The sequence below is a fragment of the Ixodes scapularis genome, unplaced genomic scaffold (assembly GCF_016920785.2).
Source record: "Ixodes scapularis isolate PalLabHiFi unplaced genomic scaffold, ASM1692078v2 PGA_scaffold6__148_contigs__length_123643588, whole genome shotgun sequence".
NCBI lineage: Eukaryota > Metazoa > Arthropoda > Arachnida > Ixodida > Ixodidae > Ixodes > Ixodes scapularis.
This window is the reverse complement of record NW_024609881.1, coordinates 65,187,755-65,259,843: the sequence shown is the minus strand read 5'-3', so window position 1 is coordinate 65,259,843 and position 72,089 is coordinate 65,187,755. Positions and strand designations below refer to the sequence as shown.

Below are 72,089 nucleotides of genomic sequence, written 5' to 3'. Positions count from 1 at the left end.
GAGGGAATGCGAAGAGATTGTTGTTTTATTCACTAGGTAGTAGGGTCCTTGTTTTATCGATGCTTACCATCTACTATATTCAACCTTTTATGCTTCTTCAGATTTATACTAATTATTTTAAGAACAATATTATTTCAGACAATCATTTTTGTTTCCACAGATTCTCAACAAATTTGAGCAGCGCAGTGATAAGATGCTTTATGAAAGCCTCACTGTATTTTTCGAGCCAAAGTCCTAGCAGATCCTTGAACTGACATGGAGAAGGTGGGCTCACGAAGGACGCCTCGCTATTCCTCAGACATGCGCAGCTGGAGCAGAGTATAGCTAAAGCAACCGATCAAGAAAACCTACCCATCACAAAAATGCAGCGAAACTCGTGTCGATGTCCTCACAGAATACGCGGTGGGTTAATCACTTTGACCTACAGAGCTCTTCAAGCGAATGACGCAGCTCATAACACTGTTTAAATCGAAAACGCGATCTGCGCAGGACAATATTTGCCTTTTCCTGTGCGTGCCTGGCGGGGTTCCTTACGAGTCCTGACAAATTACGAAGTTAAACTGGCCCAGTTTTCTAGCTTAGTACATGACCAAATCGCGTGCGACGTTTCGAGAATCGGCGTTGCACTAATTGGGTCCAAATTGAGCTAAATTCATATTCGAATTATATGCATCCCCTAAACATGTGCCCGCTTCGTACTAGGCACATGAAGGTCATATGTATGTTAAAATAATTTAAACACTACCTGTTCGCTTCATCTTGTGATATGTGAGCATTTGGTGAAAGGCCTCAACAGTCTATGCAAAGTTAATGGCTGCGAACATCGAAATCATTACGTGACATTAAAAGAAAAATTATGCACTCACACAGCATACGGAAGCAGGCAATCTCTGATTATTATATCTAAATATGAAAAATAATAGAACGTATAATCATGACCCATGTTTGCATACTTTTTTTAAGTGCGGTACTTTATTATATTGCAGGTTCCAGGAGAAAGATAAACTCATCTGACGGTCCTATTCTCTACAGAGGACGCCTTCTATTCTGCAGCTGTCCAAGTCCAGGTGGAGGACCTGTCGGTGGATGTTGGCGACGTCATCCATGGCTTCAGTCTCATAATCTATTGAACTTTGAATATTCAATATGCAACGGGGATCAAGTCCGCCTTGGCTCTCTTTGAACGTACGATCGGGCTGAAAGAAACACCACTGGAAAAAGTTGCCCTGAAGCTTCTTGGCAGGCTACAAGCTTTTCGTAATTATTTTTTAAGCTTTTGACCTGTATCAAGTTTTTGATTTTACAATAAAAACGTGGTTGACAATATTGTTGGCTAACATGACTGGCAGGACTTTTTTTCAAATGTCTGGATTCTGTGTTTCTAGAAGTTTTCAGTTAAATTTTGATGCCGGCACGTTGCCCGTGGGTATTATTCTCTTATCCCTGAAACCTCCTCGAAGTGCCTCCTTAAGGAACTTGACACGCAAAGAATTCAGAACTCTCTCGTATGACAGCTGGCCTTAGGAATCATCGCCCCTCCAGCACACCTGAACAAGCCAGTTAGCTGAGTTTCGGGGTCTGAAAAAGTGCCTTCACTATTTGGAGCTCCGGGAGACCCATGGTGTACAAAAGCGACTCAAAAGTGGGGTAGTCGCGGAAAACCTCGAAGGTTGTGTATAGTGTCTGACAACACTCGCAATTAGGGGGATCACGCGAGCCTCTAGGTATAAAAACGGGCACCACAAAGCACCCAATTTAGGGGCGATCAAGTGATTCCCTGAGAGTTGTAAGCGGTACTAAATAATGCCCGGATTTACGGGTGTCACACGAGTACCTGGGCGTCACAAAAGGCGCCAAAAAGCACCCTATTTAGAAGGGATTCGTTGACTCCCTGAGAGTTGAAAATGGTTTCATATAATTCCTCTAATTAGCAGTGTAATATAAGTACCCGAATGTAACAGAGGGCGCCTAACAGCACCCGAATTAAGGGGTGTCGGTTGAGGCCCGTGGACTTTGAGGGGGGTGCTAAGTGATCCCGTATATCTGGGGAGTACTTGAATTCCCCAACTTGAGAGGATACCACAAACACCCCAGGGGAGTCACATATGGGACACGGTCTAACTCCCCTGAGGGGAGTACCCGTATACACCCTTTTTTCTTAGAGTGTAGGCAGCATGGAATTCGAAACAGTAGCCTAACGCTGTGCCTTTGTCGTGCCAATCAATGTTGCGCCAGAAACAGATCGGAAACAGTTCACTACAAACAGTTGACTCCCTGAGAGTTGCGATTTTCACGTCTGTACGACACTGATACCACGTTGCTTAAGCAGCATGTCGCCTGCTGCTGTTGCGCAGCATTTAAATTATGCCGCCTAGCAAACGTTGTACCTTCAACCTTTTTCCGACTTTTAGCGCACGGTTTCCTAGGCAGCATGGAATTCGAAACAGTAGCCTAACGCCGTGCCTTTGTTGTGCCGACCAATGTTGCGTCAGAAACAGATTGGAAACAGTTCACTACACAACGTTTTGATTTTCACGTCCGTACTACACTGATACCACGTTGCTTAAGCAGCATGTCGCCTGCTGCAGTTGCGCAGCACTTAAATTATGCCGCCTAGCAAACGTTGTACCTTTAACCTTTCTCCGACTTTTAGCACACGGTTTCCTAGGCAGCATGGAATTCGAAACAGTAGCCTATCGCTGTGCCTATGTCGTGCCTACCAATGTTGCGCCAGAAACAGATTGGAAACAGTTCACTACAAAACGTTGCGATTTTCACGTCTGTACTACATAAGTACCACGTTGCTTAAGCAACATGTCGCGCACTGCAGCTGCGCAACATTTAAATTATGTCGTCTAGCAAACGTTGTAATTTCAACCTTTTTCCGACTTTTAGCACACTGTTTCCTAGGCAGCATGGAATTCGAAACAGAAGCCTAACGCTGTGCCTTTGTCGTGCTGATCAATGTTGCGCCAGAAACAGGTCGGAAACAGTTCACTACACAACGTTTTGATTTTCACGTCCGTACTACACTGATACCACGTTGCTTAAGCAGCATGTCGCCTGCTGCAGTTGCGCAGCACTTAAATTATGCCGCCTAGCACACGTTGTACCTTTAACCCTTTTTCCGACTTTTAGCACACGGTTTCCTAGGAAGCATGGAATTCGAAACAGTAGCCTAACGCTGCGCCTTTATCGTGCCAATCAGTGTTGCGTCAGAAACAGATTGGAAACAGTTCACTAAAAAACGTTGCGATGTTTGCGTCTGTACTACAGTAATACCACGTTGCATAAGAAACATGTCGTGCGCTGCAGTTGCGCAACATTTAAATTATGCCGCCTAGCAAACCTTGTACCTTCAACTTTTTTTTTAACTTTAGCACACGGTTTCCTAGGCAGCATGAAATTCGAAACAGTAGCCTAACGTCGTGCCTTGTTGTGCCGATCAATGTCGCGCCAGAAACATATTGGAAACAGTTCACTACACAACGTTGCGATTTTCGCGTCTGTACTACACTGATACCATGTTGCTAAAGCAACATGTCGCGCGCCGCGGTTGCTCAACATTTAAATTATGCCTCCTAGCAAACGTTGTACCTTCAGCCTTTTCCGACTTTTAATAAACAGTTCCCCAGGCAGCATGTCGTTTGAAACAGTAGCGTAACGCTGCGTGTTTGTCGTGCCAATCACTGTTGTGTGAGAAACATATTGGGGACTGTTGCGCAAAATCTCCCAACACTCCCTCAACATTCGGAACATTCTTGCAACATATCTACAACATATCAATGTTACTTGGGTGTGCTCCCTCCAGAAGGTGGGGAGAGCTGCTGCCCCTGCGGGGGGGTAGGGGCCCGAAGGGCCACTGCCAGGGCTTCAGGCGAGACCTGGGTGGCCTTCGATTCCGTTCGCGGTGGAGGGCCCCTGCGCACCGCGTCTGAGTATGTGCCTTTAGAAAGAAAAGAGAATCTTTGTTTTGCCTCGGGATACGATATGTTTTCTTTGGCTCTTAGAGTAAGGATTTCTTTGTCTTGTCGCCACAAGGGGCAAGAGCGAGATTAGGCAGGGTGAGGACCCTTGCAGTTGGCGCAGGAAATGGCATCTTCGCAGATGTCGGCTACATGGTCGTGGCTGCCACACTTTGCGCAAGTCTCTCTCCCTCGACAGCTGCGCGATCCGTGGCCAAAGCGCTGGCAACGGAAGCACCGCTGGGGGTTGGGGACATAGGGGCGGATGCGGCAATTAAGGTATCCTGGCTTGATGGTTTCTGGCAGTGTGTGTCGTTCAAATGTAAGAATGACGTGTTTGGAAGGGATTTCCTCACCATTTTTTTCGGAATATAATGCGCTTAACAGCAACAACACCAACACCTTGGAGTCCCTCGAGGAGTTCTTCCTCACTAGTGTGCAAGAAGTCATCCTCGGAGAGGACCCCACGGATGGTGTTGAGCGTGCGGTGAAGGCTAACTGACACTTTGACATCAAGAAAACTAGTCAACTTCAGGATCGCTTCACTTTGTTTTTTGGTGGTTACCTCCACTAAGAGGTCTCCGGAGTGCTGCTTTTTAGCCTTGTAGGAGAACCCGACAAGGTTTTCTAGTACCTTGGCAACAACAAAAGGCGACAGCTTTGCAACAGGTTTATGTTCATCGAGCGAATGAACAATGAAAAACTTTGTAAATGTTTTGATTTCAGGGTCTTTGTCAGTGGTCTTGGGTTCAAGACAACGCCTTTTAAAGCCTTGCCCTGAACGGGGTTTGAGGGGTGGGGCACCATAGGAGGGCAAAGAGTGTTCAGATTCCGCAGGGCACTGCCCACCACCGAGCCCAACAAGGGGTTAGGTAACGCACCATAACAAGAAGGGCTTGGCTGGAGACGTTACGCTAACAGTGCTGCCGGGAAAATATACCGAAGTGTGGGTTAAGACAGAGGTCCATTGCCACCCAAGGTTAGCCCTTTCCGCCAAAAAGGGGTGAAAAAGGAGTGAGATAAGCGAAAGAGAAGTACAGGAAACAGGAAAGGAAAAAAGTGAGAGATCGGAGGGGATAGTAGAAGAAATGGCGACTAGACTGAATCATCCTGGCCGGGCCTTACCAGGACTCCCGTCTATGAGAAGCGGGGGCCGAAGTGGTGTATTGCCTCACCCGGGGGGCCCCGAAGGGTCCAAACCTGCCCCGGGCTCGGCTCAACCACCAGGATTCCCTTTTCCCCAGACACGGAAAAGCCATGCACAGCCAGACGTGGGCGAACGAACCCGCATGGCTCAGGGTCCGTGGGGACGCCACTCTCCAAACACCTGCTTTCACAGGTGCCCCCTGCGGGGACTGCTCCTAGCAGCCTTGAACAGTAAAGTTCGCACATCTGGGCCCGTTTGCTCGAATGCGCGAACCGCGGCTAATGTTAGCCGCAGTACCTAGGAGAGGGATTTTGAAATCACGTGACTGGCTCGGTAGGGATGCGGGGAAACATGGCGGTGCCCCGGTGACTGAGCGCCGCTCGCTTTGGAACTAATACGTCGTTGTAGCTGCAATATCGGGCGCGTTAGTCAGCAACGAATGGTGCAGGAGGCTTTCGCTTTGCCTTACCTCACTTAAATCGCAAAGCAAGCGCGAGCAATGACCTCACCGCATTGTTTAGATAGTCCTTTGATTCTGGACATTCCTAAGCCTAAATGAACGCGGTAACTGTCGGCATGGCAACGTCTTTGGAAAGTGGATTGCCTTGACTCAATCGGCGAAGTATTGATAGCACAGAAAAGCTGACAGCGTCCCATAAACCTTTTTCTAAACTTCCCAAGCACCGAGGTGCACGCTACGAGTGTAGTCACACACGTTGCACGTGCTGGCGTCTGCAGTAGTAATTGTTCAAAAGCAAATAGTCTAAAACAAATTTTGTCTTGCACATGCGTTCGTCAAAGCGTTATTATGATTATATACTTCGAATCCTTCATAAGAAGGAGGCCACCGCGCGCAGACCGTAGAATTACACTTCCAGCGTTCTCCTCCATGCTTGGGTAATTTAGGAAAAGGTAATTGGGACGCTGTCTGCTTTTGTGTGCTATCAATACCCGGCGAATTGAGTCAAGGCAATCCGCTTTCTAAAGACGTTGACATGCCGAAAATTATCGCGTTCATTAGGCTTAGGAATTGCCAGAATCGAAAGATTATCTAAACAATGCGGCGAGGTCATTGCTCATGCTTTGCGGTTTAAGTGAGGTAAGGCAAAGCGAAAGCCTCCTGCAGCATTCGTTGCTGACTACGTGCCCGATATTGCAGATACAACGACATATTAGTTCCAAAGCGAGCGGCGCTCAGTTACCGGGGCAGCGCCATGTTTCCCCGCATCCCTAACGAGACCGTCACGTGATTTCAAAATCCCTCTCCTAGGTAGTGCGGCTAACTTTAGCCGCGGTTAGCACTTCGAGCAAACGGGGCAAGAAGGATTGCTAATTTTTAACAATATCTCTTGTCTCTTTCAATTGCACAAAACATGCACAGGAAGGTGAACAATACTTTCTTCTTACAGAGACAGATCTTCAGTTCTGGGAGCAATGAGTCAATGCCTGATTCCACAGATGCCTAACAGGTGAGCACCTCTTAACGAAACAACCTTGCTCTCATTGTTCTAATTTAACACTAGTGTGGGAAATCTTGTTTTACTACGGTTCTTGAGGTGAAAACGGATATAGTATTTCAGGTTTATGAAGTACTTCATAGGTACCATGTTTAAACAAACACTAAAAAAGTCCTTGAAATCAAAACAAAAAAGTTTAGGGAGGGCACCTTAAAAGCGGTGTCTAAAGTTTCTTATAATCGTCAGTAGGAGCGTCGTAATCGTTAATTAAAAGTTCCATGTAGCCCTGCATATTGCGGCACACCGAAAAAAGCAGAGCGCGAAAACAAAGAAAAAAACTAGCAAAAGTGATGCCATCGGCAGGGTCCCTTACTCACATTAAGGTGACTTGGGGATGCCAACAATGACATCACGACGCTTTGGAAAGATTACAGGTGGAAGAGAGACTCACTGCATGCCCTGTTGCAATCGCTGCACATCTTTTCAAAATATATATAGCTTACATTGACTCTCGCCCAAGTTCAGTGCGATTACTGAATTCATAGGACAAAATGCTATGGAAGTCCACTCCTAACTTAGATTCCTTAAAGGGTAACTGCAAAGAAAAAAAAATATTTTTTTAAGCAGCCTAATTGGGTCAAGCATGTCAAAAAAACAATTTTTCCGCGAGAAAAAGAAATTACAGCATTATTTACTGCGTGAGACCGATTTTAGTTTGCGGCTATATCGTCCGTTTTGAATCGCGCGCCACGCAGCTTTTTACTCACAATATACGTCGGGAAACTTCCACATTTTGAAACAGAACGAGGCAGATTTACTTTTAAAAACGCTCGCTGCGTCCTCCCGGACCAGTTTGACTGAATCAGCTGACGACGACGGGGCTGAACTCGTTGAACGTCAACCCCACAACAACCAATTTGCGCTCCGTGTTAGCACCGCATTACACACACCACGAATGTTTCAGCTCTTTGTCGCATCGCCATGTTGCACCAAACAGAACGAGATCGCCGAAACCAACGCAGCGCTGTCGTGAACCTTGGCTTGTGGTTGCGCACTCGTGGATTCTGTGACTCCCTTCGCTTTCAAAGCACACACGACGATTACGAATGATACTTTCCATCCCCCGGGAACATCACAGGGGCACTTTTCCGGTCACGTCTTCGCTACATATACTCGCAAACCGCGTCAAACCAAAACAATACCACCACCGTGCGTTGTTGCCAGATCTTACCGGAAGTTGAGACGCTGCGCTGTTCAACTCGGCAGCCAAGCCAACAAAAAAGAGCAAATCCAAGAGTAAATGGTGGGGCGTAGTTCTCGTTCGCGGGGGTCGAAAGAGCGGGAGTTTCAAATGGGGAGATTTTCTGACTCCGTCTAAATTACGTACTGTGGCGTAAATATTCATTAAAAAAAAAATAGTTTTTTCGCGGAACATTTGTTTTGAGACATGCTTGTTCCAATTAGGCTGTCTAAAAAAATACTTTTTTTTCTTTCCAGTTACCCTTTAAAAAGTGCTTAAGCTTTTCTTTGATGATAGTTTGACTTAATTGCACAAGCCTGTGCCAGTGCACGAAACTAAAGCAATAACATTGCTGTACTATTTTGCTTTTAATGCACTGCCAGTGGAGAAGGGTTCAGATTCCATTAAGCCCAAGAAGCTCAACCATTGATTTGAATGTGACATACAGTAGACTCTCATTATTTCGAACTCCAGGAAGCCACGAATTTTGCATGAATTATCAAAAGCTCGAATTATCAGATGTTCATCTAAATATGTTGCAAAATAAATTATGATTTGCTATATGGATGGCTACACACACAAAACAGATATTTGATGATTTCCACTACACAGCGCCTACCAATCATAAGCAGGTATGGCACTCATGAAACATGGTGAAATCTATAACCCAAGTTTATTCACCCCTCAAGAATGTTGTTTATCGGGGACTGTTTGGACAGAACATTACACCTCAAAACAAAATTAAGTCTGCTCAACCAGCAAAAAAGGCGTCTGTTATGGACTATTAAGCGGGGACCCATGAGTAATAAAAACGGGCACTGCGCTGCAGTTTCTATAGCAACTTGCATGAACGCTGCGACGTAAAGCCATGCCACCTCATCACAGCATCCGCGCAAATTGCTGTGAAAACTGCCGCGCAGCACCCCTTTTTGTCGCTCATGTGTCCTCTGGTTCAGAGACGTACATAGAGAGAGTTTAACCATTCATTGGTATCTATACGAGGCAAATGAGGGAGCACCATTTCCGCTAGATATTGCGGGGAAATTATTCCGCTAAATCTAGCGGAATAATTTCCCCGCTAAATCTAGCGGAATAATTTCCCTGCTAAATCTAGCGGAAAAATTTCCCCGCTAAGTCCAGCGGAAAAATTTCCCCGCTAAATCTAGCGGAAACATTTCCCCGCTAAATCTAGCGAAAAAATTTTCCCGCTAAATCTAGCGGAAAAATTTCCTCCCTAAATCTAGCGGAAAAATTTCTCTTCAGGTCAGGTGAACCCCGTGGTCACGTGACACCCCCAGGTCACGTGACCCGCACCTGACCTTGGCGAGGGGGTCATGTGACCCCTCCAAGGTCACGTGACCGCCCCTCCCCCCCGATAACACGTGAACCTCAGTACCCTTCCCTCCTCCTCCTCAAGAGCTGCGCTCTAATTCGGCGTTACCGGGAGTTGTAAACGGCTTTCATTTTTTTTTATAGTTTACAATGAGCTCGAAGGAAACAGCTACAGAGCGCTAAGGCAAAATAATCTACAAACAACCGACCAAACTATTTTGTGTTTTGGCCGCTGTCTCAATTCTGGACCCTTTCTCAAGGGTGTTTATGTTGTGAGAATTTGCTGCCGATATGACACTTTATTATGCTCCGGCCAGCTTGAGCTGCACTTTCGAAAACCTCCAGGTCGCTATGGTCTCTTGCAACTCAAGAACAGCAGGAGCAAGCCCCTAACAGAGAGCCCGCCACTCTTTCAACATGAGCAGAGCGGAGGCTGGAGAGCAGGAAAGTGAGAAAACCAATCACGGCGCAATGGTGATTTCCTTCTCTCCATTTACCTACTATTCTTCTCTTGCAATAGGCTTTAGCAGCTGACAGCTGTGTCTGGAGGCGCATCCCGTGAGAAACAATGTAGCTGGCTGCTGTTTCGCTGCACGCTATTTCACTTATTTTAAAGTTTCTATGCCAATTATTTCCTCCTCATTTTAGGCATAGAAGCAGAGCTGCTCCAAAGTGCATGAATTAATTATTTCATTGCATTGCAATCCACATAATATATAGCTCATACTTTCAGGTGCGTCAAAGATGCTGAAGTTATATTTTCAAATGTCTTTGTACAGAAACTTAAGTAAGTGAAAAATGTTGGACAGCAGAGCATGATTTACAGTTCAGTGCCTCAGATAAAAAGAGATGTAAAAACAAATATTTCGTAAAAAAACGATAAAACGCTTGGCAGCTCTATTAAGAGGGGTTGCCCATTAATATAATGTGCCCCCATATTGTGAAAAAAGACGTCAATGCAACGGTACCCATTTTACCAAAGCACAGGGTCGCTCGTTAAAATTATCTGCTTGCGTAATTTTAATGGGAATCCTTATATTTTGGAAAAATGGGTACCATCACATTAACGACTCTTTTCACATATTTTCAAAATATGGGAGCACATTATCTTAATGGGAATCCCCTCTTAATAGAGCTGCCAAGCATTTTCTCGTTTTTTCTACAAAAGTTTTTTTACAGTATAGGTATAAGAAACCCAGGCGCACTTCGACCAAGCCCGTAGAAAAGCAGTGAAGAAAGATAACCCTTCTTTTATTAAACTGCCTAAATCACCCTCTGCATATCTTGACCACCCGACACTAGGAAACGAAAAGTGGACAACACACAGAGACCTTTTTTGTGTGTGTTATTTGTCCTTTGTTCCTAGTATCAAGGTGTCCAAGAAGTTGAGTGTTCACCAGCTCGCCTCCATTTTGTGCGTTGTTTCTACCCTTTTTTATTTTGCATGTAAAAACATATTTTACGAGAGTGCGCCTTATTTGTCTTGTAAGTTTTATCCCTGAAACTTCGTTCTTCAACGCGGTTGGAAATTCATCCTGATTCTTAATGTGCCCACCCTACTGAAAAAAAAACATTTGAAATTCAAACGGGTGGCACACTGGCAAATCAAACGGGTGCAAACTTGTCGACCCGTTTGGATCAAACGTGATTATGGGGTACGGGCAGCCGTTTGAAACGGTACCCGCTCGAAACGGTACCCATTTGATACGGGTGCCCGTTCGACCTTGCACGTGACCACACGTTTAAACGTGCCATTCGAATCGGGAAATTATGCGCTAGCCCTAAATGGGAATCATCTGGTACGTTAGTTATCTTAAACTTATTTAAGACGTTCCAAAACTCATAAACCTATTTATAACATGGAGGAAACACGTAGAACAAATGCGCGCACGTAGGTGCTTGCAAATGGACAGGAAAACAGACACAAAAGATTGTTTTCAATGCTCCTCAAAGTTTATTACGTCTTCTGTAGACAAGTACAAACAAGCAAGCGATCAGTGAAATGTAAGAGGCACTCTAAGCTTTTATACAACTGAGAAGATAGCAAACCAAACAAGAACCGAGGTAATTCTAGACTATGAAGGTAGACTTTCGGAAAATTATTCGCCCGGCCGCCGCGAGAATAGCGGCTGCATAATTATATAGATAATCTGGAAGAGTACGAGTAGAAGAACGGTCAATCGTTACCAAGAAGTAGGTTGCAGTGCACTTACCATAAAAATAGCGGACTTGAAAGATGTAATCCGTGATAGTTGTCGACACGGTCAAAGCAGGACAACCACACAAACACAAATGAGAGGGAACGGCTTCTTGGAAGTTTCAACACGATGTGGCGCACAAGCTGTCATTTGCCGAACCCAACCAAACCGCAACAATTCCTGACTTCTTTGAAGAATCGCTTGTTGCCGATATAGGCGTAGGACTTTTCGAACACTGAGAGCTTTGGTGCACATCAAATACGTTGTCGAGAGACATCCTAATAAGACCGCAGGATTAGGCGACAGATCGAAGCAGGTGGACGCGCGAAGTTCGAGCTGGAAATGACAACAAGCAGAGAAAGAAAAAAGCGGCTGTCAGGCGCACCCTTCCGGATCTCGATGCTTATCAGCGTGTAGCTCGCGCGCGGCTGAGGGCCACGTGACGGCCGACAAGAGAGGAGGGGGGGGGCGAGGACCACAGGGACAGCCCCTCTCCCTCTCGCCAGGCATTCCAGTGAGATGTGCTTTTGTAACCTCGAAAAAAAAACACGCGCGCGCGCGCGCGCATTTTGGCACGCTCGAACCTTGGAAATGGCGGCGGGGCGGCCAGAAGCTCGGCTTGCGCCCGAGCGAAGAAAGTACTCAGCGCGAGCTCGTAGTTTGACTGCTGCAACGGCGGGCGTGCTCTCGCAATGCTCGATGTTCTTGCAGCCGCGCGTACGCGTGCTACCTTCGCTGCGTCTTGAATTAAAGTGAAACGGAGTCTAGACGTACATTCTTTCACGCGGTAGCGTCTTCTGCGATAGATTCGAGCTGAATAAATAAATTGAGGCAACAAAGATGGACAAAGTTTTAAAGTTCTGTCAAACATATCGGCTCACCAGCGTCGCGCGTTTACGTAAAACAGCAACAAAAAACGTGTTAGTTTTAGTTGCAGTGTAAGCGAACATCAGGGCAATTGAAATATAAATATAATTACTTGCATTACGCAGACGATCTGAAATCGATGAACCGGCGCTCCCAGTCTTCCGGAAACATTGGCTGCCACGGCTGAAACGCTAGGCGGGCCCACGCCGCCGATCTGTACGTTCAATATCAAACGGGTTCCGGAGAGCCGTTTTTTCCGTTTTCGTGACCTGTTTGTCCAAATAGGTGACCGTTATGGCTCATACGGGTGACCGCTTTGAGCCATACGGGCGACCTCTTTGACAAACTGATGACCGGTATGGTTAAACTGTTACCGGTATGGACCCGTTTATTTTCTCATATAGGCGCCAAATGTTTTTTTTTTTTTTCAGTAGGGCACGTAGAAAATATGTGCTTGAAACGACCGATTCAATATTTCTGTTTTCCTACGGTCCCCGCAAGCTCCGAAGTATATATAGAAACCATTACTGTTTTAAACCCTACAGCTCTCTCAAAAGCGGACAGGTATTTATGTTAAAAAGCATGAAGGTCTGCTTCAACTTATAATGTCTAAATACTATTTCAACTGGTCCGATTCTTGACTTTGTTGCGAGTTAGGCCTCTTCGTCGTGTACAACTAAATTGTTACGTTCAGTATCTCAGTTGTACCGCTCGGTATTCCCGACGTCAGGCAGTGTGCAGCAGGGCGTGCAACAATTGTTTAATGTTTTTTTTATCCTTTACCTTATATGAAATTGCGTGATACATGCTATCGCGGACAATATGCGTTAAACAGTGTATCTCCCTTCTTTGGCACAATCAGTGTTGTACGGAACGGCGTTCCTGGAACGCGTTCCTTTTAGGAGGAACGAAGGAACGCCGCCGTTGCATTTTGCATGGCTGGAAGTGGAACGCAAACGCGTGACATTTTACTGGAACGGAAAGATTAAAGGCGTCCCTTTTTTTTCGTTCAGTGGGGAAATATTTATTTTATTTCCAACAGGGAAATTTTACAGGTACAAAAACTATATTTTTACGAAGTGCAGGATCTAGTTACTTTTTCGGCTACTAATCTCATAGATTATTTTGTGTGGTCCTCGCTTGCTAACAGTTTCGGGTGTAGGAGAGATGGTGGACATTTATGCTTTTTTGAGTGCCCGAAACTACGGTACAAAAAGCAAGGCTTTTAGTCAGAGGAAAAAAAAAAAAGAAAGAGGGTTGTTTCAAACTCAGCTGGCTTTCTTTGGTTCCTCGAATCCTCATACACCCAGAAATCTAAGTCCGACTACAGCCACTTGTGAACTTCCATAACGAGACCTAGAGTTACAACAAGATCAGAGATTGCTAAACATCGAACGCACCATTGTATCCCGAACATTGGTCACTTAAACGATACACAAAATAACCTTTATTTCTTCTCTTATCCCCCACCCTCAAAATGAACAACAAAGCCAACCTTACAAAGAAGTGTTTGTAGTTTTTAAAACTGACCTTCCAAAAGCCCTACAGTCTCCTCCCAGTCCACTTGCTCGTCTTGCGGACAGCGACATCGAGAAGCAACTGTTGCTAAGTTCGAACAAGTTATTTTGTTGAATTCCAACGTGTGAGGTTGTTGTAAAACGCTCGTACAATTTTGGGCAAAAGTACATTCGGCTCCTCTGAATCGTCAAATACAAACATAAATATGATTAAAACCCGATATTTTTTACTTGACTATATCAACAAATGAAACCCTGCTTCCGCTTGTTTTCTTCTCCTGTTGCCCTTCCATGACGACATACAAACTCGTATGTTGACTACTAATGGGATAGATAAAAAAAACTTTACTTGATTTAACTAAACATAGTAATTAGCAAAATACAAATGTAACGGATATGTAACGATATGTTTTATTTTTAAACTGTAACGGGAACGAGTTCCTTTTTCATAAATGTAACTTGTAACGGGAACGCATTCCAAAAATCAGAAGGTACGAGGAACGAGCTTTGGTTCATTTTTTTGAGGAACATGTAGAACACTGGGCACAAGTGCCACTTTTTGAGAGAGCTCTGCTCCAAACTAGGAATGAAATGCTAAGTTAAGATTCCATACTTGGGATTATTTGACACACTGATAGGTTAGAGCTTGTGAGGACCTTCTAGACACACAAACAGGTTGTATATGTTGTTTCAGCTCATGTATTCCGCGGGGGGGTGTACATAAAGCCCCTCTATCTTAGGAAAAGTGGCGCCATTCATTGTTGTTGAAATGCTCGAGGCCCGTGCCGCGCGCCACTTCTGGAAAATTCATGGCGTCTGAAATCTAGCTCAGTTACAGTGTACTAGAATACTTGGGTAGTGTTGGGACCGGAGGGGCTCGCCTGAAGCGCGTGGTATTGATCGCGACAGGTGTCGACACCGGCACGTTATCCAGAAGGTGTGCGAGTGCGCGGCTGCACGCGCGAAAATATGAATCTTTGCTGCCGCTTTAATGGAGTGCACATTGGATTTCTGATACAGCTACGACCTGCCAGCGGGCATACCGCGGCATCGGCTTGCAACATGATGCTTCAATGTATTTGACGGTACAAGCTACATTACCCTTCCTTTACATAAAAACAATTCCGACTTTAAAGAAGCGGATTGCAAGTTGTTTCATCGTAGAAGTAACTGCGACTTTCGGTTTGTCGGATGGTGAGCATTTTAAATGAAATTCCCATTTCCTCGGTTGAAAAGGCTGAACATTGGATATTTGAAAAGGATATCTAAAACTCGGAAGCAGATTCTTTTTGCTATCTTATTTTATGATAGAACGAAACGGCACACACTAAAGTCCATGATTTTTTTATGTTTTAATATCCCAAGTTAACTTCTCTGTCTTCTTTTCTTCCCGTCTTCTTTTTCTTGACCTTATTCAGCTCGCTTCACTTGTTACTCATTCTTGTGTTCATTAACGCGACGAACCACCCAAGCCACGGTCACAGAGGGGTGATAATCTTTTATTTCTTCATGGCTGCCAGTACCATCCGAGGACCACCCGACGTTCGCTTGTAAGAAATGGCTTATGAGCCGTGACAATTTTTATCACGCGTTTTAACATTGAACTTAAGTCCAAAAACTGAGACAACGTGGGCTGAACAAGTAATCCTTTGTAAGATTCAAAGAAGACAAGCCACTGTTTCACATAATTTTGAGCAGAATTAATGAGCACACGTAGATCAGGCAAGGAAAAAGTTGTAATAGTTTACAGCACGACATTCAAATAGTGGTTACAATGTGCAGCGCATCCATGGATCTGGCGCCGACATGGCCGCCAGAAACTTACGTTTCGTCCTTCTTCAGGTGGTGTGGATGGTGGCTTCTTTTCACGACGTTGCGACGAACGTTGGTGTTGTCACAGATGGCATCGACTTCGATGAGTAAGTTTGCCCGACTTTCCTGCCTCCCTGGGACGACATCGGCCATGAATATCAAGTTTGCTCGGCTTCGGCTTTCCTGCCCCCCTGGGATAGCTGCCTGCCGCTGGATAAGACAGCGCTACCGTCACTTCTCGGCAATTGCATGGACTGGCAAGCGTGGGCACTTGGACACGGCATAAACCTACATAAGCAGCTGCCTCACATCGCCAATGTGGGATCTGGCACCGACATGGCCGCCAGAAACTTACGTTTCGTCCGGCTTCAGGTGGTGTGGATGGTGGCTTCTTTTCACGACGCTGCGACGGACGTTGGTGTTGTCACAGATGGCATCGACTTCGATGAACCAGTTTGCCCGACTTTCCTGCCTCCCTGGGACAACATCGGCCATGAACATCAAGTTTGCTCGGCTTTCCCGCCCCCCTGGGATAGCTGCCTGCCGCTGGATAAGACAGCGCTACCGCCACTTCTCGGCAATTGCATGGACTGGCAAGCGTGGGCACTTGGACACGGCATAAACCTACATAAGCAGCTGCCTCACATCGCCAATGTGGGATCTGGCACCGACATGGCCGCCAGAAACTTACGTTTCGTCCGGCTTCAGGTGGTGTGGATGGTGGCTTCTTTTCACGACGCTGCGACGGACGTTGTTGTTGTCACAGATGGCACCGACTTCGATGAACAAGTTTGCCTGACTTTCCTGCCTCCCTGAGACGACATCGGCCATGAACATCAAGTTTGCTCGGCTTTCGCGCTCCCCTGGGATAGCTGCCTGCCGCTGGATAAGACAGCGCTACCGTCGCTTCTCGGCAATTGCATGGACTGGCAACCGTGGGCACTTCAACACGGCATAAACTTACATAAGCAGCTGCCTCACCTCGCCAATGTGGGATCTGGCGCCGACATGGCTGCCAGAAACTTACGTTTTGTCCTTCTTCAGGTTGGTTACTCTGATCTCTCCTTCAATGGCAGAGCGTTCAAAAAGTTAGCGTCAGAACCCACCTCGCCTGTATGCATGATTATGCGTCGGATGACTCTCTTTTTTTTACGCTGTACGCACCTTTTTCGAAACTTGCTGCTTCTTGCCGGTGATATAGAACGAAATCCTGGACCCTTCTCGGAGCAGCAAGAACAGCACATGTTTGAGGTTATTATGACAATACCAGTGATTCAGCGGAAAAAGTCGGAGATTCTTAACGAAATTTAACTTATCCGGTCTGAACAGCAGATTCTTGAACAGAAAGTGACAGAGCTAACGAACAACATTAAGCAAGTTGAAGACAACGTTGCGTCTGTCCTTCCATTAAAAGCCGAAGTAGCTCGGATTGTAAACCATTCAGGTAAACTTTCTACTGCGTGTACAAATTTGCGGGATTACCAGGGTGACCTAGACAATAGGTCGCGAAGAAATAACCTAATCTTTTTTGGTATCGTATATAATCAAAATGAAACATGGGCGGAATCCGAGAGTGGAATACTATCTTTTTTCTCTGAAAACCTGCAAGTACCGATCGCATCCGAAGCTATCGAGAGAGCGCATAGATTAGGACGCTACACGGAAGCAAAGGATCGACCTCTGATAGTAAACTTTCTGTCATTCAAAAACAACCAACGTGTACTTACAGTCACCGCTAGACTAAAGGGGTCCCAGTTTGCAATCAGTGAAGACTATTCGAACAAGGTGCGTCTTCAAAGGCAAAAGCTCATCCAGTTCGCCCGTTAACATGGAGGAAATTACAAATAAAGTTTTAATAAGCTTAGAATGAATGGGCAACTTTTCATGTATAATAGCGAAACAGATTCCGTCACTAGACTAGACAGCTAGCAACCACTGAATACAGCAACCCAAAGCAGGGTGTCAGGTTGCAGGGACTTAGTATGTATTGTAGTTAACTGTTGAAGTCTAAAAAATAAAACTCTGGAATTCGCTTCACTTTTGGAAACAACAAAGCTTCACACAGTTTTTGGAACTGAGTCTAGGTATCCTGCATTGCCCAGGAGGCGCTGCGGAAAATGACTTGTTAGGACTTGTTTTGGGTAGTACAAACTTGAGCGACTCAAACTGCCAGACATATAGAAGCGTGCCTGCTCTAGCGGGGTGCACGATAACGAGAAAAATAGAAAACAACGAAAAATCGTCGAAGCACAGGCCAAAGCTAGGACGATAAGAGCGTGAACCAAGAAACGCCGTATCACGCGTCCCAAAAAAACACGAGGGGGTAGAAAAAACAAAAATGTCGGGACGCCAGATATTCTAACGTCACCACTAAGAGATACGAGACGCGTGCCCTAGCGGGGGTGGCATGAATCCGGAACTTTCGATTGTCTTGCGGCGTTGAATGTAGCCGATTTCGGACGTCCAAAGGTGTTTTTCCGTTCTTCTGCACTACACAGAAAGAAAAAAATCACGGCGAAGGCGCCACAATAGTGGGAGTCCCAACTAGGTGAGCTTGTACTACTCAAAACGAGGGCGCCACAGTTCGTTCAAAGCTTCAGCGCAGGAGGCCCCTTGGCTGGGTAATACCATAGCAGATAGTGAAATTTTCCCCTCTAATTACACTACATATCGAGAAGACCGCAGCACACATGGTGGTGGTGTTTTTGTGCTTGTTCACACCAGTCTGAATAGTGTCCCTATTAATGTTGACAGTGAATCATGTGAAACTATTTGGTGTAAAGTCATGCTTGGTAATGGCTCCTCTGTGGCTATAGGCTCTTTTTACAGGCCACCTGGCTCAAACTCTTGCCAACCCTTGCTTTAATTGAGCGGTATATTTTAAGTCTGGAGGCATCATACTCAGTCCCCTTGCCGGTGACTTTAACCTCCCAAATATAAACTGGGTCTCTTTCCAGCCAATCATTCAGACTACATCTGTCATTAATTCTGCTTTCCGTAAAATGGTCATTGCCCACTCCTTATCTCAGTTAGTTCAAACTCCGACAAGACTGGGTCCGAACAGCACTAATATGTTAGATTTGTTTTTTTCCAATGACCCCAATCTTGTTTCCTCCGTCAATGTGATACCGGGAATAAGCGATCATGATGTTGTCGTTACAAGGATGTCCTGTAATGCTATGCAACGGTGCAGTGCACTACCACGCAAGGTGTTTTTTTATAAAAGAGGCGACTACGTAACGCTACCCCGTGAACTGGATTCATTTTTCCCTGAATTCCAATCGCATAGCTCAAACTTGGATATGAATTCTGCCTGGAATTCACTTAAAACAAAAATTTTGTCTTCGACACAGACATAGATTTCATCACGCATCATATCAGAAAAAAGAAGGAACGATAGGCCGTGGATGAATAGGGATATTCGAACTTTGATAAACCAAAAGAATCGTTTGTTCAGTAGGTATTGTCGTTCACATGAACCTAGATTATATTACAAAATGAAGGAGTTAGGCAAAATCATAACAAAAGAAATGCGTAGGGCGCAAAATAAATATCTAGACACTCTACCCGCCAAACTGAGAAGAAATCCTAAAGAGGTCTGGAAATACGTCAAAAACAAGGAAACTCCTAACATCACTATCCCCAACTTCATAGATGGTGTCAATTCCGAAACGAACCTAAAGAGCAAAGCTGAAACCTTTAATCTTTATTTTCAATCAGTTTTCACTCAGCCGGCCCACCCGGTAGATAGAATACCGACATCAAATGTCGTTACACAAATGGATAACATGGACTTCTCGGAAGGTGGCATTGTGTCCTTATTGCAAAGGATCAAAGTAAGCAGTGCCCCAGGCCCAGATTGTATTTCCAACTTTATTTTGAAAAACTGTACTGTTTCTATTTCCCCTTATCTAACCCTGTTGTTTAAAAAGTCTTTTGAACAGAGCGAACTTCCTCTTGACTGGAAAAGCGCCAACGGGGTTCCAGTACATAAAAGTGGAGATAAAACAAGCACATGCAACTATAGGCCTATTTCTTTAACAAGTGTTTCTTGTAAAATGCTAGAGCACATCATTTACTCAAATTTAATCAATCATCTACAAAATAATGCATTATTTTCTCCTATGCAGCATGGTTTTAGAGCGGGATTTTCTTGCAATACGCAGTTAGTAGAATTCACACATGACCTCTCTTTTTCAAATAACAATGGTTTCCAAGTCGATTGTGTCTTTTTGGACTTTCGGAAGGCCTTTGACTCGGTATCTCATACTTTGTTATTACAAAAGCTGGCAGCTGTAAACATTTCGGATTCATTTTTAACCTGGCTTGAGGGTTATCTTGTTGGAAGGAAGCAATGCGTAGTTATAGACGGTGTGAGCTCGTCAAATGTTTGTGTTTTATCAGGTGTTCCTTAAGGATCGGTGTTGGGCCCCCTTCTTTTTTTAGTGTTCATAAATGATCTTGCTGGTCATCTTTCTAGCCACGTCCGACTGTATGCTGATGATTGTTGTATATACCGTGATATGACGTGTGAGGATGACTCCCAGATACTGCAAGACGATCTTGATTCTGTGATGTCATGGTGTCAAACATGGAATATGGCCTTGAATTTAAACGAACGTAACGTAATCAGATTTTCTAACAAAAGACAAACTCTGGCCACAGAATATTTCCTTGGTGTCACATGTTTAACGGTTGTACCTGAATATAAGTATCTGGGAGTTTTATTTTCTAGTAACTTGTCATGGAATGCTTATGTCGATTATTTGTCCTCTAAGGCCAGCCGCACATTAAACTTTCTGAGACGCAATTTTAGTCAGGCACCTACTAACCTTAGAAAAACATTGTACATATCGAATGTATGTCCCATTTTGGAATATGCATGTGCCACATGGGGATTTGCATACCCGTCACACTATTGAACAATTCGAACGTATTCATAAACGGGCAGCTCGGTTTGTCACCGGCAATTATGATTTCTGTATAAGATCATCTGAAATACGCCGCAACCTGGGATGGCCTCTGTTGGAAGACAGACAAAGGTACCTTAGGCTCACTTTATTTTTCAACATATTAACGGTAGGACCGGCATCGAGAAAGAACGTTATATTAAGGAGCGCAGTTATGTGTCGCCGCGTACAGATCATCACTTAAAAGTACGAGAATATAGATGCAGAATTAACGTTTTTAAGCACTCGTTTTTTCCACGAACAATACACGAATGGAACAATTTACCAACTGAGGTCATCTCTGCGGCTCCTTTCTCCTTTCCTACCGCGCTAAAAAACTTCCTGTTGGAATAATTTTTCACTTTGCTCTTTTAATATTGCCAGTCACTACACTTTGTTTTCATATGTTGTACAAAGTGTTGTATGTTGTATTTTTCTCCTAAGATGTCATATCCACTATTTCTGCATCACAATAGTTCTTGTGTATCTCTATATGTATCGTTCGCCATTGTTTTGTATTGCCTTACTCCCCTACAATAATGCCCAGATTTGGGTGATGTAGGTATACGAATGAATAAATAAATGCAGCGCATTATCCTCTCGAGGGTAAACCATCTGAAACCTATACGCTCATAACAATATATTTAACCGACAGCTGCTTTCTGACAACCAGGTAAGTCTCGCCTGAGCTGGGCATTCGAAGAGAAAGACCCATGGTTCCACAGGGGGCGTATCTGGTTCACGCAGACATACAAGGAGTTTTTGTTTTATAATTTACAGAACTTTACATACTTTACAAAAAAAAAAAAAGGATATGGCAGATATGTGGATGCCGTCTTTCGTTATTTCTGTAGGGCTCGCTGGACAATAAACGGGTAAATAACCGTTGCAATGTTTAATCTTTAACCAAAATCGATAAGTTAACTCGTTTATTAACGGCTTAATTGGCCATGGTGCAATTGCAGTTTTAAAAGGAGTCATTATTAAAGGCAAACATAATTTCGACAATTCGCGAAAAGGCAACGAGGTTCGCGAAATGCACCGTAAAAGTTTGCCTTTCTTCGCTTGATTCAGAAACTGAGTTATGAAAATAATACGTGGAATAGTGACTTAGTCATCTTGATGTGTTGCGCCGGCGAGTTCATCGAAGACACGCTGTCGAGTTAGTGACGAGGGGACAGAAACAACTGTGTCATTCTTCTACGCATCAATATCGGCACAACGTCATTCGCGCTTTCAGCGGGCGGTTAAAGGCAAAATTTCAGCGGTGAATGCCTCAGGACAGAACGAGCGGGTTGGTAGAGATAATTAAGCTTGAGGAAGAAAACGAGAAGGGACGGACAAACAAAACAAAAATGAGCACCTTGTTGCTTTCGCTCAAAGCTCGTTGTTTCTTCGCGAACTTTCTAAATTGGGTTGGCCTTTAGTAATGGCTCCCTTCAAAGCAGCAATTGCAACATGGCCCATTAAACCGTTCATTAACCATTTGCCTACCGCTAAAATTAAAAAAAAAAAAAAAATATTTGAAAATACCGATTTTTTTTTTTTTGTGTGTGTGTGCCCTATACTTTGTTTCACCTTCTGTTGTACCGCAGGAAAGGCTACAAGCGCGAGCTCCTTGCTCTGGGGCAAACCTCGGCGGCACAAGCTTTCGTGCACCAAAGGCTGCTGCCAACGCTATGAGCTCGCGCTTCTAGCCTTCGCTGCGGTACAACATAAGGTGAAACGGAGTGTATAAGATCGGGGTACCGACATGTGCACCGCTGAAAGTAAAAAAGAAAAAAAGGAGGGTTGCCTGATTTTTTCCGGATAACTTGACTACAGCGCCGCCACGAACTGTCAATACACGCGCCGTCACGAGCTCCCGTTGCCGAGCCGCTCCGGTCCCAACACTAGCCAAGTATTCTAGTACACTGTAGCTCAGTGCTACAGTGTACTAGAATACTTGGCTAGTGTTGTTACCGAAGCGGCTCGGCAACGGGAGCTCGTGACGGCGCGTGTATTGCTACAGTGTACTAGAATACTTGGCTAGTGTTGTTACCGAAGCGGCTCGGCAACGGGAGCTCGTGACGGCGCGTGTATTGCTACAGTGTACTAGAATACTTGGCTAGTGTTGGGACCGGAGCGGCTCGGCAACGGGAGCTCGTGACGGCGCGTGTATTGCTACAGTGTACTAGAATACTTGGCTAGTGTTGTTACCGAAGCGGCTCGGCAACGGGAGCTCGTGACGGCGCGTGTATTGCTACAGTGTACTAGAATACTTGGCTAGTGTTGGGACCGGAGCGGCTCGGCAACGGGAGCTCGTGACGGCGCGTGTATTGCTACAGTGTACTAGAATACTTGGCTAGTGTTGTTACCGAAGCGGCTCGGCAACGGGAGCTCGTGACGGCGCGTGTATTGCTACAGTGTACTAGAATACTTGGCTAGTGTTGGGACCGGAGCGGCTCGGCAACGGGAGCTCGTGACGGCGCGTGTATTGCTACAGTGTACTAGAATACTTGGCTAGTGTTGGGACCAGGGCGGCTCGGCAACGGGAGCTCGTGACGGTGCGTGTATTGCTACAGTGTACTAGAATACTTGGCTAGTGTTGGGACCGGAGCGGCTCGGCAACGGGAGCTCGTGACGGCGCGTGTATTGCTACAGTGTACTAGAATACTTGGCTAGTGTTGGGACCAGGGCGGCTCGGCAACGGGAGCTCGTGACGGTGCGTGTATTGCTACAGTGTACTAGAATACTTGGCTAGTGTTGGGACCGGAGCGGCTCGGCAACGGGAGCTCGTGACGGCGCGTGTATTGCTACAGTGTACTAGAATACTTGGCTAGTGTTGGGACCAGGGCGGCTCGGCAACGGGAGCTCGTGACGGCGCGTGTATTGCTACAGTGTACTAGAATACTTGGCTAGTGTTGGGACCGGAGCGGCTCGGCAACGGGAGCTCGTGACGGCGCGTGTATTGGCAGTTCGTGGCGGCGCTGTAGTCGAGTTATCCGGAAAAAATCGCGCAGCCCACCTTTTTCTTTTTTTTTTCTTTGAGCGGTGCACGTGTCGGTACCACGATTTTATACACTCCGTTTCACCTTATGTTGTACCGCAGCGAAGGCTAGAAGCGCGAGCTCATAGCGATGCCAGCTGCCCTTAATGCACGTGAGCTTGTGCCGCCGAGATCTGTCCCAGAGCAAGGAGCTCGGGCTTGTAGCCTTCGCTGCGGTACAACACAAGGTGAAACAGAGTATTAGCGCCGAGATGTTTTGGTGGCGCCCTCTTTTGATTTCCCTCCGTGACGTCACGACGGGGATTTGCCTCGCCGTGACGTCACCCGTTGTTATTCTGGCTACTTACCTTCCGGTGCGACGTCAAGTTCGATGGTGTGTTTAAAAAGCACAGTAGAAGCTAGGAGCTATCCCATTCCGAAACTAACACCGTCAAAGTTGACAATCTGACAGCGCTCATATGCCCATGGTTTGGCCAATCGTGGAAAGCTGACCACAGCGACGCTTTTGGCCGCGCACATCGCCAATAGGGCACATAAAAAAAATTGGTATTTCCCAATCTTTTTTTTTTTTTAATTTTCGCGGTAGGCAAAGGGGTAATGAACGGTTTAATGAGCCATGTTGCAATTGCAGCTTTAAAGGCAGCCATTATTAAAGGCCAACAAAATTTAGAAAGTTCGCAAAAAAAAAAAAAAAAACAGCTTTGAGCGAAGGCAACACAGCGCTTGTTTTTGTTGTGTTTGTCGGTCCCTTCTCGCTTTCTTCCTCAAGCTTAATTATCTATACCAACCGGCTCGTTCTGTACTGAGATATTCATCGCTAAAAGTTTGCCTTCCTTCGCTTAATTAAAAAACCGCGCGCTGACAGCGCGAATGAGGTTGTGCTGATATTGATGCGTAGAAGAATGACACCGTTGTTTCTATCCCCTCGTCACTAACTCGACAGCGTGTCTTTGGTAAACTCGCCGGCGACACATCAAGAAGACTAAGCCACTATTCTACGTATTGTTTTCATAACGCGGTTTCTGATTGAAGCGAAGAAAGGCAAACTTTTACGATATATTTCGCGAACCTCGTTGCCTTTTCGCGAATTGTCGAAATTATGTTTGCCTTTAATAATGACTCCTTTTAAAACTGCAATTGCACCATGGCCAATTAAGCCGTTATTGAACAAGTTAACTAACCGATTTTGGTTAATTCTTAAACATTGCAACGGTATTTCACTCGTTTATTCTCTACCGAGCCCTACAGACATAACGAAGGACGGCATTCACATATCTGCCACATCTTTTTTTTTTTAAATATGTAAAGTTCTGTGAAGAATAAAACATAAACACCCTGCATGTCTGTGTGAACCAGATACGCCCCCTGTGAAACCATGGGTCTTCGAATACCCAGCTCAGGCGAGACTTACCTGGTTGTAAGAAAGCAGATGTAGGTTAAATCTATTGTTATGAGCGTGTAGGTTTCATATATTTACCCTCAAGAGGATAATGCGCTGCATATTGTAACCATGTATGCGCTGCACATTGTAACCATTATTTCAATGCCGTGCTGTAAACAATTACAACTGTTTCATTGCCTGAGCCACGTGTGCTCATGTTTTCTGCTCAAAATGATGTGAAATAGTTGCTTGTTTTCTTTGAATCTTATAAAGCATTACTTGTTCAGCCCACGTTGTCTCAGTTTTTTGACTTAAGTTCAATGTTAAAACGCGCGATAAAAATTGTCACGCCTTATAAGCCATTTCTTACAAGTGAGCGTCGGGTGGTCCTCGGATGGTCGTGGCAGCCATGAAGAAATAAAAGATTCTCACCCCTTTGGCGACCGTCGCTTGGGTTGTTCGTCGCGTAAATGAACACAAGAATGAGTGACAAGTGGAGCGAGCTGATTAAAGGAGCCCTCCGGAGATTTTTGAGATCGTCTGTTTATGTTGTTATATTGCGTATAGTAGGTGCAAGTTAATATGTACACAAAGTTTTAGATTGCAAACCCGTTTATTAAGCAGGTGGCCGCAGAAATATATCGGAACTATTTTCTCTTGGAAGACAATCCCGATTCCCTGCCCATCGCTAAAACTTGACCAATGAAAATGCTGCATCTCGCGGTGAATGCGAACGTTATTATTGCAACACTGTTTACACTTGTTGTAAATTAGAGTTTGACAAAAACGTAAACCGATTGTGGTTCGGGAAACATAGTTCACAATTATCGTTCCAAAACCAGCGAAGTATATTTTCTCCTCGCAGGCTTGTTGCTATGGGGTGATGTGTCGGCGCGTCGGCTCGTCTGCTTACCGGGGCGTGTGCACTGTGCAGGCGTGCGTTTGCGGGACACGCGCATCGGGGTCGACTCATACGAAATGGCTCCCATGTCCGCTGTCCGTTTCAGGATTTGAAGCTGCAGGGACGTCAGGTCCGAAAGGTCCATTGCGCGACGGTGCGCTGCGACGAACTACGACTGCCGAGCACAAAATCCGGGCTCCTTGACGACAGTCCGCGCTTGTTCGAGAGATTCCTTCGCGGGTCGGCGGTCGGCCGTGTTGCTGATGCACAAAGACGCCGGAATCCTTCGCTTGCTATTGGCTGACGCGTAAAGAGATGCCCCTCCCGTTTTCCGGGGTCATCTCAGAAAGGGGGGCGTGCCGGGGATTTTGATAGCAATTTTAATAGAAAAATCCGCCGCGCATGACCGTAATTTTATAATTTTTAGGATCCTTAGGGCCCATAGTTTGAGTTACCGCCATAAATAGACCATCGCAGAACGCTCCGGAGGGTCCCTTTAAGGTCAAGAAAAAGAAGACGGCCAGAAAAGAAGAGAGAGAAGTTAACCTGGGGTATTAAGAACATACTAAAACATTCTCGGACTTTAGTATGTGCCGTTTCGTTTCATTATAAAATAAAATAGGAAAAAAAAATAAAAAAAAGAAGAAAAACTGCTTACAAGCTTTAGATACCCCTTTCAAATATCTTTGCCCAAGCACTTCTTACAGCTGGTAGAAGTGTTTTGGCGAACCCCGAACCTTCAAGCAACGGTGCTTGCGATGTTGAGAAGACCGCGTCGTTCCCCCTTGTATATATCATCTCATAATCATCATCACTAGACGTGGCACCGCGGGCCTCCATGGTACGGGCTGTCGCCTTTCCGCGGTGCCACGGCTCTCCTGAGCCAATAAAGATTACGATTACGATTACGATCTAATGTTCGGCCTTTGCGACGAAGGAAATGGGCGTTTTATTTAATATGCTCACCATCCGACAAACCGAAAGTGGCAGCTAACTCTACGCTGAAACAACTTGCAATCCGCATCTTTAAAGTTGCAATTGTTTTTATGTGAAGGAAGGGTAATGTAGCTTGTACCATACATTGAAACATCGTGTTGCTAACGATCGTGCCGCAGCGTAATTGATGCCGCGGTACGACCGCTGTCAGGTCGTAGCTGTATCAGAAATTCTATGTGCACCCCACCAAAGCGGCACCAAAAATTCATATTTTCGCGCCTGCAGCCGCGCATGCGCACAGCTTCTGGATAGCGCGCCGGTGTCGACACCTGTCGCGATCAACACCACGCGCTTCAGGCGAGCCCCTCCGGTCTCAACACTATCCAAGTATTCTATACTTCGTTTCAGCTTCGGTCCAGACGCAGCCAAAGCTACAAGCGCGAGCTCCGGGCTTTCAGCATCCCTGCCAAGCACGCGCGCTCGTGCAGTGCAAGCACTGTTCTGGGCAACATGCTCGCGCTTGTAGCATCGGCTGCGTCTGGACCGAAGCTGACACGAAGTATAGTACACTGTATCAGTGTTGCGCTGTGCCGCCATGATCTTCCCAAGAGCTGCGCGTTGCACGTGCCTCGTGCATCGACAAACCATGCGCTACTTTTGAAACATGAAGGGGCTTTAGGTGTACAGTCTCCCACATTATGAAAGAATGGTTCGCTGATGCAGTTTATGTGGCGGCGCTAGACACAGTTTGATCAGTGGTGATTTGTTTTAGAGTATAGAATAAAGGTTGATTTATTTCTACACCGAAAGCAGTATAGGGGCCTGACAAAAGCGAATCCCCACATCAGCTTCAAACTGGATCGTCGAAGGGTTCTTTTTTATTGTCGATGACTCGGCACATTGATACTTTAGACCCATGTTGTTGTAAAAAAAACTATCTCCAAACTCCGGTCTAAAAACATGCTTTTCGTGCAAGGCTCGTCAAATTATGAGGCGCTGGAGAAATGCAGCCTTCTGCGTTAAGTCCTTATTTCGAACTCTTTTTGTTCGCCTTCCGCCCATTGAAAAGCAAGCGGGAAGGGCCTTAGAACGCACCTGGTATTGCTACGCCGCAGCGTTCTTCCGCATCAAAAAGTTCGTCTGCTTTCCTCGCCGTCACCATGGCAACGAACGCCGAATGAATAGAAGCACGCACGGTACCGCCGCGTGAAGCCAGCAACAGCTGACGCCATTTTACGAACGCCGTCTGCTAGCCACATCCGAACGCGGTGTGTCAGATCAACCGCCTCCGCCGGTGCGCCGCTAGCAAAGACGACGAAGCTGAGGCACGCCGACGGCGAATGGGCGAGCAACCGCACCGCGGGACGACTGCAACGGCGGCATTTATTGGGATCAAAGGCGCGAAATAAGCAAGAACAATTTTTATTTGAATCATAACACCCGATATCCAAGTTGGGGACCACATACCTTTGCTGGGTCTCTTCTGTGAACTTTTTACAGAGACAGGGGGTGCCGCATTCAAAACACAGCTCCGTTTGCAAAATATGGGGGCCCTGAAAAGGACCGTTGAGACCGCTACCAGAACCTATAACTGACGTAACGAGCACTTGACGAGCGGTTGGCGCATAAATCGTCTTTATGCATTTTTTTTATTTTTTTATACGTGGTGCAAAGTAATCCCGCCCCATATTTTTATGGCGTCAGGCACGAAGCAGCATAGAAAGAGTACCCTTCAAACGATAATAATAATAATAATTAAAACTGCCGGATCTCCGCTGGAGACTCCGAGGCACAGTGGAGTAGTCGTCACGATAAAAAATCTAAAGAAACAAAATAAATAGCCTAACGGTCGTCGGCTGCGTCATAAGGCCTCGCCAAGTGCGGAGTATAACGGTCTTGGCATACGGTATGTATTGTGCATTCGCTATTTTCTTTTCTTTTCTACCACGTCAAATTCTGACGCCAAGACTCTCTACCTCCTCCGTTCCAACGCGTTGTTTGTTATTATTTTAACAAATCAGCTTCAAATAAGGGTCGTGGCACCCAGTAGAGTAAGCAAAAGAATAAAAAAGGAACATTCCGAGCAGCCAGAGCAGCACGGCTGCTCTGGCCGCTCTGGACAGAGCAGCTCCTCTCATCAAAGAAGACGCCGTCCGAAACTCCAACGACTCCCTTCTTATTTTTTATTTTTATTTTTATTCACTTTGTTATTTCATTTTGTTGTTGGGTTCGACTGCTCCCTTCTCTGTGACGATGCCGTCCGTGGACATACGTTTGGCGTTTCTTTTTTTCTTTTTTTTTTTATGTCACGCGATGGTGTGGTCCGACAGATCAACCAATGAGTTTGTTAGAATTGTGTCACGAGGTATAAAATGGCGGATGAAATAAATATAATAAATGCAAAGAAGCGCGCAGTTCCCCTTCGGCGCTTTATTCTTCAAGAGGCGAGCATCGCAGTGCCATGGCGTTCAACTTGTGCCGTCTTCTTGGCGCCATGAAAGACCCTCTTGAAGCAATTAATTTGCTTCAGCGCGTTGGCCTGCTCCTGGCTCCTGGGTTTTCGTGCGTGTCCAAAGTGCGAAGCGGCGATGACAAGCTGCAAGTCCGCGCTAGATCTGCGGATGGCTACAAGGGGGGGGGGGGGGGGGGGGGGGGGTTGCGGTGTGTGGATGACTCGTGAGGTGCCCAAGAGGAAGCCGGTCAAAGTTCAGTGCCGGGGCGAGGTCTCGGTACAGAGCGGTTCCTTTTTCGAAGGATCGCACGCACCTCACGTTTCTCCAACTCATGAAAATCATCCTCCGGATGCCAGAACCTACCGTGCGCCGTCATTCAGCGGGAGGCTGATATCGCAAGTAAGACAATAACTGATTGGGCGAGCCTTTGTCGGGAGGTTGTGGTAAATGCCGTCTGTAAGCATTCAGACATGATTGGTGGCAAAGGCGTGACTGTAGAACTAGACGAGAGTATGATCGGTCGGCACAAGTACCATCGCAGGTATTTAAGGCCTGGCCAGTGGGTTTTCGGTGGTGTGGCGCGTTGCAGCGGGTGCTGCTTTTTTGTTCCCGTGGAGACCCGTGACGCTAAAACCCTGCAAGGGCTAATAGCCAAGTGGGTCCGCCCTGGAACAAGAATAATCACAGATTGTTGGGCTGGCTATCGCAAGCTTGCAGATGACGCTCGCTTCACGCACCTCACCGTTAACCACAAGCTGCACTTTGTCGACCCGAACACTGGTGCGCACACCAATACGGTGGAGGGCACCTGGGCCCACGTCAAAAACTCTCTTCCACGTGGATGGCGCGAGAGCCACCATTTCACTGGTCACCTTGCAAAGTTCATGTTTTGGAGGAGAGAGAAGGCGCGGAAACACTGATAGATTCCAGTCGTTCGTCGCCGCGGCCGCCAAAATCTAGAGCCCCGACGCAGACAGGGCGAGGATTCTGACGGCCCCGGTGACTTTGAGGGATCCGCTGCGCCGAGCCCGTCACCCGCCTGCATGCGTAAAGACGACTTATGCGCCAACCGCTCGTCAAGTGCTCGTTACGTCAGTTATAGGTTCTGGTAGCGGTCTCAACGGTCCTCTTCAGGGCCCCCATATTTTGCAAACGGAGCTGTGTTTTGAATGCGGCACCCCCTGTCTCTGTAAAAAGTTCACAGGAAAGACCCAGCAAAGGTATGTGGTCCCCAACTTGGATATCGGGTGTTATGATTCAAATAAAAATTGTTCTTGCTTATTTCGCGCCTTTGATCCCAATAAATGCCGCCGTTGCAGTTGTCCCGCGGTGCTGTTGCTCGCTCATTCGCCGTCGGAGTGCCTCAGCTTCGTTGTCTTTGCTAGCGGCGCACCGGCGAAGGCGGCCTTTGATCCGAATAAATGCCGCCGCTGCAGCCGTCCCGCGGTGTTGTTGCTTGATCGATCGCCGTCGGCGTGTCTCAGCTTCGTCGTCTTTGCTAGCGGCGCACCGGCGGAGGCGGTTGATCTGACACACCGCGTTCGGCTTTGGCTAGCAGACGGCATTCGTAAAAATGGCGTCAGCTGTTGCTAGCTTCACGCGGCGGTACCGTGCGTGCTTCTATTCATTCGGCGTTCTTTGCCATGGTGACGGCGAGGAAAGCAGACGAACTTTTTGATGCGGAAGAACGCTGCGGCGCAGCGATACCAGGCGCGTTCTAAGGCCCTTCCCGCATGCTTTTCAATGGGCGGAAGGCGATCAAAAAGAGTTCGAAATAAGGACTTAACGCAGAAGGCTGCATTTCTCCAGCGCCTCATAATTTGACGAGCCTTGCACGAAAAGCAGGTTTTTTTGGCCATCCCGCGTCCTGTTTTTTTTATCCGGAACATGGGTCTAAAGTATCAAACTGCCTTGTGCGTGCAACTAAGGTTGCCCGTGCAACTAGGTTATAAATTGCAAATATCTGAACCAACTTTAAGCATGGAACACAAAACGCGAGGAATCCCGGCACGGAGCATCCCTAGTCAGTCTTGAAGAATTGTTTCGTGTCATACTTCCGTTACTGCGAGTGCGGTGGAGATTGTGACATAATATCTTGAACTTTAGAACTATTTACCCGCTGTTTCGAGCGGAGACTACAGCGCAGCCGGCGGCATGCGTGACGGAGAAGTGCGATTCCAATACTGATTGAGGCTGTGCTCTGTCACGGATGCTCCTCCGCTGTAGCGGCGTACAATGGGTGCGAGATTGAATCGCGGAAATTCATATGCGGGGCCTTGAAAAAGATGTTCGATCGGAAAACTGTGCGTCGGCTCAGCCCTTTACATCCCTTGTTCGAGAACGACGTGCGATTACGGTTAGATTAATGTTATTCATCAGCTACAAATCGTTTGGTTACGGGCTTTCATTTTCTCAATCGATTCCTGTATAACGCCGCGCACAGGGTCGGGCAAGTAGCGCCCGGTCACGGTATTCTAGAAGTTTCGCGTTTATTCTTACTCAAGCCGTAACTTTTATCATTTCACCTTAGTTTCCTGTTCTCAAAAGGGCCTGTGCATTCTCACCCCGAATTCTCGATGCTCGAACTTTGTCGGCCAAATTTTCGCAATGCCGACGCACACTAGATAAGGAGCGGGCCGCCAGCTTGTCGAGTAAGTGTCGCTCTCGCTTCCTGTTACGCCGCCAAATCTTCGCCGGGTTTTCTGCTGCCTCGCCGCTCCTTATTTATAATGTTTGGCACCAATTTGCCAATTAAACTTTTCTTTTTGAGTTCATAATTTATCGCCTCTTCGCCTTACCCCGTGACTATATTTACATATTATTACTGGAAAAAGTAGTTATCACTTCCTCGGCATTCTCTAATCCGCCCTGGTTCAAACAGTGCCGGGTACAACACGGCAAACTGCTGCCTAAAGGGCCATTCAAACTATTTTGAATTTTTGTTTTAGGAAATGGTGTTTTCGGGCTCCATGTGGACCTGGGAATATTCTCAATCTTGTTATGAAGATTTATGAAGTCTATTATTTCGTATAAAATAAATCACCGAAACCGAAACTGATGTTCGGTTTTCCCAACATACAGCCTCCCTGAAGACGGAGGTGACGTCAACTTTGAACCTTCGGTCCTGGCTAAAATTTAGGAGTCATGAACTTAGATGACGCGGTGAGCTGTAGCGACACTTATTAGTTTGAGAGCGTTGTACCGCGTTACGACTGCGAGCCAGGAGATTTGTGCCTTCGTATTCAGCTTGCCAAGCTACTCCTTGAATAGGTGGCCACGTTTCACACAAAGCTTGAATGAATACCGGTCGCTGGTCGACGCAACGCAGTCAACCCATTTAAACGCATCGAAAGCCAACTGTGTGAATGGACCAGGGTTGGGCAGTATCGCGATACAAATGTATCGCGATAGTATTTCGAAAATACATTTCGCATCTGTATTTCTGTATCGCGATACATTTTTTTTCTCCAGTATTTGTATTCCTGCATCAAAATAGATTTGGAATGTTTCTTTGTATTGTAATTAAATCATGATGAAGTATATTTCTTTACATTTCTTGAGAAATATCCTTCGACCCGAGAAACAACACCTAAGTCCACACGCCTTTTTTTACGTTCTGAGGGCCCCACGCTCAAGGCGATGCTGGGGCATTGTTACTATACTGACCAAGGTTCCTTCCGATTCTCCGAACTATTTTTTTTTCATCTGACAGGTGTTGCGTTGCCAGGGACTCGAACGAGGTAGCGTTCGAAGAGTGGAGTCGAAGTGTCTTCTGCCGCAGGTCCCTAGATAGGAATTTCATGAGTCATTGTTTGCCATCATCTGAGGGGATACCTGTGGTTTCCATTCCCCGATGGCTGTGATAACGACCGCGGGTCGTAACGTTGGGCCGCCTTCCCCGTGGGCCCCTACCTGTTCGTGAGGCTCTCCTCTTCACTCTCTCCCGGGTCCCGGGGGGACCTTTTTCCGTTCCTCCCCTCGGACGTGAATCACTGCTGACAGGCGAGGAGGTTCGGCCTATTGTTTTCCCGCTTTCGAAAAAGGGACTCGTCCGGTGACCGCGAAAGATATAGGACGTGTATCGGCGACTTCTCCGATGCTTCCCCGGCCTTGGCTCTCCGGAACTCCGCATCTGGAACTCCGCATCTCCGGAACTCCGCATCTAAGAAAAAAAGTTGGCGTCAAGGGACTAACGGCAATATTTGGTCCTCTGAAATCCCAGTTGCTCCCCGAAAGGACCATCTGGTTTAAGCTAGGTACCTTGCGCAAAAGCTGGGGACTAACTGCGGTCGATTGGAACTAACCGATAGGCGTGCGCGAGCAAAAGCAGCCATCAGTAGCCCTCAGACAGGGTGCATCAATGTGATATAGTCCCCGAAAACAAACGGAATGCTCGCCATGAGGACGGATGATATTTCGCTTGTCTTGAGGATCGGCGAGACTCAGCCCAGTACGGCTGAAAGTGTTGACAAACCTCGGACGAAACTGGCGAATTTGCCTAATGTGCCACGAACGTTCAGACATCACATGGTAGACCTTTGCGCGTTGCGCGAATGCGAGTTAATGAATGCGTTGACTCTACTTCTCCCAAATATCTCGTCAAAAATGGTCTGTTGACATTTCACAAGTCCCATTTATGTCATTTGTCTTCGCGCAAAAAATGAGCATTTATCCAAACGCAACACCTCCAAATACTAACACTTTTGTTTTCTTAAATAAAACTTCAGAGTTTGTAGAATACGCGCTTTCAACAGCGGAGTCTCACAGTCAGAATAAATGGTCACTTCAATTGTTCAAACTTTACTTACTCAGAACACGTCGAGCCTGGTTTCTGCGTCTCCTAGTAACCAACCTTTCTTGGTAGTCCAATGTCGAACTCAAAATCCGCAACGACACACTTGATGCACGGCACGTTCCACTTAAAAGGAACATTCAGGGGCAGTATCTAAACGCCTTCATACGATCGTCGTCGCTGTTTCAGACAACATTCCAGATGAACCAAAAAGAACGAACCGTCCCTGGATCGTCATCCATGTCAACACACTGCTCATATAAAAAAAATGCGAACTAAACAAAAAAGCTGCCGAGAAAACTGAAAAAAGAGAGAAAGCGAGAAAAAAAAAAACGGGTTTGCTTGTACGGCACTTGCCTGGCGTGTTGAAAATGGCGACCTTTGACCTTCTCCCGTCCTTGAAGCATTGCTGTGTCCGTGTGGAGTGTGTGCAGTGGGAGGGGGAAAAGAGATTTCTTTGTGCGCGCCCTTCCCCCTCCCACCAACAACCTACTCCGCGTTTTTTCTTGCGCTCCTCGTACACGGGGGAGTGGTGCAGATGGGGCAGAGAGGGTTCGTCGGGAAAATGGGAAGGGGACTTTGTTTGAAAAGAACCTGTTTTTACAATAGCCTTCGTCAGAACTTCGAAGTTGGTCGTCGCCGATCATTGCGGGATCCGGTTTGGATTCGCGGTGCTGCAACACGGCACTTGATCTGTTCTGACGTCACAAGACAAGGGAACCCGATTAAGGTATGTCAAAGTACTTCTGTTTATGGTATATTCATTAACTGCGACTTCAGAAAGTGTTTTATTTTGAGCGCGTTCTTTAGCTTCCGAAGCGCGCGCCAAGCTCTATTCTTTTTGGCACCATGCTTGCTTATTTTGTTGTGAGCACAGAGACCTGATATTCAATGGTATCAAGCAAAACGCCAGTTTTACCGATGGCTTATTTTTTGCGTTTTGCAGACCCTGGCAGGATCCCTTTACAATAAATGCGTGTTCACACATGCCGCAGAGAGCTGCAGGCATAGCACTGACCTAGCGCTAAGCGCGTGCTGACGGGAGCTTTCACCAGCTTTGTATCGCACCGTCAAAACTCTTGCTCATGGCAGACGAAAAGCAGCTCACGACACGTGAGCAGCGCTACTTCAGCGCTTCGCTGCCTGTGAGAACCGGCCTTAATGGAGACATTTATTCGATAGTACAGACTTTCGGGTTGATGGCGTGAGCTCGTTCCGTCGGTTTCAAGCATAGCTTGAGCACGCGCACGCTGGGTCTGTAATTCGCAGCGAACAGTCTACTAAAAGTATCATAATGCGCTGGTCTGCTGTCAGCAGATCGCATGTTAGATGTAAACCATTGTAACACTTTTGTAGCCTATTCATTATTTTATTATGTGTGTGTTATATCTCATACTTTTGCTGAGCGATCGTGTATTTCACGCAGCCCCTGTTGCTAATATTCCAAATTTTTCGCAAACAGGCAAGGAGCTAAACGGTGCGTGGACCACGACTGGTTTGGAAAGACGTCACAGTGTTCAAGCCATCGTCGACGCAAGTGCACTCTTCTGAATTTGGCCTTATCGTGGATTCTACCGCTCAGGAACTTTGACTTCAATCATACTTGAATGCGATGTGTTTCTACGAGGCAATAAAGCTGTGTTTAACTTGAACTGCACAATTTCGTTTCGGAGATTTGTGGCTCGGGACCGAATGTAAAGGATAAATCTTTAGTCCCAGGGGTCTAAATCCAAGGACTGACGTTTAGACCGAGAAGTCCAAGTGCAAGGACATAACAGTTGGTCCTCGGGGTTCCTTTGAAACTGTGTAACAGTTAGTGTCAGGGGTCAGAGTGCAAGAGCCTAACAGTTTGTCCTCGGGCTTCAATTGAAGCGGTGTAACAGTTGGTCCCAAAGGACCAAGTGCAAGGGGTAACAGCTGTCCCTTGAGGTACAATTGAAACGGTGTAACAGTTAGTCCCAACGGTGCTAATGCGCGAGACTAAAGGAGGGGTGCAACTGTTACTCCCCTTCCCGTTACTCCCCGAGGGGACTAATGGTGGTGGCAACGAACTTGTTCCCTTGTGGTACTAAGTCGCGCTCCCCTTTTTCTTAAAGTGTACAACTTTAACGAAGTTTTACCACGATGTCGCTTTTGCGCGTCGCACAAATTAATTTAACAAAAAGAGCAACAATCACACCGGGGACCCGTCAGATTGGCGCCCTAGACTGCAAAAAAAACACAGCCTATGGGTAGACCATGACATCCATTGAGGCTTGTCCGGTGATTGGCCAAAATGAGCGCAGTCCGCTCCTACTCTTTTTCAATTGTAATTTCTTTAAAAATTTCGTGCTTTTTTATTTAGTAGCAACGAAAATTTTATGTTTTTTCACAAAACGAATCTCTACTATAAAATAAATTATTATTTCCGTTCTCGGGCGCGCAGAGGGAAAAGGCTGAAGAGCCGAGAGGCGTTTAACTCGAAAAGCGTTTAGTGTGGTATCAACATAAGATCGTGTTGTTGTTTTTGTATTCTGTTGAGAAAAACTAAACTGGGGAATCATTGTGTTTTGTCCGGATTGTCGCGCAATTCTTGGTTCCAGGCGTGAAGGGAGCTGCAGAAACTGTTCTAGGCTTACGCCTGCAGTTTGCGAAAGCCCTCCGCGTTCACGTCAAAAAGCTTCTGTCAGACATCGTCTAGCACGCCGCGATCTTTCCCTTTACCTTTTACCTGGCTTACCTGGCTGATTTACCTGGCTGCGTACATCCAGTCCTTTCTGGAGTACGCCACCAGAGAGGGCCTGGACTAAGGCCCCCTGCTCATATTCTTTGGGCCTAATGAAGTGTCATCTCTCTCTCTTTCTTGCACATCCATCCAGCTTTTCATCCCAGACCCTTTTGCGCCAGTGGTGCACTGAAACATCGGTACACGTCCCTGCGCGAGCCCAAGACTGCGTTTCTTTCACGCCGAGCCTCCTCAAGCAGGACAACACTTGTGTCATGTCTTGGGTTAGCAAAGCTGATTGAACTCTGCATTCAGTCTCTCACAGTGTTCTGTCTCACTTGGTGCGCTACAGCGACACGCAACGATTAGTGATCTTCGTAATGGGATAGCGCCGCTCACAACGCGATTGGCAATAAACGATGTCGACAAAAATAAGTTTCCTACACACAGCGGCGTCTGAATGGGTTTGAATTCGCTTTATTAACGAAGTTCTAAATTTCTGAGAAACGTAGTTTTATTGTGCAAAAAGAAAAAAAAAAACAGTTTCATTTTCTAGAACTATCTTTGTATTTTAAATACCCATGACTCCTTCCAATGAGACAGCATTTCCTTTGATTTACTTCTTGCTTACTTTATATTTTTGTCACGTGATGAAGACGTTGGGTTGCAATGGCGACAAAATATCCTGACACGTGCGAGAAGATACGCGATAACCAGAAAGCTATCCTGCGCAACTGAAACAAAGGCTTGATATGCGCATGTTGTTGTGTATTCTGTGGCAATTAATAAAAAAAATGGATTTGCCTCGAATGATCAGATACAAGTTGCTACAGTGCTCTCGCTCTTCATTGATTTGCAGCACGGCAGATATGAGGACATATACTAATGACTGCCGCGAAGAATCTTAAATTCTAATAAAATTAAAGCAAAACGACCCGTACTTGTAATTACATCAGCTTGAACTTTAGAAATATCTAGAACACAAAGACAGAAAGGACAGGATATGACACACAGCTGTGTGTCATATCCTGTCCTTTCTGTCTGTGTGTTCTAGATATTTCTAAAGTTCAAGCTGATGTAATTACAAGTATGTACCAACAAGCTCAACTCTTAACCGTTACACAAAACGACCCGTTAGGTGAAGTCTCTGTAATTCGTTTTTCGTGTTATTTTTGCAGCTAAAGCTAAATAAAGCTCATAGAAAGTTTTAATAGGCATTTTATTGTAAAACGATAATGTAAATACATATATTTATTGTGATTTCTTTCTCATATAACGCTCAATGCGAAAGGCAAAAGAAACGCTTTTATTTATGCTTCTTCAGAGGCATGAATATTTAGACCGGAAATTTCCACCTTGTTACTGTTTAAGAGACCTCGCGGTCAATATTTGTGCAGTTTCCGAACCAGCACCGCTGAAAAAGAAAGAACAATTTTCATCTTAGATTTCTCAAATTTGTCGTGGCGAGATACCGAGGAACGTTAGCCAGCCGTCAATTTATGCTTGGTACGCTATTCTAAGCACCACGCAGGAGTTTTAAAGTAGGATCTCTCTATTACGCGTACTGGTCTGTTTTCGGTTTTTAAAGCAAGATATACGTTAAAAATAAGCATTCAACGAATATCTGACAAGGTTAGCAAGAAGCTATGTCTGAATACATTTAGTTGTAGTACCTTTGTGTATACACGTGCTAACAACTTAAGACAAAACAAACATATACGTATACGACCTATATACTGACAGAGAAATAGCGCCTCCTGCGCCAATATCACTTTTACGTAGGTTTGAGTTGTTTGCAATTTGTGACGAACTCTCCTCATTTGTTTTCCGTCCGGTTATAATGTGAGTGCGAGCAACATGAGGCATGCCGAATGGGTTTGGTTTCTTTGAACGAGCAATCAGATAGCACAAGTCCAATTCATTTGAGCTTCACGTCAAAGAGTGGTTCGTAATTAACATCAGACTAAGAATGCTTGAAATGGATAAGCGGCGCTTGGTCAATCTGCTGTCGTTTTCATCTTCTACGCAGTTCGAAAGACTGCTCTTGCTGGCAATCCTCTCTGTTCAATGTGAAACCGGCGATAGACAGAACTGGGCAGTGTCGCGGTGCACATCTATCCCAATAGTATCTTAGAGGAACGTTTGAGTATTTGTATGTTTCTTTCAAGCTACATGTGAAATATTTTTTTTTTAGCTCAGTTCTAAAAAAAAAAAAAACTAAATTACCGATGTACCGTTTGTATTGCAAAACTGTGAGAGGCTTAGTTATTTCGTTACATTCGATGCCGAATTTTAACTGTCCGATTTTTACCATACATTCAAAACCATATTTTTGTTGAACCCGCCCCATAACCCTTTACAAAAAAAGGCCTAAATTATATTTTAAAAATGGTTCGGAGAAAGGTAGATTTTATAAAATTGCACAATAAGTTCCTCTCACGAACTTCTTCACTCTTTCCACAATGCCAGAGGGAATTCCAGAGAAGAGGAGAGTCGGGAAAAGGAAACCTCTAATCATTGAGAGTTGAGGAGCTTATCTTCTTTGATGGTGCAACAAAGAGAAGTTCAGCTTTTTTTGTACAATCTATCCACCCTAGGTGACTCAGCTGCACTTGGTAGGTCGCTGGGGCGACACTATATTTTAGCACCATTAAAAAAGGCAGACTGTATTAGTGTAGCAATCACGGCGTTTTTGAAAACAAATCTAAAAAGCCTAAAAGAACAGGCAGTGTATCACTAATGATTGATTGTAGCTGGATATTACTTGCACCTCTAAAGAGTCGAGCTAACAAAAACTATTGCCGTACGAACAGTTGGCCAAGTAGGCGGCGCGCGCGTGGCCTAAGGGTTAACGTGCCTGCCTCCCTCGCGAAACGCTAGGGTTCGATTCCTGGGAGAGACGCATCTTTTGTTATTCCTGCAATTTACTTTTCTGGTAAATTCGAGAACCCTGTTGGGATTGTTCGAGGTCCGAAAGTTCTACGCGTCGAACATTCTACACCGACTATTCCAGAAGCTCACTCGTGTACACAAGGGGCTTCGCATAGCGAGCCAGGGTCAGTTTCTCCCCAGAGTTCGACTCTGCTGTTAAGCCGACGTCGACGCGCGCGACGCTCTGTTATTATCTTTGGTACCCGTTTATTTTTGGCACAAGTCCGCTTTGTTAAACGTTTCTTTCTTTCTGTTTATTTATTGTTCTTTTGGTTACCACCCGTGACATTTTGATGGAGGTGCGTTGTACGCATGTCTCTTCAGCACACCCCTACGAGGGCCCGCAGTGCAAGTCGGATCCCGAGCCTCCGAGGACCCAACGAAGAGAGGACCGAGACCCGATCAAGTCGCCGCAAACTCGGCCTACCCCCGGAACTTGGACCACTGCCGGACAGGACAAAGAAGCTACCGAAGCCGACGATGAACACCACGTCGCAGCCGGACGGAACGCCACCGACGTCCATTGTCTACGTGGAGGCCCCACCAAGGTCGCCGCCGACTTTCAGTGGCAATTTTCATGAATATGTGGACGACTGGTTGCGCCACTACGAACGCGTCGCACGGTTCGACGGACGGGGTCCGGAGCAGAGCCCGTAAAAAATCTACTTCGCTCTGGAAGGCACTGCACGTACCTGGTTCGAGAACCACGAAGCGTCAATTTCGTCGTGGCAAGACTTCCAGGCGTAGCTTCAACGTGCTTTCGCCAGCCAGCAGCGACGTCAGCGGGCCGAGGATCTTCTTCAAGCAAGAAGCGAAGGGCCAGACGAGAGCGTCTCAAGTTTCGTCGAGGACGTTCTCCACCTCATGAACCGCGCCGACCCAAAGGCTGCTGACGAGAAGAAACTGCGGTTCTTGATGCGAGTGGTAAAAGAGACCATCTTCCGAGGCCTTGTGCGGAACCCGCCTATCACCGTCGAAGACTTTATCACGGAGGCAACAAACATCGAACGTGCCCTTTAAGCACGGGCCTCCCATTACCAGTGACTTCCCGGCGTCGCTGCAATCTCGACTTCCAGCTGCAACAGCCCGGACCTCCGCGAGATTATCCGGGACGTCGTGCGGGAGGAAATCAGGAATCTGCTACCTGGTGCCACAAGGCCGGTTACGCCCTCACCCAAGCAGCACAGATTTTGGCCAACCAATGGACAATGTCTGGCGATGGTCTTTTAGCCAGTGGCCAGAGAGTGGCCATTCATTGGTCAATGATTGGCCGATGGCTGATGGCCAGTGGCCATTGGCCACTGGCCAGATAAAGGCCAGTCACCTGCCAGTCTCTGGCCACTGTCTGGCCACTTGGCCAAGGACCATTGCCAGCCATTGGCCGATGACTGGCCAACTCTGTGCTGTTTGGGCAGTTGCCGAGATTGTCAGGGAAGAACTTCAGGAGGCGCTGCAGTCCGAAGTTCTCACCAGCGCCGCTCCTGAACCACCGAAGCTGAGCTACGGCACAGCTACCGGACGACAACAGCCCCTCACCTACATACGGCGACACCTCGACGGGACCTACCAGAGCCGCAGACCTTCCTACGTCGAGAAGGGCAACCCCACCTCGCCCGCACTGAACAACCGGCGCCTAGGAAGACAGATGTCTGGCGCACGGCCGATCGACGACCACTCTGTTATCACTGCGGCGAGGCCGATCACGTCTACCAGAGTTGCCCGTACCGACAAATTGGCCTTCGAGGCTTCGCGCCGAGCGACCCGCGACCTCGCCTTGGGGAGCGACCAAGAGACATCGAGAAGTACCTCCGACGACCCCTGTCCCTGGTGCCGACTCCACCCCGAGGTTCCCGTTCGCCTTCGCCTCGACGTGCGCTTTCGCCCTTCCGCCGTTCTCATCGGGACAGCCTGTCTCCCCTATATCGTCGGGAAAACAAAGTGCGGCAACGCCTGGAGGTGGCGTTGCTGAAGACGACCAAAGTAAAGAGCCTCCAAGAACGCCGGAGCGCTCCCACTCTCCCGACGCTATGCGTCGCAACGAAGCTCCTGCAACGGTGTCCGACAACCTAAACGTTGTTATCTACGGCTAAGACGCATCGGCACTTGTGGACACCGGAGCAGACTACTCAGTCATGAGTGGGAGGCTCTCTCGCCGCCTGCGAAAAGTTACGACGCCCTGGGGAGGACCACAAATTCGAACCGCCCGAGGACACCTTATCACGCCTGTCGGAAGTTGCACTGCTCGCGTCGAAATTCACGCCGATACGTGCCCTGTGGAATTGGTCGTTCTACAAGACTTTTTCAGACATGTCATTCTCGGCATGGAATTTCTGTACGAATACGGCGCCGTCATCGACGTGGGTGAGAACAGATTGACGCTGCGGAAGCCTGTTCCGCCTTCAGAGAAACCCCGACCAGCGTCACCCGCCGTCCGAGTCGCCGTCGACCACGTGAACCTGCCTCCGCGATCAAGTGTTGTCGTACCCGTCGCGGCAGATACAGCCACTGGCGACGAACTTGTCCTGGGAGACAACCTTCAATTGCTCCTGGGAAGAGGAATAGGCGTCGCAAGAGGTGTAGCTGAACATCAGGATGGGCGGACTGTGGTCCTCGTGACGAACTTCCGAAATAGACTCAACACGTCACAAAAGTTGCAGCCGTGGGTCACGTCAAGGATCTTCAAAACACCGCCGAGATCGCCGTGATTACTGACGAAACCTTGCCACCTCAGCAAGACAGTACGTCGCCAGCGCAGCTCGACATTGACCCTAAGCTTCTGAGCCTGAAGCGACGGCAGCTTCTTAATCTCCTCGCCGAATACCGCGACTGCTTTGCGACGTCGTCGAAGGTACGCCAAACCGCCGTTGCGAAGCACCGCATCGTTACTGAGGACGACGCGCGCCATGTGCATCGATGGCCGTACCGAGTCTCCGTTAAAGAAAGGGAGGTAATCCAGGAGCAGGTTCAAAAGATGCTGAGAGACGACATAATAGTCCGTGGGCCTCTCCAGTCGTGCTGGTTAAGAAGGACGGAACACTTAAGTTCTGCGTGGACTACCGGCAGCTGAACGCGGCGACGAAGAAAGAATTCTACCCACTCCTCCGCATCGACGACACTCTTGACCGGCTGCGCCAGTCTCGATATTTCTCATCGACGAACCTGAAGAGCGGCTACTGGCAGATCGAAGTCGACGAACCGGACCAAGAAAAGACAGCCTTCGTCACGCCGGATGGACTGTACGAGTTCAAAGTGATGCCCTTCGCATTGTGCACGGCGCCAGCATCTTTCCAGCGTGTCATGGACACCGTACTGGCAGGACTGAAGTGGCAGAGCTGTGTCGTCTATCTTGATGACGTCGTCGTGTTTTCCAGCGACTTTGACGAGACTTGCGACGACTCCGAGCAGTTCTCCAAGCCATACGGACCGCCGGACTCACCCTGAAACCGTCAAAGTGTCGGTTCGCCTATGACGAACTGAAGTTCCTAGGCCACGTGGTTAGTAACGAAAGCGTCCACCCAGACCCCGAGAAGACTCGCGCCGTCGCGGCATTCCCAGCGCCGAAAGACAAGAAGCCTGTGCGAAGATTCCTCGGACTTTGTCCCTACTCTCGGCGCTTCGTTCGAGATTTCGCAAGGATTTCCGCACCGCTCACAAACCTCACGAAGGACGCCAAGAAGTTCAAATAGGCCGAGGAGCAGCAGCAGGCAATCGACGAGCTGAAGCGAAGACTCCACACTCCTGCTGTCCTAGGATACTTTGATCAGGATACAGAAACCGAGATTCACACGGACGCTAGTAATGCAGGACTTGGAGCGGTACTGGTTCAAGTGCAAGAAGGCACGGAGCGAGTCTTCGCCTAGCAAGTCGGACGCTGTCCAAATCTGAGAGAAATTACTCCACGACTGAAGAGGAGTGCCTTGCGGACGTCTGGGCAATCGCGAAGTTCCGCATGTACTTGTACGGGAGCCCGTTCCGAATGTTCTACGCGTCGAACCTTCTACGCTGATTATTCCAGAAGCTCACTCGTCTACATGGGGGCTTCGGATAGCGAGCCAGAGTCAGTTTCGAACCAGCGTTCAAATCTGCTGTTGCGCCGACTTCGACGCCCGCGACGCTCTGTTATTCTATTTTGTACCCGTTTGTTTTTGGCACTAGTTCGCCACATTAAATGTTAATTTTTTTCTGTCTATTTATTGTTCTTTTGGTCACCACCCGGGACAATATATATAACATTAATTTCTACCTAGTGTTCGCGAGTAGAGTATATACTGGTAAGCCGTTCTTGAAGCACACAAAGAGTTGCTGTCAGCTGAAAGATCACAGGGTGAGGACCATTATGGTGTTGATTCTGAGAGCGGGATCGGCGCTTCGGCGCTCTTATCCACTGATGCCTTGATCTTATTAGCTACCAAGCAATGGTAAGATGTTCAGTATCCGGCAGTTATTGCGTTTCTTAAATTGTTGGTACTCTAGCTCCCCTAACTGACAGGTTCCCTTCTCTACACTCATCAGAAACACCCATGCTCCCCCAAGCTGCTTGAAAACTTAAAAACAAGGTATTTTTGGATATCCTACCTCTCCATTATCCCCGCATGGGAAGCCAAACGGAGCGAAGTATATGTTCGTCTTTACGTACAAATTCAATTTCCAATTACGGCACCTTATGACGCAGTCCTCCATACTCTGAAAATATTTGTTGCAAGAAAGGTAGTTAACTTCAAATATTTGCTGTGGGACAGATGTATGATTACTTTTTTCAATATTAATTTATATATCAAATTCTGTAGAACATATGTGCACATAACCACAGATGCTACAGCAAGTGTCTAAAGGTCTCCGAAAGCGATGCCTGGGTGAAAACATTAAACTTTAGTCGTACTTGTATTATTTTTTATAGAAGATAATGTGTTGTGGAGTAGGTTCTATTTCCGGTACATGTTTAGCGATTCCACATCCGTTTATGTCTGGGTTTCATATCTAACGGTCTAGTCCTTATATATGCAATACCTAAGAGGCGTTTGAATTCATGTGAATGAACAAATTTAAAAAAAAGTCATTGTTCTTTCTTACAAAAAAAAAATCGAGATTGTACTTCTCCAACCATAAAGAACGTCGCTCTATGGGAGCCTCAGCTGTGACGTATGTTCATGACACAGCACAGACATAATCGGCATTACTTGAAAGGTAGCTTTTCTTATTGGGAACGTGTTTGTTAGCGCACAACTTAAGGGTTGCCCAAACAAAACAAAAAATGCCGTGCACGGAAAAAAAAAGTGTCGAGGCTTCTAAAAGGCGAGAAGTTTGCTGCGCGGGCCTACGTTTTCTGTGAGGGCATCAACCATACAAACAGCACGCCTTTCCTCCTCGCCTTCCCACTATCGCCGTCTCCTCTCCTTTGTTTTCGGAAGATTCGCGATTGCCAACAACAGTGGGGTCTTGACGACAGCCAGCAGAGCGTGTGACTCCGGATCCACGTGATGAGCACCCTTATATCCTCTCTTCAAGAACCCAAGTCGTGAATAGCATTTCTCCCAGCAAAAAAAAAAAAAAGAAGAAAAAAAGAAGAAAAAAAAAAGTTTGCGAGCGGACCGGAACAGAAGGAAACCAATCATTTGTAGCGACAGCAAATGCTGTGGTTGCACAAAACGTGTACTGTTGGAACAGACCTTCCGCATGCTGCGCGCGTTGACGAGAGGTAGGGGAGCGGATTTTAGGGAGATGAAGGGTATACAAAGAGGAAGGGGAGTGATGCTCACGGCCGAATAGTATCCCTCCGGGTGAATGGTTTGACAAAACCTCTCCGGTGTGAGGAAACGGTCCGCAACCTGCTTGGTGACGTTTAAAAAGTCATAGTCGGATTGTGTTTTCCAGCATTTCTCTCCACGTAGCCTGGAAATAAACAAGAATCGGTCATTATATGTCTTAAAATAACAATATATCGAAATCTGGGTGTTTGCAATGGAATAAATACGGATGTGTTCATGATAATGCAATTAATCCAAAGGTGCAAGCGAGCTGCACTAGAGTGATGAAAATATTCCCTGGAGAAGAGGAACATCGGGGAAAGAGGAAAAACATCCGCCTGGTCCTGGTATCGAATCAGGGACCTCTCTGTTTCCAGTGGCGCTTTCTACCTACTGAGCTAATCAAGAGTTAGGCGTCAGTAGTGCTAACGGGTTCTATTAGCTGCCGGGGATCGAACTCCAACAACCCTAAAGAAAAAGCCATTCGTAAAAAAATTTCTTATTGCCAGTACACATATGAATCATGCAAGATATGTAAGAACATATAAGAACCATACAATAAACATAGAAAGAACTATATAAGACATATAAGAACATATGAGAAGCTTTTCACAAGATTCTTAAATTTTTTATATAGTTCTTATACATCTTGTATGACTCATATGTGTTTATTGGACGCAGATATTTCTCACACAAATGAGATTTTTCAATACGGAAGGGTGAATGGCTGCCTATTAAGGTTATTATTATAATGAAAATATTTCAAAGGTGCAAGCGAGGTTGAAAAGCATGATGAAAGTAATCACTGCAGAAAAAGAACAAGGGGACAAAGAACAAACACGAATCTCAACACACATAGGAGAAATTAACTGTGTTTGGAGATATGTGTTTGTCATTTGTCCCCTTGTTCTTCTTCTCCAGGGAATATTTTTATAACGGATGTTTTCCTGATTCACGAGGTTAGATTAATAATACAACACTTACATCTTTAAGGAACACACAAGAAGAAAGACAGACAAATATCCTTCCACTAGCATAAGGCAGCCGACATACTACATCCTCTTTAATTGGAGTGATTATCCAAAATGCGTGCCTACGAAAATTCTAAGGGCCCTGTAACACTGAGGCAACACGACGGCAACAGCAACACAACGTGCTGTCCAACAATCGTGCAACTTGTTGCTCCCTTCCCATATTGTCCGACAACCCTGTGGCATCGCCGCAAGAGTAGCACAACATGGATGACAACGAAGAAGTTACCTCGGTATGACAGCTTTCGGCAAAAAAACAAAAAAACAAAACCAACTTGTTTTGGACAACGCGTGCTGCTCTTATGACTGGCTGGGCGAATTGCTTGCCGACAACGAGACAGCACCTATAGCTTTAAGGGCAGAGCTAGTTTCCTATCAACATCGTTTTTTTATGAGCTTACTGAAATAAAGGCTTGGAAAACGTTATCCAACAATAATTAAGGCTCTCGTGCAGCTAAAATAATTTTATGAATGTTTTTATTGCATAATTATGGCGAGTGCTTGTCAAAATGGTCACAGAGGCGGTTGTGAACGTTCAAACTGCTGTTGATCTTGGAACTACCGAGAGACCAGCTCACATTACTGCTAGTGAAATAAAATGACATGTCTGTACTAGGCTGCTGATATGGTATTGTTAAAATAACGCAAGAATGAAAAGGTCAAAAAGTAAAAGCATTAAAACGACCACTATGATAATGATTCTTGATTTCATCTCATTTTATTAATTATATCCTTAAGGCGCCCATGGGGCTTTACATAAAGGGAGGCAAGTACAACATTAATCATAACACAAACAGAAAAGAAATAAAACAAGAAAACAGGTGTTACGGTTGCTATGCGTTTAAGTAAGCGGTAAGAGAAGCTCTGAAACCAGAGGATTCTGGGACGATTACAATATTATCAGGAAGGGAGTTCCATTCGAATGTAGCTAACTGTAATGGGGATAATTTGAAAAGGTTTGACCGTGGAGTGACCAAATGAAGTTTTTCTGAATTGTCAGTGCGCGCGGAAATACGTGGTGCAGTCCGGCAATACAGTTATCTCTTCGATGGGCAGTGGTAGTAGAAAGTATGCAATGATGCAAGTCTTGAGATTTTCCTTCTGTGTGCAAGAGTTGGTACTCCGAGTTTTTCCTTTAGTGAGGTGATGCTTGTGCGCGAGTAATTTCTAAGAATGAAGTGTGCGGCTCTATTTTGCACTGATTCTGCTTTTCGTGTCAAATAAAAATGATGTGGCTTTTTATATTAAAGGGCAATCAAGTTCAGATTGAATAAGGGCGGTATATGCTGCAAGCTTTGTTTCACAGTTTGCCATGTGAAGATTTTGACTTAGAAAACCAAGGCTTTCATTTCCTTTTACACTTATGTGACTGATGTGGGCTTCCCAAGACGATTTTGATGTGAAATGAGCCCCTAGATATTTATATGTATCCACATGTTCAAGAACCCCATCGAAAAGAGTGAGTGTTAAATTCTGCTGGACTTCGCTTAGTACTAAAATTTTGACATTTTGTTTTTAGAAATATTTATCTTCACTTTCCACATTAGACACCATGTTTAATTGTAATGAAGTCGTTCTGATGTTCAATAGAATCCCGAATGCTAGATGGGTTTCTATAAATGACACATACATCGGCATAAAAACCGATGGTGGACTGGATAGTAGGGGACAAGTCGTTTACATACAAAAGGAAAGTAGTGGACCCAGCACGGTTTTCTGTGGTACTGCTGATTTTACGTTCCAATGACATGAGGACTCGCGTTCATAGCAGACACTTTGCGAGCGGTCGACGAGGTAGTTCAATTACACTGTATGACAGATGGTTCTGTTGGCAAAGCGCGTAATTTAAGAAGAAGTCGTTAATGTGGTAACTTGTCAAATGTTTTTCTTTTATGTCCATAAAATTGCATGGGTTTCTGTTTTAAACTGAAGTTTCTGATTAAGGTCTGTGACAAATTCAAAGAGCTAGGTTTCGCAAGAATGATACAGCCAGAAACCGTGCTGGTTTACAAAGAGCAAGTTATTGTCCGGCAAATGATCCATAATATTCCAGAAAATTACATGCTTCATCAGCTTACTAGGTACACCTGTCAGAAGGATCAATCTATATTTCGTCAACTCATTTCTTTGACCGGTCTTAAAAAGTGGGGTGACTTTGCTTCTTTCCAATTTGCAGGAATTTTACCAGCATGTAAGGAGTGTTGGAAGAGTAAACACAGAAGAGAGGAAGCTTCTTATTTGCAGAGCCTAAGCACTTTTGTTTAAATAATGTCAGGGACTGGAGCTCAACTTTGTTCAAGATTTTCTACCAGTTCGTGAATACCAGTCGCACACATAGCAATTGGAGCCCTATGAGTTAGTATAATATGTTAAGGTAAAATAACTAGCAAGGGAAAGGTCTCGTCAGAAAACATATCACTAATCAGAAAACATTTCACTAAAGAAATTGCCAACTCGTTCACGGACGTCAACAGCATCCAGCTCGTTTCTCGAAGAATCAGTAAACTAAAAGGGATTGGAAGTGTGCTTGGGTGTTAACTGCATTCCAAATAATTTTGAGTTAGTTTGTATAAGGCCGCGTAGGTCCTCAATAAAGAACTAATTTTTCGCTCTCATTATTTTATTTACACACATTTGCGAGATTTTGTCGTACTTTACAAATGCAATAAAAGAACGCGATATTTTAGCCTGCTTGCTTGGCACTAGGAAACAGCCGCTACCAGACACCCGAACTGATTAAAAAATTCCCAGGACGTTTTGGGGAATGAAGCGATCACATAGCAGGCGGAAGCAAGTGTACAGCGTGGAAAAATATTCATTTTACCTATTGTAATGAAGGCCGATAATGTCGGTGTCGTCGTTTTTAAGCACTGTCAGTTCAGCGCAACACCACGCTTCAAAAACGCTTCAAGGAACTGTAGGTGCTAACTCAATTTTAGAGTAGATATCGGAATTGCATGAAAGAAAAAAACTGAACAGAAACACCTTATACGATGTCGTAGATTCCAAACATATATCGGCAATATCATCTTCCTCGTATAGGGCTATACCGTTGTCAGCGAAAGGAGAACATCTTCATAAAAGAAAGGTGGAAAATAGTTCCCGTGTCAAGTTTTCTAACCACAGTAACTAGTTGATGTGGTCCCGTGGAAATTTCCAGCCCTTTAAATGATGTAGCACATTTAAGAGTCGCATTTCCAGTGACGCCTCGCCACACACGAACGAAGGTAAACAATCAAAGATGGTGGAGTGTTCCAAGCCTTGGGCCCGCCGTCAGCGTGGTACACACTAAACATTATAACACCCATAATCGTGTAAAAAGGGTGTAAGTTAGGAAAAACACCCTTCTTACACTTCATTTACACGATATTTGAATATCGGTGGGTGTAAAAAGGGTGTGCTGATGTTTTTCATACCTTCCACACCCTTTTTACGACCTCGCTTATTGCGATGGCGTCTGAAATCGTGTAAAAAGGGTGTATGGGCGAATTATACGCCCTGTATTAACACGGTGTGAAAGGGACGTTATGGTGATGCCAGTCTAATACACCCATGATTTCATATCCGTTAATGCCTATTGCTTTGCTGAAACTCTTGCTGATGTACGGCGGTATAAACATCCAGTATATTTAATCGCTACACGAAGTCGCGTATGGTTAGGAAGTGATGGAGTATAGTTTTTGCAACTCCGATCGAACTCCCCGTCCGAGAGGAGCCGAAAATTACGTGTCGCGTGTGCGTCAGTTTCATCAGTTCAACTTCGATTTAAAAACAAGACATCTCCACTCGCAAAAGATGAACGAAGACGTGCCAATATACAACCCAAACAGCACACAGCATTGCGACGATATAGGATCAAATATGAAAAATTGCGCCGTTACCATTTTGGTCCAGCCAATATCTGTGAAAAAAAGGATGGGTCGCGGCGACGCCATCCTGACATACCGTAGGCGATGCCGTTCTTGGTTGAGCGTCAAGATTCCCGCATGAATGGCCTATGCCGGCGAGGTATGTCTATTTCTTAACCGCCTAAAATCCGACGTTAAAAAAGAAAAGAAAAACAAGATGAAGCAAAACGGAATCTGCTTACTTTTAACCAGAGAAAGACCTCCTGCGCTGAACCACTGAACAAACTATGGGCCGTGGCGCCCTCATTTCGTGTATTACAAACTCACCTGACTGGCCCTCGCACTACTTATAGCACCTTCACTGAGATTTTATTTTTGTGTGTAGTTCTGACGAAACAATTCCGCAAGACAATCGAAAGTGCCGAATTTATGACACCCCGGCTAGAGTACGCGATCCTTGGTTGACACCAAAATATCTAGCCTCCCGACGCTTTTTTTTTTTTTTTTTTTTTTTCGTACGGGTGAAATTGCATCTCTTGTTTCATGCGTTCGAATTCGTTTTGTGTTATTTATTTCGTGATTTCGCGGTCGGCATCAGAGCACGCACGCCATTGCGTGAAGCAAGTCCTGACGTGTCCCATTTTGCGACCCTCCTTGGGCAGCCCAGGTGGCTTATACAAAGCCGCAGAGGGAGATTAGCTGCTTTGTCCACCCCTCTTTGACCTCGTCTTCTGATAAGCCTCCACACCTTCTTTTGTGTCTTCGTGTGGCTGTGAGCGAGTGCAAAGGCCACTTCTAGCAAATCAGAGGGGTGGTGTGTAACACGTGACCGTTCTCCGTAGGACAGGGACGCTTGGACTATAATATGGCACGTGACTCGCTCCGACGCGCTGATGGGCTCACTGGGGCCGAAGTCTTTGCCGTATTCCAAATTACGGTGAGTGTAGGGGCCACGTAGGTCCAGTTTCTAAAAAGCTTCCGTCAGGCGTCAGTGTTCTTCTGTTTTTCGTGCGTTGCAGTCGCAGCCGTGGTTTTTCGTCTTGAACGGCCGGAATACGTTCATACTAATTTTTTGGTAATATTTGTGAATTTCGTCGGAGTCCATGGAATTATTGTGCTGTGTTTGTTGGACGCGTTTCGACAAAGAACTGCTCGTCGGCGCTGGTGAGACTTCCGCTGATTGTGGTCGACCGCCTTCATCCTCGACATTGTGTTTGCGTAGTTTTGTGCTGCCCGAATCGGATTGTGCATCTATCACGACAGAGAGCTGCTCATCGGCGACGGCGAGAGTTCCGTTGAATGTGAGACCGCCTTCATCCTGGACGTTGTGTTTGCGAATTTTTCTGTGGTGCCCGAACCGGATTATGCAACTATCACGGATTACATGAGATCGGTGTTTTATTTGTAAGTACTCTGCAAGCATGCTTCTGGTAGTAGTCCTGCTTCCGTCTCAATAGACCATTTTACTGTTTACAAGCATGAACTGCTGCTTACGCCTCAATCAACTCCCGGTCGTTCCGTCTCTGCCAGCCTGTCGAGTTTTGCCTACGTCAGCAGAGCTAGAAAGCTTTAAAGTAGGTTTAGGCGAAGGAAAGCCTTATTTAAAGTTTGAGTGCATTTATATTAAGCCTTTAAGAATTTTGTAGCTTTGTCACAAAAACTTAACACTAGGTCACAAATGCCAGCATTTGAGGTTTGACATTGGTTTCTCGCGAATTCACGAAAGAAGGAGATAAGGTCCATGCACGTTTTTTCTGGATTCAAAAAATAAAGTGTTCCACATGTTTCAATTTGTTAGCAATCATTTCTCCGTAAATACTTTTTGATGAAGTGCTGTGTTACACATTTAGTATAACTTCTTGTAGCTGAATGAAGTGAGAGCTACTGCGCAGGCGAGCTGGTGAAGGATCATGGTGAAAAAAACCCAAGACTAGGACAAAAAATCGGGACAACACAACACGTCTCAAGACATTTTGAGACAGTATTGTGTTTTCCCAATTTTTTTGTCACTAGTCTCGGGGTTTACCCACCATGCTCTTCTAGCTGCAGTACACGTTTTTGGTAGGGTGTACTGCTGCCATCACACCCTAATAAATAGGTGTAGAGCAGAATCACTCCTTTCTGTGTAGGGTGTAAGGGATTGCACCGGTTTTTGAGGGTGTGACAAATAACACCATTTTTCTAGGGCGTGTTTGTACACCAATAAGGGGGTGAGTTGTGACCCATGCCATTTACACCAATAAGGGCGTGAAAATGTTTAGTGTGTATGATAGGGTGGTCGGACAACAAATCGGCCAACACGGATTCCGGGTGAGAGCAACATGTTGCCCTGCTGTTCTTGTTGCCGCGACGTGAGAGGGTCGCCGGAAACGCGTCTATGTCGTGTTGCCGAATAGAGTTGTCCGACTGTTGCCTCAGTGTGACCGGGCCTTAAGGGCGTCAAATCAATCAACCTTGTAGTGTTTCTTTCGGTTCAGTTCGTTTACACGAAACAACCGACGGACGCACTAGGACTCAAAAAAAAATTATTTGTGAAGTTAAATAGATTCAGCTACATTTTGGCAAACGCTTTGATGTTCCTTAAAGTCGGTATAATGACCATAATTTGTTTATATCGAGAATAAAAGTACAACCACAATACAATGTATTTTCGCTGTGAACTTAGCGCCTCGTTGCCTCTCGTAATATGGTGACGCTTGAGCGTTACCATTTGTGTGGTGGATATAGCTACCTTTTAAGTAAACTACGATTTAAGTAACTAGGATTACAAGTAACATCCCCATCAACTGGCAAACGATGCATTCAAAATAAGGGTGAAATAATAGCATAGGAAATGTCACGGGTTCAAAGGAAAATAAAGGTTCGATGATGCCAGCGCTTAAGGAAGTCCAAGCAAGTACTTACTTCAAAACCAATTGCATCCCCTTCTCACTACAATGCGAAAACTCGAAAGGCGGTCCATAATACCCTTCAGAGTTCATAATGTATTGATCTGAGTACCCACAGTCAACAGCACCAGGATGATTTCGGACATTTCGTATGGGACCACTTCCATCGTGCGCGCTCCCGAGCCTGCGAAAATATTGTTCATGCTAAGAAAACCATCTAATGGTAAACACTATTTTCAGGGACATATTAAGAAACGCAAAGCAAGGCTCATTATGGTCACGCTTCTTTTCGGCCCATATCGCGTTGTCCATGGCGATGATAAGAGGCATTAGATTTACTAACGGTAACTAAAAAAAGCTTTTCCCTGATGATACGGTGAGCACATGTGTTTATAAAGGAAGCGACGAGATACTTACAAATGCCCAATTTCGTGGGCTATTGTGGTGAATCTACTGTACAGAGGAGGTACGTCCCCGGAAATTCCCACATTAGCGCCTTTCACGCAGACCGTTCCGGCATAGGCGCGGCCTGGAAATAATAATCCATCTGTTGCTTACCAAATACATTCAATAACGTTTTTTTTTTCAAGCGGTAAGAGTAAGCAGTGACGTTAAAATCACTCTCGTTGGAAAAGCAGGTATTTAGAATTATGGGACGTTCAGCCTCTTAAAGTTAATAATTAGCCGAGGCGTGACCGCTTGTGCGAAATTCTCGAATGCAAAGGGAACAAGCCGTATCTAGAAGTTTGGTGGTGTGCTTGAACAAACATAACGAACACGCAAACAAACATCTACATTTACATGTTTCAGCGCAAAGCTAAATTACGAATAACTAAACTCCCAGTCTTCGGCCAAATGCAGCGTTCGGTGCTCGAACCTGATGCCGAAGTATCAGAACTTGCTGACTCAAAGGTTATAAACAGTTTTAGGAAATTTAGGAAAGGCTTGAAAAGGAGTGACGTCGGCCATTGAAAACGGGACTCATCTTGCCAGTGTAAAATTTAAAAAAAATTGCTTCTAACTTTTTAATCTGCAAACACTGAGTTTTAAAACTTTGGCATCAGGTTGAACCGTTAGAGCTCCATTTGGAGGGCACTAAGCATTGGGCAATGAAGGCTGTCTTGTCATTAAAAACACTATTTTTGTGGACACACGTACACTTGCGGCCTTACAGTTTTACGTAGAATAAAAATGTAAAGTCATAATTTGTAGTTGATTTTCGCGTTTGGTGTTCTAGAAATCTCACCACGAATATAAGTGAAATTTTCAAGAGATATACGTTGAATGTGATATTTATGACCATCATCTGACGACAACCCTTCTCGCCAAATTTTTTTTTTAGCTAAGTGGCCAAAACGTGCTTGAAAAACATTTTGAACTTGACTTTCTCCAACTACTTCAAAGCAAACAATGTGAATTTTATTCAGCAAAGGCCATCTTCCGTGAAAACGGCTACCAACTTACAAATCCGTGTTACCAACTAGCAGAAACGGCGAATATCATTCGGTATTCGTTATACATCTCTAAGAAATAGCTGTTTAAACTCCGATTTTCTCAAGATTCAGAATAAATGTGTGGTCCGGAGCATCTTCTGACCCCGCTCTCTTACCGTAAATACTAGAAGATAATTTCTTAGTCTCCTTGTTACGTGTTCCTAAGCGGCGCCTGAAATGAAGTTATAAAAATACTAATTATGCGCATCCCTGCTGCTATGAACATTAATCACATGAAACGGTGTATGTACATATAGTTCGTGCTTTTTAGGCTTTAGATGTCCTTTTCTAGAAAATCCGTGGAAGCTACACTTATGCAGTCTCGGCAGATGACTTACACGGCGATTGGGACGTAACACGGGAGCTGCCACGATGCGTAAGATTATTAACTAAAACTTGTGAATGAACGTTCTAGTTCGTAAGAAAACATATCATTCTAATGAAAACTTAGTTGAGCGTCATCAAAAAGCACTAAAATAGTCGATTTTAGAAAATTTTGGAACTTTTGGGAAGGGTTGTGGCGCGCTGACGTTACCACCCGTGATATCGGTGCAAGGTTGGCGATGCAAAAACTCAGATGAGAATATAATCGTCTGCGTTTACCCATCACCAGCCCTGTCAATCTAAAAAAACTCCCGATTTTGAATGGAATATTTACCCGCGGCCCCTACCACGCCTTTCTCTAGGCCATCGCTTTGAACCAAACGTAGAGATAGAGAAAAGAATTGTGCATAGTCAAAATCATAAGCCTTTTTGTATTTAGAACATTAAGATACCGCAAAAATATTAAATGTCCGCTAAACTCACTTACTATACATAAACAATCGACAATATCGAAGACTTCACTTAATATTTCCAAGAGAAATATTGTTTCCAGGAAATTGTTTCTTAACGTCTGCTGACAGGAAATTTTAAAACCAAAACTGCAATGCTTGCGACAGTTTAATACTGACAATTTGAGATCCCTAGGATTTACATAAATAAAGGGCTTTGCTGTCATTGGAAATAATACATGAATAACTTGTAGCATGCAGCGCGTATTCGCCAGACTTATGCAGCTCTACCGCTCGATTTGAGGGGCAACAGAACTTTTTTACACGTCTCTTGTCACCTTGCCGTAAAGTCAATTTAACCGGAACATAAAAAAGAGCGCATGTTAGAATTTTGGATTGAGATAATCTGTACACAAGCTTGCTGGCACGAGTCGCACCGAAGTACGAAGTTAGCAAAGGTGGCGATGCAGGCGAGTTTGGTCATCACTAGGTAAGGTAAATACAGCGCAGAGAAAGACGAAGACAAAGAGGAGACAGATATCAGCGCACATGTGTCCTCTCTTGAACACATATCGGATAGACACATATAAGCACATATGTGTGTAACTAGATACCGCCCCCTAATAACTGAACCATGCCAAAATAAAGATAAAGATGCATTTTTTAAAGGAAACCATGAAAATGTTTTCTTTTTCATAATCATAACAAAATCAAAGGCCCAGTGGTCATAATATATATATATATATATATAAAGAAAAAAACGAAAATAAATTCAGCTTTGATGTCCTTGATATTTATTGCCTTTGTTTTCAACACTGAGTTTTGGAGGATTCCAAGCTCCAGGTTTGTGGCACACATTAAGCGACGAATCAGGTTCGCTACACAGTGAAACGATCAGCACGTCAGACACTGTAGACGAAACGTTCTGCATGTCGCCGAACAAAAGTGCGCAAGATAGAGGAAGCCGTGGGCATCTCCCGTCACCCAGTAGATAATATTTTACGTAATGAATTGAATTCAAAACAAAAAGCTTTCCGAAAGATGGGTGTCGCATTTTCTTATTCCTTAGCAAATGATCTGCATTCGGCATTTGCTACGATTAGAAAACAAAACACATAAGAGAATAGAAGTTTGGATTCCCATACACTTTATATTTTTCCCAAAACTAAATCACTCTTGGCTAGAACGAGATTTCTGTCGAATGAAAAGGTAACTGAGGAATTCAATTCCGTATTTGAGGGCCTCGAAAAAATTCCGCTCCAAGAGTGAATAGAAAAGCTGGAAAGACCTTGCATCAAGTGTGTTCATCTTCCAGGGGATTCTGTTTTCAAATACCATAACTTGAAATGGTTTGGTTTTCATTTAATATTCATTGCGGAAACGTTTCGATATATTCCACTGTACTCATAGGAAACAGTAGTAGCTCAGGAGCTTCCCTGTATTGGTAAAATGTTATTCTGCTTCGGAAAAATTAACGACGCAGTTACATGGATCACACCATATGGGGTAAAGTGTCGAAGGCGGCTCGAGTATTCGACACGAGCAGTGCATAATCGCTCGAGTTAGGCTCGTGAGAGAAACAGTTAGACGAACATTTTAGTAGTTTGCGTCTAACCACTGCGGTGCAGTGAATAGCCCTACTGTACATTGTGATTCAAGGTTAGTCCAAGCTCTTTAAATCGACCACAAAATTCGGTGTCTTAACCTATCGCGCAACGACTTAGTGCCGCGTTGCCCACAAATGGTGCATATTTGTTTGTTAACTTTGCGAAGGGCAAATTTACCTGAGGAAAAAGGCATAGCTCCTATGGAAACGCAGCGACCCAAGCGGTCTTCAAACAACACGGCGCCGTTTCGGTCGGGAAACAAGAGATGGCGCAACGAACACCGCCAACGAACGAGCATAGGGCCCCGAGAGCCGGCGTTTTTAGCAGACGATCTTTTCGACTCAAAAGCGGCGCGCGTTCCGCAGGCGGCGACAGTTGCAGGAACAAAAAAAGGTTCGGTAACAAGAAGGAACTACAGTTTTTTGTCTGCTAAGGATGCCGTATGCTCATTCGTTGGTGGCAGTTGGCGTCGCGACCGCTTGCGCCGTCTCTTGCCTCCCGTGAAAAACGGGACCGTGTTGTTTGAAGACCGATGGCGTCGCTGCGTTTTCATAGGAGCTAAGTCTTTTTCTTTCTTCAGTTTTTTCTAAATAAGTTTGCTCTTGCCAAATTTTACAAAAAAAGAAATGCACCATATCTTGGCGACGCTGCACAAAATCGTAGCGCGATAGGTTAAGAAACCCAATTTTCCGGTCGATTTAAAGAGCCTGGCCTCTCCTTAAATCACCCTGTAGTAATACCCATCCGTCCTCCGCCAAGGTTTCGCCACTTGCCTGCCTAGAATCCGTAATAGAAGATCATGTGGCCACTTTTTCCGGCAAAGAGGTAAAAGCTAACTGTGCTCGTTTATCTAAAAAAAAAAAATCCCCGACTGCCTTTGAGTGAAAATAAAAGCTAGTCCTTGTTTTTGGGGGGCTATGGAAGCCAATGATTTGATCTAGGCAGTGCTTAATTTATTGTAAGCCCGAAAATTGTCGCACGAACGCCTCAATCTATCACATATCCTTCGGGAGCATTGCATCGCCATAGGAACTAGGATCTCTGCCTCAGCGGCACAACTCAGGCTGAGTTACGTGATCTTGCTTACCCAAACAGCATCAGGTAGAAATCGGCAGGCCTTGCGAACTTGGTCTTTTTCGTGAATTTTCCAAAGGCGCTTAGTGACTCACCCGCCGAGACTACATTATCTTCTTCCACAACGAAATACTCATCTTCTTTCGTCTGTAAACATAAAGTATTAAACGAAAATATTTATATTTTATTACTTTCTCAATCACAAATTAGACCGCCGTTATCATCGAAAAGTAGTACTTTCTAGATTAAAAATGTCTCTAGCTCTAATTGTTTATCAAATTCTGCAATACGTTTTATTGAGCCTACTAAGTAAAATAAGTCAAATAAAACATAGGGACATTTGCGAAAACGAACTAGAAATGAGCTAGTTTTGTTTTGACAGCGCCATCTCTCGCGAAAAAAATAAATAGTGTACACAATTTAAATAAAAAACGAAGGGTTACTTCGAAAAAAAAACGACGGCGTTGACTGCGCGAACAGGAGCGATTTTGCAACTTTGATTTAGACAGATGAATCCCCAATTGCTGTTGATTGGCACTATCACTTTGAGACATATGTCTTCGATTTCTTATTCATTTACACGGTGTTATACTATCGCGACATTAAAATAGTGCAAGGTCATGGTGGAAATAAGTGGTTTCTTTGTTACCCTCACCGAACCATAGGAACCCTTCTTCGCAACACATGCCGACGCTCATTTCTTACCTTACTCGGGGCCCCAACATACCGTCAGATATAAGATATGTATACAGGCACGCACGAGCATCCCCCCTCCGATTCCAATCCCTCCTTTCAGGCTTGTTCAAAACCATTTTTCTACATTCGATTAGAGTGATACCACATGTTTGCGGCAAAACGTATATTGGTTTTATTTCTCACACATCACACACTGGTACACCGAATCGACTGCAACTTTTTTCACACACTTATTTCTTCGGCTAAAGCTCTCAGCAATGCCTATACTTCAAAAGAAGCTTGGGCATAGTTCAGAAATTTAAAAAAAAGCGGAATGACGCCACTGCGACAGCGTACTTCAATCTCCATTAGTTTTTTTACTTTTTTAGCCCACTTGCGGCCTCGCGCACGTACGGCTCGCTCGTTTTCAACTTGAAGCAAGATGACTCTTGTTTGGGCCTCATCTCTCTCGATTAAATCAACGAACACGAAGGGGTTCGGGTGCGATCTTCCTCACATGGCTTTAATTTTTCGATTCCATGCCTCCAAATGGTTGTTGGTTTTGTATTCAGTGCTTCCGTGATGGTTCCACCGCTCCAGTTGGAAAATGCCCGTATCGATGTCGCCTCAAAGTAATCAAGTAATCCAATGAGCTCCCGAATACCGAGAAATATACGCCCCGACGAAGAAACGCCCAGGGGCGATGGATGTACGAAGGCGAAACAAAGGAAAGTGCCACGAGCTTACGAATGAGCGCCCTTAGCTGGCTGTTTATGGAATATGCGCTTTGGAGCCCAGCCCCTGAACGGAAGCCCACATTTATTGCGGAAAAATGAAAATGGCACCCGCGATGAACAACCTGGGGAAACACGACGCGCAAACCACCAAAAAGCGCCTGCTAAAAATCTGTCATGAAACGTTCAGGGGTCGAGGAAGGAATCCCAGCAGATGTGAATGTAATCATACACCTTCAAAAGCAGGAGCATAAATTTCTAGCTAGCCGACTCGACAACAAAAAGCAAACGGCTGCGCCAGGCACTCCGTCAGTTACAACATGCAGAGTTACAAGTTCGTCACACATGTAAGGTACAACAAAAAAAAAGCCCCGTCCGCAAAAAAAAATAATTTGAACTGACGATAGCCGTTGCATGCCATTTCGTGTTGCGAAGGCAACAATTCAAACGAGGTATCTGCGGTCGTCGATGATAAAGGGCTCTGTTATTTTTGTATTTTTGTGGGCGTCGTTGTCTTGCGGTGTGCCGGCTGATGAAGGACCTGGTGCCTGCGCTGAGCGCCTTTCTCGATGCATCGAATCCTTCAGGCTGGCAAACATGGGTACATCTGCTGCGTCTTCATCCGGCACCCAGAATAAATTTTGTGATTTCGTTTAAGAAACTTTACAGGATACTTCGTAGGTGTGATAGATATAATATTTTGGAAGGAAACTGCAGAGCAGGTTTGGAGAAGTTCCTCGTTAAACAAACTTGGCATGGGCGTATTCGGGTTGGGTGCTGCTGACGTTTTGAGCGCCAAGCGCAGCTGGTCCCTCACAAGCCTCGGCTCGCTGCTGCATGGTTATGGTCGCCTATAAGTAAAAGGAGCGTAAATGTGCAATGGCATGTTAACTGCCTTTAAGCATATACCTGGTGGCGCTAATAAGAGTAAGTAAGAAACGAATCAAATAACAGTGGTTTCTATCATGCATAAATATATCGTCATAGACAAATTGGATAGAGCCACTTACGGGGTCTGCTTTTCACGTTGTCCTTTTCAGTCAAAATCGGAGCCCCGCATCTTGATCAATTGTAACGGCAACGAAACGAAACCATTCCGTTTGCTTTCTGCCGCTCTTTGTGACATATGTAACCTTCAAGGTAGGGGCACTTTTCTTCTCTGCGTTTCCTCTATACAAACCTTGACATCGCCCCTAATTGTTGTCTCACTGTTGATTGGGTCGCGTTCTATTTCGGAGCGGAACGTTATATTTTTGAGTGTGAGGGAAACATAGAGTTCGTTGTTTTGACACAAAGACTGTTCAGCGTTTGGTGACTCAGCGCCAGTGTTGGGGTAACGCGTTACATGTAATGACGTTACCGGCAACGCGTTGCTTATTTTCGGTTACGCTTAACGTACTTGTTACTTTTTTAAAACAGTAACGGGTAATGTAATTACGTTACGCAGTTCGAGTAACGGGTGACGGATTTATGTCACTGGTTACTTTTACTTCCTAAAACTTAATATTGTGACCGACAAGATAGGTAACTACGCACCAAATCTAAAGCAACACCTCGAATTCTAAAAAAACGGTAGTTTATAAAACAATATATCAAGTTTAATGAGATCAAACGCTTTTCTATAGTCTAAAATATTCCAGTGGTAAATAGTTTATTTTCAAAATGTTGATTGATTTTTCTTTGATACTAAGTAGCGCCCTTTCTGTTGACTTTTTTTTTCTTCTTGAAAACCGTATTGCTGCCATACAAAGACATGTCTTTCATTCAAAAATTTGCTTAGGCGTTTTTGTTTTAGATGTTCTAATACTTTTAAAAATAAGGGAAGTGCGGATATGGGCCTATAGTTATTAATGTTGTCAAAAGTACCTGGGCTCTGTACAAAACAGGAAATCTTGGAATTTTCATGCCATGGGGAAAAGTATTAAGGCTCGTTCACACTCTTGCCACCGAGTACTACCGAGAGAGACAAGACCGGTTTTTAATCCTTTTGCGACTTCTTAGGAGCAGCTCCACTGCGGCGGGGCTGGTCCAAAGACACAGCAAAAGGCTAAAAAACCGGTCTGGTCTCTCTCGGTCGTACTCGGGCGCATATATGTGAACGGCGCTTTAGTTGCTAATGGAATGTTACATATTTGCTGTAGAGCAGAGCACAAAAGATGGGCAACAGCTATGATTGGTATGGCCTTGATATCATCTGCTGTAATGAGTAACGTATTTCGTTACTTTTTTTCGGTGACGCCTACAATACTGCTGCAGCGCCCTCGATGCATCTCAGACAAATGAAGAATGGAGTTCCGGGTCCGGATTATTGCTCGACCTCTGCTATTTCCCCTCTGAATTTACGGGGAAATTACGTTACATGACTTTATGTCACGTGACCTATAGAACAATGTTGCTTCTCCGCTAAATATGGCGGAAAAAGTAATGTCATCTGACTTGGTCACGTGACCTAAACGAAATTTTAATTTGCCTGCTAGATTTAGCAGGAAAATTGACACCACGTGACCTCAACACCAATTCAGTTTCTCCGCTAAATTTAGAAGAAGAAATGACGTCCCGTGACTTTGTGAAACGTGACCAACACACGAATTCAGGAAAAAAGTTGTCTAACTGGGAAGGGTAAATCACTTGCGGACATTTTTATCTATTTTACTGCCATGTCCGTTTTCATTTTACACAAATTGCTAAACGTGTGGTAGTTTCTATAGTAACTAATCATATTTTCAATATTTACCTATTGTATAAATCACTATACTGAACATATTTTTGCATCCGGTACAATTGTGTAAACCTGCTCTGCAGCACTATCATATCAAAAACACAACATTGCATCAAGCTGACCAATACAATATTCTTGCAACCCAGAAAACATGAGTGTTAACAGCATGGTGGAGAATAAATGTCTGGACGATTTAAATCGTGATTTTTGTCATGTTTCAATAGTGCTTTAAATCATACCTGTTTCACTACAATATTTTGAATAAAAACATTTCCACGAAATTAATCCCAAAATAGTTTTATAATTTACAATTTTTCTATCATGCAATGCATTGAATATGCATTGTTTGCTTTTTATATCAAGGAATCGCTAAACAAAACAAAAAAATCTCATAACGCACTGAAATCAAGCATAAAGCAGTCGGCTGAGCGAATCGCAACCACACAACATTAAGCTGTCTTTTTCCTCGTTCTACAAAGTCACAGCTTAATAAAGAAAAAAGTCACTTAAACCGTACTCTAAATTTACAGTAATTATTTCTTCCGGAATATTTTCAGTGATCGGTTGGATATATTAGTCAATCTGTCATGTTCAAAAATACATCTAGTCATCAAATACACTATTTTATAGCTATACTAATGTAAAATAATATTATCTGGTATAACGCAAATGATTCTTATTTAAATCAAAGGCATCCAATAATTTATAGTTAAACAAATAGTTATTGTTTTCCGCTCACTCGATTCCCCTTGGCAAAGCGCAATCTGATCCAAACACTTTCGAATAAAAAAGTCGACTTTATATGACAAATATTTTGCTTTCTTCTAAAAAATTTCATTTTACAATTGTGTTGCACTCTTGGCGGCAATAACAAGACTTTCAAATTTAAAGATACCAATATGTGGGGGTTGGACAATGAATACGCACCTGAAACCTGTATATTCCAACAAGCTGGAGGTTTATTCGGGGCTTGCGAACCGTCTTGAAGATTGCATTCACCTTCGTGGAAGAAATAAGGCATTCGAACGGGTGTCAGTAAGCGGAGCACAAAAGCCTCAGTAAGCGCTTTTTGTTTGGTCAATGAAAACTGACATTACTATATTATTTCTGAACAAGAACAAATGTAAACCATACGCACGATGTTCATAAGCCTTATGATGTATTGAGCCTGTATATATTTGCTTTCGTTGAGGGACTTGTGTATTACACTGTCAACCATGACGTACATTTCAGGTCGCCACACGGTGGGCGGCTCTGCAGTGTCATCTAGAAGGTTTCAAATCATGGCATGTTCTCAGTGCTTCGCAAGTTTAGAATTGACTGTGTAATCATTTTTTTTTAATTTGCACGATGCAGATAAGTCGATCTTGTTTTCTGTGCAGGATAGTGAAACAGTCTCTAATTGAAAGCTTTCAAATTCATTATATCATTAAAGTGCGGTCTCGAATTGTAGTTACACGTGAAGCAAGAGCTGACGTCTACCGAAATATTTCAAAGCAAAAACCTAAGGAAGAAAAATTAGGGTTTATACTGTGTACAGAAAATTGCATCAAGGTTATAAAATGCCCAGTATGTATGCAGCGCATGTAACTGGAATTGCAGCCTGCTCCTTGGTGTTTCTAGAATTGGTTGAGAGGATTGCTGAGATATGTTAAATGTTTTACAAACAAAATAAGCTTACTTTTTGGCGGTAGTCTTTCATCAGAACGTTCTTCAACGGGAACTGTAAACATCATAGTGATACTGAATGTAAGGAGTAATCAAAGTTAAAGGTTATAACTTTTCAAAGGCATGCTTCTTCAGCAAAATTATACAGGATCAATTCCTGTTTTGCTGTCAATTAGTTTTTTTTGTCCCGTTTATGCGGTTTTTAGTCGTTAAGATATCTTCAAGATAATTTTCTCAACTTGTTACAATATCCGATGTCAGCGCATATGTGTTTATTCAAATGCCATCACCTCAAAACTGAACTATGCCGAAATAAAGTAGTTAATTATTTTTATTTGAAAGAAAAGACGACGAAGTGATATATTTACATGTGTTACCCAAAACGCAAGCATAATTAAGTAAAAATATAAGGGACGTTATAATCACCAGTATATTCCGCGTCAAAAATATCGTTTGTAGAAACATGTTTTCTTGGAACTCTTAAGTGCTACCAATTAAATTATTTAGGAAAAATAGAAGGGAAACTTTGAAAGCACTTCAGGAAGGTTGTCTTGAGTATAAGGATATGAGAACTTTTTCCGACTGCCAAACCACTGACCTCTTCCGTTAACTCAGAAAGTGCTAATTATTGGTACGATTTGAGACCATACATACTCTTGTACTATGAATACTTTGAACATCGGATTACATACTCAGATCACTAATACAGGAGCCGTTGAACTGATGCAAGTAAAAAAATAATGAAATACTGAGGGGCCGTCGCCTAAGCAAGCACTTGTCCTTCTCATTTTTCAATGATAATCAAATATTGCGGTCGTTTCGCCACGCTTTAAACAGAATGTGTTGAGAGATAAAAAACGGGAGGTGAATTAATTCCTCGAGAGAATAAATGGCAAATAACTGAGAGCATACAAGAATTGACACTGCACGTGAAGCGAACGTTGAAGGAAGAAATTCAGTCGTACGTTCAAAATTTCTAATCATTTTTGCTTCAGGAAGTCTAGCCTTTAAAGATCGAATTTTCAACAAATATCTTGTGTAGTGATTGATTATGTCACTTACTTTCCAAGTGGATCGCCTCCTCAGGCGTCGGTAGCGGAAATATTCTGTGAGGGACACGGCCGGATTTGTCATGTATTCGCAAAGGCTCAATTCCATGTGTAAAGTTTAGGTATCCTTCCTGTTAAAAAAGTGAAAGATTTCTGAATATTGAAGCATTGCCCGGTGCAGACCGTTTGTGAATCGCTAAACAAACATTTCATTTTAATAAAAATTCAAATGGTTAGGAAGCAATTTATGGAAAAAGTATTCTAGATATATAATTTAAAGTTCTCGTAAGTAATGTTTTTAGACGCTGCGGTGGCGTGTACTTTCTATACGCTTAATGCTCCTTTATTTTTATGAAACTTAAAAAAACACTCAAGGTTTATAAAATGTTCGCGAAAATCTATGTAGTTTACAAATATAGCATTTATAAATAACGACCGCATAACGTCCTGTACTTTGGTATAATCGTATTTATTGTTCCTATAAGAATATATACTTAAAGAAATGTGTACATACCATTTCAATTCCCACGTCTGTTTCAGTAATTGTAAAGGACGCCTTGTGTTCCGAATTTTCATAAACACTATTACGTATGTCTGTAGTATCCATCTGGAAAGAACATATTATGATAAAAATAACTGCGAAGTAATATTCATATTAGTAGCAGCTGAAATGCTAAACGGTTATTTTTATAGCCAAGCTATTTATCGCTAGGGTTTCGTGGATCTTTTGTGTGCGTCTATAAAAGCTCAGTTCCCGAATTTCGTACAAAATCGCTTCATTTTATGCAAAAGCTTATGTCTCATCACTTGGATATGCATCTTCGGTAGATTAGTTATCAATAGGCTCCATTTTCAAGATCAGTAGATTCTCAGGTAGATAATAAACGTTTCTCAAAGATTTGGCTTTGTGCGAACCGCGTCAGCTATGTCTACTCTCGCACCGCCGTCTCCTTGTAGTCGCCCAGAGCGCTTGCGAGCCTAGTTTCCGTTCCTTCCGCCCTCCCGAATTGGCGGTCCCTTCGCGCGCGTCTTCATTCCGCCAGGTGGCCCTCGCATTGCGGGTGTCTTTTTTCCTCCGGCTCGTCACGATGACCACCAATCAACACAATAAATCTGGTCGTACCTTTGTTCAAAATTTTTTGACACGTCACTGTCGTGTGCTAAACAGCTTCGCTGGTCATCCACCTTCTCAGAGAGGAATCGCTCATGCTTTTTTTTGCAAGCTATGGCATATTATAAAAACACAGTAAATGATTACATTCAATGATTATGAACAAGACGCAGAACGAATATCGGGGTGAATGGTTGCATATATCATCCAGGAAGAAAAACTTTCTCAAAGAATGCAAAAAAGAAATCGTGGGAGTCGGTACGTCATTTAAACAAATGTGCGTTATTTACGTTATTATAAGCGGAGACAATTCTGCTTGAACGGCAATTTGAATGTACGAAAACCTCCAAAGACACTAGCGGGCACATAAAGAAACTTCTGAGCGAAAAAACAGATGGAATGTTTATTTTTTAAGTAAATTAATTGAATTTCAAACAATGAGACGGAAGCATGCTTTCTTGTGAAAGGTAATCTTTCCTTACCAATTCGTGATTCACCTCTCCATACTTAGCATCGGAAAAATACAGACTGTCCCCTAAAACACTGGATTCTTCCAAGTCTATGACGTAGTCTTTAGAAAGTTGAACAGCGCCTCTTGAGTTGCCGCTTCTGCTTTCAATCAGAACCGGGTAGACGACACCTGGAACGTAACCGCTCCTGTTATCCGACCGTTCCATTCTCGCAACAAACTTCTCGGTAAAGAGGAAGAAACAAAACGGTGGTCACAAGTCACGGTGTTTTTCTTATAAAAAATTGTATCTAGATCTCCCAGCAAAGTTCCCTTTCACAAACAGAGGAAAATGAACTCAAGAAAAATAAGAAAGCCCTTCTGCAATGACACGACGTTGGAAACGTAATGCAATAAAAATACATGGAGGGAACCAAGCCTACACTCATCTGTATAGTTCGAACGGAACAGATTTAGAAAATCGGGGGAAGGGAGGGGGGGGGGGGGGCATCTTCCAATCGTGTTTTGTTAACACTATTTATCCTTTCATATGCATTTCTTAATATGCAGCTCATGAGAACATATGCTACTTCGCTAGACCTCAAAATGCTATCAGAGTGCCATACCACATAAAAGAAAGGGACTGGAGAACCTAGATTACCTTGTTGCCAAGTTTTTGTTAATAATCGTTATAACCTTAATCTTTTGTACCACGCCTACGTTCCTGTTCTTGCGAAAACCTTTTGGCAATCTGTCAAACTTTTCGCTGTTCAGCGCTCTAATTGTACGGCACCATGATGAATTGAACATCGTTTTGGGACGGTCACATCCATTTGGTAACTCCGATTGTACACGTAATCTGAACGAACCGACTCTAAGAAAAGCGCGAAGAGTAATTTTCTCAAAGGCCCAACAACGCGAAAGGATTTCTGGCAGATTGGAACTCGGCCAAACAAAAATATTACGTGATTGTGTATTCCGTGCACGTACAATGCAATTGTCGTTCCGCATTAAGAAGCCACATTTGCATCCTTTCTTAATTTGTAGGTATAAGGGGAGGAACCAAATGCATGGTCTTTACGCAGACCTGACGTACGTTAGACGTTGAATACGCGAACAACTGCTTCCGGTATGATGACCTCGGTGTCGCTTTCTACCAATTTATGACGCCCTTTGGCTGGCTGAACTATGGAGTACGATGCCTTTAGAGCTCGTCTGTGACTGGTGCGTTAAAGATCCTATCGCATCCATACCTTAAAAGTAATCCGCAATTTTTTACAAAGACCTCACAGGAGCCAAAGTGTCATGCTCTCGGATGTCGCAACCCTTGCGCTTGGTGCCAGAATTCCCGGGCAAAATTAAAATGGAAAGCTCGTACATTTGGCTCGTACCACAACCGCTGCGACAGCGCCAGGATCCTGGACGAAGGCATGGAACTTACATGACGTCAGAGTGGCTGAGAGTACAAGAATTTCGTTCGCAACTTCTATATCACAGATATAAAAAAACATATAATCACTAGGTTTGCGTTAAACTAGTCGCCATTTTATTTTGCTTGTGTTTTTAAAGAGATTTGGATGTAGTACCGGGTGTATCAGGTAGCGGATAAACACTTTAAATCGACCGCCAAATTCGTTTTTTTAAACTATCGCTCCACGATGTTCTGCAGCTTTGCACACAGGTGGTGCATTTGTTCTATAAACTTTGCAAAGAGCGAGCTTACGTGAGAAAAATGTAAAAAAAGGCTTAACTCCTATGGAAACGCAGCGAAGTCACCAGTCTTCAAACAATAGGGCACCCTATTGATTGGAGACCGGTGGCTTCGCTGGGTTTCCACAGGAAATAAGACTATTTCTTTCTTTACATTTTTCTCAGGTAAGTTCGCTCGTTGCGAATTTTATAGAAAAATACCCGCCCCCTGTGGGCAACGCTGCAGAAAATCGTAGAGTGATGGCTTAAGAAACCGCATTTTTTGCGGTTGATTAAATTAGCCTGGCCGCTATTTAGATACCCGATAGAATACCAACGTATTAAAGTGTCCGAATCAACCTGTCATGTTATCGGGAGGTGTAGCGGCATATATTTATATGAGGTCGCTTCTACAATCATTGACAACCAAAGTGAAGTATGTGCTGACTAACGAGCATCTCATTATTTCTTCTCATCCAGTAGGATTGCGGTATTAGAGGATAAGAACACGAAAGAAGCAGTCACGAAGCAAGAATCAACTTTATAGTATTAAGCCACACCCTGCGCGTCTTATATGTCAGCGATTATGAAGGAATCTGTGAATACAATCACTGCAGCGTGTCTACCTAAGCCAATTTAAATCCTACGCCTTTCGGGGGCATGGTGCATGCCGTAATACAAATTATTTCTCGTCTGCAATATTGTGTGCGGAATTTCCATGATAACTCTTTATCGTGCCCAAAAGCTCGGAGGTTGAAGCCTAGGAGAAATGTAAAATTCGATTATACGTCACTAAGAAAAACGCCATGCGGAAGCTTCTGCATAAATAGAATCAATACATCACCGGCGTGAGCGGTAGCTACGCTGAAAATGATGAGTGTAGCCGAATACATTTTCCGTCGTAAAAACATGCGTAAAGGAGAGAAGAACAAATGGAAATGAAAGAATGCCTTTGTCAGGAACCTTTTTAAAGGGTGAAAAGGTTCAGCGCCCTTTAAAACATTACACAAAATGAGAGATTATGAAAACAATACCTCAAATGACGCACACAGGAAGTTGCATTTATTATGTTGTTAAAGACAGCTTTTGCACGAGACGAGCATTGACACCGGCACTGGACCCTTTTCAAAAGTCAGAGCCATCTCGTGGCAGTCTCGATAGCAGTATTTCTCCGCACTAATGACCGTGATAGATGATCAAGATTGTCTACCTTCAAACACTCTCGATTTTGTGAATCAAAGGTGACTTTCAAGGGCCAACTTGTTAGAATGTATTCTCCGCTTCTCTGTGGCATGCTTTTAAAGGCGTTCGCGTCTCCAAGGGTGCAGAAGCTGCATAGCGCCGCAATTAGAGCGTCGAGTTTGGCTCTGCACGTGGTAGGTAGATTAAATATTGAAAAGGGTCTATTGAAGCGGCGTCAAAAAGGAGACACCAGCGGTTTGGTTATTGCGGTGGAGACTAAATCTGGCTTACACTCACGCCACAGCCGCGGCCATTCTGGTGACCACTGCTTGCTGAGCTCGTGGCTTCTGCATCAATGCATGAAAATAAGTATGTAATATGACGTCACATGCCGGCCACACAAAAACACCGCGGCTAACGAGACATGTTAATGTCACGAAACCGGACCGTCGAAGACGCGGAAGTATACACCAGCGGTTTTCGACAAATGATTTCCTCAAATCTCACGTCGCTTCGAAAGAAAAAAGTGCGATTCCATACACTGAATAACAGTCATAGCACGTAAAACTGAGATTTAACAATCCTGCACTTTCTGAGCGGCATCTCACTTGCCTGCTAGGGAAGTTCAGAACACCTCTCGAGGGCTACGTTTACTCAAGTGATTTCTATTGACATATTCACGACAGAGTTGGCACCGCGCTCGTCACCCACGGGAAGGCACGGGGCTAGGGCCCCACCAGCCAAATTTCTCATTTTATCTTTCTCCCCTCTTCTATAACGTTATCATTTTGTAACGTATCCCTTGTTCATGTTCGAAATGTTCTAGAATAGAGAGTATGTACGAAACAAGCTGAATCCGGCAACATTGAGACATTGGTACCTTGTCACCATCACGGGATGCACGCTGTTCTTTTGGCTTTAGTTAGGGGTGCGAGTGCACCTTATTATACATTTATTTTCAGTTTTTAAATAAACCTACTTTTTTTATCCGAAATAATACAGTAATGACTAAGGAGGACACCCAAAACTGTAGGGAGACCGTGAGGTAGCCAGGGCTGCCCGTTAGATTACGCCACTGTGTTCACTCTCCGTAAGCGGTCGCAGGCGTCTCAAAACGACCATTCCCTGGTCGTTTTAGATCCCTAGTCTAAATCCACAACGGAGCATCCGATTCCTGCGGAGCCACCGCGCCTCCGACTTCACCAGCGGAAGACGAAGGGCTTCCGAAAGTGACATACTATCGTCCCAGTATTCCCCATCGCGCTGGGCTATCGTCATTTCCGGAAACCGCCATCACAAGTCGGTCGACCGCCGTTCCCGTCATGCTCGGCGAGGCAGGAAGTTACGTCTCCCAAAGATCGGCTTCCACTCGGCTCCGGGAAAATCAGCCGATCGAGATATGGGCGTTCCGAACCCTAAATCAGAGTCGGCGCTGCTCCAAAAGGACGTGCGAAAGACATCCGGGTTGATCTCAAAAGACCAGTGGCGAACGCGCCTTCTAAAAAAGGGCATCCCCGAACGCGCCATAACGACGAGTGGAATTCGTCATTAATCAAACGCGAATCTCTTAATAAAAACCTTTAAGAACCATGAAGACCACTTTGAAGTTCACTTTAACGATTGATATGAACGCCAAGCTCTTGCGCGTCGCACAAATTAATTGAATAGACCCAGCAACAATCACACCGGAACAGATGAGAGTCGCTCTCATCGGTCCCGGGGCGATAGTTGCTGGTTCTATTCAATTAATATTTGCGACGCGCAAGCGCTTGGCGTTCGTATCAATCGTTAAAGTTAACTTCAAAGTGGTCTTCATGGTCTCTTCAATGTTTTTTCTCTGTCGTCGCGCCCGAGACTGCGGAAAAATCCAGCTTATGAATGACGTGGACCGTGACATCAATTGAGGCACGTCGGGCGATTGGTCGAAATGAACGGAGTCCTCTTGTACTCGTTTTTGATCGTAAGTCGTCAAAAAAGATTTCGTATTTTTTTTCATTTAGTAACAGCGAAACTTCAATGTTCTTGACGGAACAAATTACTACAAGAAATTAAAATATTATTTCAGTCCGCGGGCGCGCGGAGTGAAAAGACTGAATAGCTGAGAGCCTTTGAAGGGAAGCTGAAACAATTCTTGAAAAAATAGAAAAGAGTTAGAGAAGAATTCTAGAGTATTTTTATCCCCTGGCTTTGAATACCATGTTCATTTTCCACAACGATTTATACAAAACATGAGAAAACCCGAAAAACCTCCGACCAGTAGTGACGTCACACTAGGATCTTCGGGCCGCCAGGCGCGTGTCGCATGTTTGGGCAGCGCGTGCAATCGGAAGCTTGCAAGGTGTATTTTTCCGCACTGACGTTAGTCGTGACGTCAATATCTGACCTTTTCGAACACAGGAAGAGTGCATGCGGATAGCTTTGACAGGTGCTGAAGATGAGCTAAGCAGGGATTCCGAAAACTCCTAGAATCGCGCCACGCCCCACGCACTTTGATATTAACTTTAAAAAGTAATTTCTGCAGCCTCCGTGCGCCAAATTGAAAAATATTTTTTCATACTCGTGATCTTGGAGGCCAAATGAAGACGATTTTGGTGTTTTTCCTTAAGGCAAGCCACTAACCAAAAAACAAAACAAAAAAAAAAAATTTGGAAGAAAAGTTGATTTTGAAAAATTAACTATTTGCATCCACTAACATCTAGAGGTTTGCCGCAGAAAGTTTAATTAGTTTACATTGCATAGTTAACTTTTTATACATTATTTTCTGTCCAGTGAAGCTAAAGTTCCG

General features: G+C 44.8%; 1 protein-coding gene across 1 annotated transcript; it reads right to left on the bottom strand.

The window, feature by feature from the left end:
* Window positions 1-38,006: 38,006 nt before the first annotated feature.
* LOC115316691 (venom metalloproteinase antarease-like TtrivMP_A) lies at window positions 38,007-69,048 on the bottom strand. Its single transcript, XM_042294613.1, has 14 exons — window positions 68,967-69,048; window positions 66,468-66,625; window positions 65,389-65,481; window positions 64,888-65,005; window positions 63,839-63,880; window positions 63,296-63,423; window positions 63,085-63,156; window positions 58,043-58,176; window positions 54,692-54,747; window positions 53,500-53,611; window positions 53,099-53,266; window positions 45,328-45,460; window positions 44,147-44,254; window positions 38,007-38,054 (listed from the first exon to the last, which is right to left on the bottom strand). Exons 1-14 carry the CDS (start codon window positions 69,031-69,033, stop codon window positions 38,007-38,009), a joined length of 1,437 nt encoding a protein of 478 aa, XP_042150547.1. The 5' UTR covers window positions 69,034-69,048.
* Between the last annotated feature and the right edge of the window lie 3,041 nt (window positions 69,049-72,089).

Bases quoted from the DNA above. Each gene is read 5' to 3' on its own strand.
- LOC115316691 (XM_042294613.1), bottom strand. From the start codon at position 69,033: ATGTTTTTACGACGGAAAATGTATTCGGCTACACTCATCATTTTCAGC. The intron at 66,626-68,966 runs GTGATGTATTGA...GTTACGTTCCAG, and splicing joins CGTAGCTACCGCTCACGCCG to GTGTCGTCTACCCGGTTCTG. The intron at 53,612-54,691 runs GTAAGAGAGCGG...TATTATTTCCAG, and splicing joins ATTATCTTCTAGTATTTACG to GCCGCGCCTATGCCGGAACG.